This window comes from Asterias rubens, chromosome 5, assembly GCF_902459465.1.
Source record: "Asterias rubens chromosome 5, eAstRub1.3, whole genome shotgun sequence".
In the NCBI taxonomy this organism is placed as follows: Eukaryota; Metazoa; Echinodermata; class Asteroidea; order Forcipulatida; family Asteriidae; genus Asterias; species Asterias rubens.
Genome location: NC_047066.1, coordinates 11,775,371 through 11,847,459, shown reverse-complemented (window position 1 = coordinate 11,847,459; position 72,089 = coordinate 11,775,371). Strand labels below are relative to the sequence as shown.

The 72,089-nt window shown below is 38.9% G+C and overlaps 1 protein-coding gene across 1 annotated transcript; it reads left to right on the top strand.

The window, feature by feature from the left end:
* Nucleotides 1-23,495: 23,495 nt before the first annotated feature.
* LOC117290890 (zinc finger and SCAN domain-containing protein 20-like) lies at nucleotides 23,496-67,494 on the top strand. The gene is made up of 4 exons (XM_033772458.1): nucleotides 23,496-24,698; nucleotides 35,513-35,795; nucleotides 64,062-64,325; nucleotides 66,869-67,494. Exons 1-4 carry the CDS (start codon nucleotides 24,189-24,191, stop codon nucleotides 67,396-67,398), a joined length of 1,587 nt encoding a protein of 528 aa, XP_033628349.1. The 5' UTR covers nucleotides 23,496-24,188; the 3' UTR covers nucleotides 67,399-67,494.
* Nucleotides 67,495-72,089: the final 4,595 nt, after the last annotated feature.

Below are 72,089 nucleotides of genomic sequence, written 5' to 3'. Positions count from 1 at the left end.
ACTGTAGACATTTAAACCACACTCCCCTTAGGCTCAAACTGTCATTCGACCCCGTCCTGTATTTCACTGTCAACAACTCTGAATGATTCAAACAGGGGAAGGGGTGTATATTAATATGAGGATTTTTGTGTATCTGTCCCTCGCTGGGCTTTTATGTCAGTTCCTTGACAAACACAAAAATCGATTTTATATGAGGAAAAATATTATAATGAATTGCATTCGGTGTATGTTTTTTTTTTTTTTATAAAGGCTCACACGTGTCGCCATTTTCTCCTCAGGCGAACTGAAAGTGTTTGATCGATGTAGATATGAGATAAAAGCGATTTTTTTTTTCAAGTTACAATTGATGGGGACTGTTTTCTGAATGATGTAATGAAAAGAAACCCGGAAATTGAATTAGACGAAGAGATACTTCCACTTGTCGTGTCACCTGCTAATTTTAATTGGATATTGTATACAATTATCAAGTGGGCTTAAAGGCACTGGACACTATTGGTGATTTACTCAAAATAATTGGTAGCATAAAAACTTACTTGGCACAAGCAATGGAGAGCTTTTTGGGTAACATAGTTGATATTATGAAAAACATTGTGAGAGATGGCTCCCTCTGAAGTAATGTAGTTTTCGAGAAAGAAGTTATTTTTCACGAATTTGATTTTGGGACCGCAGAATTAGATTTTAAGGTCCCAAAATCAAGAATCTAAAAGCACACAACTTCGTTTTGCTTTCTTCCACTATTATCTCGCAACTTCGACGACCAATTGAGTTCAAATTTTCACAGGTTTGTTATTTTGTGCACAATGATATACAACAAGTGAGAATACTTGTCTTTGACAACCACCAATTAGTGTCAGGTGTCAAAACGAGCGGTAAACACAAAATGCAAAGATTCTTAAATTGATGAAATACCATCTGTATGTTTAATCAAAAGTGCATTATGATTTTTATTTTATGGATTGGAATTATTTTTTATCTTTTGATCTAACTATTGTATCTCAATGTAGCAGCTGTTTTCCGACTATGTTGGAATGCTGTTAATAAGCCTAAATTTTAATTATAGATTTGAGACTTTTGTACCAGACCTTTTTTCTAAAGACTTTGTCTGTATATATACGGTAGATAAATAATTATTCTGTAATAATAATTGTAAATGAACTGTACTAGTTTCTGTGTAAAATCTCTGGCCAGTAAGCATTTATGATTTGTTAATGCTTCCACTTTGTGTTTTTGTTGGTAGGGTAGTACATGATGACTAATAACTTGCAGTCTTAAAAGAAACTAATGTTGATTCTAGTTTAAAAAAAAACGACCACCGATTCATTGTCAAGTCAATTATTGTTGAGTTTGAAGTGATTTTTGCACCTTTTCGAGTGAAAAGCCTCAGCCCTTAGTGGAACTGTCGCTGTTCCGATTTATACGACATAAAGTCGCCATCTTAGTCTGACGTCATTTTCTCCCGAGGTCATGTCACTTCCATAACAATGTATTCGATCGTACACTACCCGACACAAAGCACAAATTTACACCTTTAAACGTAAAAAACTGGCAAAATAATGGTAGAATAATTAAAATTACCAAATGTGTCTCGTGCCTTTCAGCGCAGTTATTCTCGGTTACCGAAGAAGAATCATGTTTCAAAAATTGCAGTTCGGTGATACGGACGGGACGTCATGAGCGAAAAGTTGCCAAATTTCGGCATGAGAGGAGAACGTAGTTGCAGACTCCTAATTACTTTAATTACCGACTGGCATCGCATCAATTTGATCCAACACGGGACCCTGGCAATGGTTGTGTATTCCAGTTGGTGATTCAATTCTTCCTGCGTGGACATTATTCGCTCCGGATTTTCGGCGATATCTTAACAAAAATCGACCACCTTTAGAAGGGAAGCATCCTCATGTTAGTATATACGTCATCTAAAATTATATCTGTGAAACAATCGATCGGTTCTGAAATGGTATACTTTAAAATGAACTGGTACTCCCACACATTTAAAGGATTCGGGTACTTTTTCAAAATGTCCACAGATTTACATTAAACTTACAGGGTTTGAAGATAATGATAGTGGAAAGCTTCCCTTAAAATATTACTAACTAAGGTTGTGTAGTTTTTGAGAAATTAGTAAAACAAGTCACAAAATAATTTTGGTCTCATGAGAGCAAAATTATTTTAGCATGTAAATTCCCCTGAACCAGTTATGATATTATACCAAAACCATAGCATAACTGGTTAATACGTTTTTACATGCTAAAACTGAGACGAAATATATTACTTTTACTCATTTCTCAAAAACTACAGCACCTCAGTAAGTAAAATTTCAAGGGAAGCTTTCTACTATCATAATCTTCAAACTGTGTAAGTTTAATGTAAATCTGTGGACATTGTGTTTTTTGTTAGGAAAAAGATACCCTTTAACAGAATTGATCGTCGCAACGTGCGTTATTCATGGATCTATCCATGTATCCTAACCGCAGTAAAACCGGATCAGAATGGAGATTGATCTTTAAAATCAATTACATTCCACGTTAATCTCTGTTTAGTGTGAAACCCAATCCTGCATCGACGCGATAGGATGAATGTTTTTAACTCCCTGTAATTTGATAATGTGAATTGCTGATTTCTTGGCGGAATTAAGTGCGCAACGGATACCTTTTGGTGCGTGAGATAATACAGTCCAAGCCACGCTTTTATTGCAATCATCTATTTGCTTTAGCTCAAATTGATGCCTAGTATATGTAAGTGCTTTGTTGAGCAATGTTTTCGAGAGTCATAAACATGGCAAATATTACTTGCGAATTGAGCGCGAAACGTGCGTCTGCTTTGAAATATTTGGATAGTAATTTGGTGTTTTCATTCAAATTTACACCGATGTGTATTAAGCAAAATGTACAATCAGTTACATTCCCGAGTTCTGTATATTCCCATTTCCGGGTCAGTCTGACCAAGGAATGAGTCAGCCTGATCCAGGAATGAGTCAGTCTGGCCCAGGAATAAGATAAGATAAGATAAGATAAGATAAGATAAGATAAGAACTTTATTATCCCACACTGGGGAAATTAAAACTGGCCATGATTCATACAGTACAGACAAAAACGCTTAAAATTATTTAACAACAAGCATAGATAAAAATATTAATTGATTAAGAATAACTGAATGAGTCAGTCTGACCCAGGGATGAGTCAGTCTGACCAAGTAATGAGTCAGTCCAAGGAATGAGTCAGTCTTGCCCAGAAATGAGTCAGTCTGACCCAGGAATGAGTCAGTTTGACCCAAAAAATGGTCAGAGTCAGTTTGCCCCAGGAATGAGTCAGTCTGACCCAGGAACGAGTCACTCTGACTCAGGACTCAGTCAGACTGACCCAGGAATGAGTCAGTTTGACCCAAAAAATGGTCAGAGTCAGTTTGCCCCAGGAATGAGTCAGTCTGACTCAGGAATAAGTCAGTCTGACCCAGAAATGAGACAGTCCGACTCAGGGATGAGTCAGCCTGACCCAGGAATGAGTCAGTCTGCCCAAGGAATGAGTCAGTCTGACCCAACAATAAGGGAGCCTGATACAGAACTGGGCCAGGCCCCTTAATTCTTCAGGAGCCGGTTCCTTTCTTAGACTGTATTCGTTCGGGTTGATATTAAACTCCCATCACACATAACTCGTTCTCACCACGTTCTCACCACGTTCTCAATTGTAGTCTTGGTGCAAGACGTTGTAAATCACACTATTACTCAACTATCGCGATCCCCGCCCACAATCGCGATCCCCCCACCCGCTCCCTCCTCGCCGGAGCCCCTCACATTACTGTCGTCTTGCACCAAGACTACATTTTTTAGAACACAATGAGAATGAGTTTGGTGTGATGGGCATTTAGTGAGGCAGTGCGTGTTCATGCCTTTCCGTTGTTCAATCAAGTGGTACAACCAGCATTGAAATAACAGTCAAAGAATGAAGTGACATAAGTCGTTTGTTGATTGCAATAACATGGCCTTCTGAGGAAAGCCGCCATCGCCATCGTAACTCATCGGTTTGCCGTCCATAATGTTTCAGAGGTCCTTCATTACAGCAAACTGACTTCCATTAAAGGGAAGACAGACGCTTGGTAAACAATCTTAAAATTAATAGCAATACAAATGTACCTAAGTTAGAAGCATACACCAGCTTGCATTGATAGTAGCCTATATATAGAGCATATTGAGAAACATTTCACTTCTTATGTGATGTAATTATGTACACAAATATAAGTTGTTGCACCAAACTTTAAAGACAGTGGACACTATTGGTAATTGTCAAACAATAGTCTTCACAGTTAATTTATCTCAATATATGCATAAAATAATAAACCTGTGAAAATTTGAGCTCAATCGGTCCTCGAAGTTGCGAGATACCACCCTTGTGACACGAAGTTGTGTGCTTTCTGATGCTTGATTTCGAGACCTCAAATTCTAAACTTGAGGTCTCGAAATCAAATTCGCGGAAAATTACTTCTTTCTCGAAAACTACTTTACATCAGTGGGAGCTGTTTCTCACAATGTTTTATACTATCAACCTCTCCCCATTACTCGTAATAAAGAAAGGTTTTATGATGATAACTATTTTGAGTAATTACCAATAGTGTCCACTGCCTATAAACATCAGAAGCGTAACTGACAGGAACGTTTCTCGAATCTATAACTACAAAATTCGCTCCGGATTTTCGGCGAAATCTCAAAAACGCTACCACCTTTTCAAATGAAACTTTTACTTGTTATAGTTGTATCGTATACAACTGCGTCTATTATGATTAAAACAATCGAACGGTCAAAAAAATAATATCGGCCCTACCTTGCCTTTAAAACAAGAACTTAAAATAATATGGTCGGATAACACCAGTGTTGGGAGACTATTAAAATAAAGACAAATGAAGGTTTGGAAATGACTCGCGTGATGCGCATTAATTTTGTTAAAGGGTTGCATTGGCTGTGATCCATAGCTCGTTACATAAGCTTTTATGCTAATGTGCGGCACCTAAATTTAGGTCAGGCTACATTTATGCTAACGATTATTTTGAGTAATTACAATAGTGTCCAGTGCCTTTAAACAAACACTTGCAATAATGTGTAGTAGTGACCAACCAGGTGAGCTAGCTGCGAGAGACCCGTGTATCGTTAGTTACAGTCCGGCGGGCAATTCAGCTCCTCATCAGTCACCCTCCAGTCATTCAACGGGCATGGATCGATCGGCTTGCCAGTGTATGGCGAGGTATATAGGGGGAAACGGAATAAAATACAAGGCTGCAGGATATTCAATAGAGGAAAGCCTGTTTATTTTTGCATAGTGGATGGAAGGAGGGGGAAACAGACCATTGCACTGTTAGTGCTTTCACCTGTTATAGTTCTTACGGAATTTCTCATTTTCGCGTTTATAATAATGTGGCTTCTTATAGAGCAGCCTAATGCCGGCCCTCTCCCATACTATACCAATATCAATACATATCCAAAACCATAAATTTGTATCTTAATTTGTGATTAATGGTCTTCCGATGCATGTAATATAATTTACTTGTAGAAGTTTCAGCTTCATAGTCGTCAAGTTTTTGAGAAAAAAAAGTGAAAATCGCAGAGCAATATTTTCAGGAGAGTCGCGTAATACGTTATATGTACATGTTAAAATGACTTTTGTGACGTTGCTTTACTCATTTCTCATAACTACAGCACCTAACCTTATGTTAACAGGACATCGGTGTAAAGCAGCTTTTGCTGATCCTTTTATCCTGTATAAAGACGTTCCTATAAATAAATGCATAACTTAAAGGCACACTACACGTTTGGTAATACTCAAAACAAATTAACTTAAAAACTGACTTGGTAACGAGCATTGGAGAGCTGTCGATCATTGTGGGAAACGACTCCCTCTGAAGTAACGTAGTTTTGAGAAAGAGGTGATTTCTAACTAAAATATTAAAAGACTTCTAGCTAGAGGTCTTTTATTCCTATCTGAAAGCACACGAATTCGTAAACGATGGTGTTTTTCTTTCATCATTTTTCTCGCAACTTCGATGACCAATTGAGCCAAAATGTTCACAGGCTTGTTATTTTATTGTTATGATGGGATACACCAAGTGAGAACACAGATCTTTGACAATTACCTAACGTGCACAGTGCCTTTAAACTAAAATCAAAATCTTCATCTAGAATATCATAAATTGAAATCTCGTAAGGATTGTCACAATGCGGTGTCGAATTCTATTGCTCTCCTTATAAAACTAGAATTCGTGAGATTTCCCCTTTGCGGATTTTAAAATGCCGCAATCCGATCGCGGCCTGGGAAAATTATTTTCCTTGAAGATACACCGCAGACAATTACAATGATGCCGAACGTGCCATATCTCACCCGACTCGAAACCAATCGAGCAGCCATTATCAAGCGTCATTCAAGGCTGTTACCATGGTAACCGTTTCGAAGAAAAGAATCGGCATAATTTTACTTTTGAAGTGTCTAAACTCATGGTGGAACACGACATCTTGAGATTCTGTTCGCCTTTGTAATATAATTATTGCTTCATCAGTTCTAATGTAATGGGATACGACGAGGATACAGAGGGATAAGTGTTTCAAGTCCATGTCACACGGTGCAATTTACAAGCAACCAGTTCCAACCAGTTCCAATCTCTAATACGAAAATCCGGTAACATTTTTCAGTTTCCTCATTAGGTTCTTGGAGATAGTAAGTTACAAATAGAAGTCTGTATTTTGTCTGTCCACGTGCTCCTTCTGCATACTAGTGCAGTTGCTTGCCGTTGCCTCCAAGTTGTCTGTACACATAAAATTGTCCTGTTTGACGAGGCATTTAACAAGCTTTTAGTAAAATACTGTTGTCACCGTTACTATTTGTTAAAACGTTGACGTCTCAACAATTGCATCTGACAAGTCCAAAGTTTCATCTTGTATTCGTTAATGACGTATTCATCGCAACGCGTTTTAAAATGTAGGTGATCATCGTATGTTTTTTGTTTGTAACCGTGATCTGAGAATCGTTACTGCAGTAGCGCTTCTCATATTGTGTATTCCTTAAAGGCAGTGGAAACTATTGGTAATTACTCATAATAATTATTAGCATAAAATCTTACTTGGTAATAAGTAATTGGGAGAGGTTGATAGTATAAAACATTGTGAGAAACGGCTCTCTTTGAATTAACACAGTTTTTGAGAAAGAAGTCATTTTCCACGAATTTGATTTCGAGACCTCAGAATTAGATTTTGAGGTCTCGAAATCAAGCATCTGATGTAGCACACAACTTCGTGTGACAAGGGTGTTTTTTCTTTCATTATTATCTCGCAACTTCGACGACCAATTGAGCTCAAATGTTCACAGGTTTGTTATTTTACGATATGTTGAGATACACCAAGTGAGAAGACTGGGCTTTGACAATATTACCAAAAGTGTCCAATGTCTTTAAAGAAATATGAATCATAGACAACGCATCAGGAAAGCCCACATATCGCTCTACTTAGAGCAGGGGTTGCTTCCCCTTTATTCGCTGTACCCTGCTGCCGATTGACGCGCGGGGGTGGGGACCTGAAAATTTGAATTCAACAATAGAGCGATATTGATTCCAGGTCGTAACTCATACCCTGCAAGTGGATTTGTTGCATACGATACCCTTGATTATAATTTCAAGTCGACTTACCTCATTCTCCTAATTCTTCCGCTTCAAGAAACCTCTCTCCAACTCTCCTCCTGTGAGAAAAATCAGTCTCGCGTTCCATCCCTCAAGAAGTGGCAGGCACTTTTAGCCGCAAGACATCAAACAGAACGGGGGGTGTTTCAGAGTTTACCAGAGCATGATTTTCGACAACCTGAGGTTTTAATTTTTCCTTACATGTTTTGGTGTTCGTGATGCCGCATCGTAACATAGGACGGGTCTATATTATTTAAAATGGAGACACTATTAGGCAGCTTGCAGATCAAGACTTCTTAATGTATGGCTTTCGCCACCTGCCGCAAAGTGAGATGTCGATCGACCGTGCGTTAAAGAGTCGGCTCCCTGCATTTTGTTTTATGAAGAGATTCAAAAGTTGACTGACAAAATCGTTAAAGACACAAAAGGCTTTGGTAGATTGGTCAGAGACCAGTATTCTCACTTGGTAAATCCCAACATGCATAAAATAACAAACCTGTGTAAATTTTGGCTCAATTGGTCATCGAAGTCGAAAGAGAATACTAAAAGAAAAGACACTCTTGTTGCACAAATATGTATGCTTTCAGTTGGGCTTCAGTTGAAGTATTTTATTATTTGAGTGAGAAACTACCTCTTTCTCAAAACTACGTTACTTCATGGGGAGCCTTTTCTCACAATGTTGTGTACTATCAACAGCTCTCCAATGCTCGTTAATGAGTAAGTTTTTATGCTAAGAATTATTTGGAGTAATTTCCGATAGTGTCCAGTGCCTTACAAGTGTTCCAAACATTACAGAGCTACTTACAATTGATATATTTCCTGTTACTATTGCGAGCAATCGAAAAACACTTCAGTCTGGACATTTTTCATTTCAGATATTAAAATATTCCTTATCAATCAAAAGAAAGTTAATTTGAATTGTCCTTTGCAGCTTATTACCTGCGTCTCGTCTCTGTGGTCATTTATTTATCGACGCATTCCCATGTTGCGATGCCGTGCGCCAAAATGCCCACAGGGTACACATCTTGCCTTTTCTTCTGTTATAATTTCCCCTCCTGGTTTTAAGGATTTTGAAATCTTTTGAAGATCAAAGTTTTTGGCTGTGACATGTATCCCAACTCACTGTGAGTGGAGATGTGTTGAAAGACACTGGACACTATTGGTAATTGTCAAAGACTAGATCGAGACATTCTCTTCGATTTTCGTTATTGCAATCTTGCCCTTGCTCCATCGTAACGGTTGCTCTTTTCTCCATTCTGTATAAATATTGTTGTTTCGTTTTGCCCTGGAATTTATATTATACTTAAAAACTGTTGTAACACCGCAGAACTGAGCATTCGGCCTTCAAGACACTGGACACTATTGGTCATTTTTCAAAGACCAGTCTTCTCACTCGATGAATCTGAACATAATACATAAAATAACAAACCTGTGAAAATTTGAGCTAAATTGGCCGTCGAAGTTGCGAGAGAATAATGAAAGAAATATTAAACACCCTTGTCACAAGAAATTGTGTGCTTTCAAATGCTATGTTTCGAAACCTCAATATCTAAATCTGAGGTCTCGAAATCAAGTTCGTAGAAAATTATTCCTTTCTCGAAAACTACGTCACTTCAGAGGGAGCCGTTTCTCCCAATGTTTTAAACTATCAACCTCTCCCCATTCCTTGAAATCAAGAAAGTTTTTTGTTTGGATAAAAATTATTTTGAGTAATAACCAATAGTGTCCACTGCCTTTGGTGTCAGTCGGATTCAATCATGAACATTGCTTGTGTTCATTCTGCAGCTCTTCCCCTGTGGATGTGATCGTTGTAAAAACATTGTATATAAATTGCAGTGGCGCAACTCGGGGAGCAAACTATTGATTTCCGTGCCCCATCCTCCCAGTTTCCCCTCCCCATTCCCCTATTTGAACACTGGGCTAAGGTTAAAATAACTATATTGCATTAAATTATAAAATGTTTTACGTAGTAATGTCAGTGTAGCCTTTTCTCTGGATGATTGTCATTTTTGTAAAAACATTCTGATTAAATTGCAGTGTCGTGAATCGGAGAGCATCTCCAACTATTGATCTCCGAGCCCCTCCCATCCCCCTTGAACCCCCTTCCCCATTTGAGAAACGGGACCCGTGAGATTAAAACTACCATGTTACATTGTAAAAGTGTTTATGTATGTAACTTCGGTGTTTTTACATTAACACGCGGACAATGTTTTTTTGGTTTTTTTGGTCAGATAAACGTCGTATAAAGATCGCTAACTAAACAACAAGAACGCTGAAAATGGGCTTATTTTAAATAAATAATTACACAAACGGAAACTACTCTTCTTATTGCCCGTAAGTATACCCCCCCCCCCCCATCTCCCCCTAAAAAAATTACTCAGCCCCATGTGCCAAGCCCCCAAATCAAAATATGCAAGTTTCGTCGCCGTCGTTATGGACACTTTAATGTGCCAAGTAACGTAGGGCCTTGTCACGTGAGCCTTCCTCTTTTAAAGGCAATACTAATTGTGCACGTATCTTTAACATTCTTATTCATTCTTTCAGGTCACGTATAGGATATGAGACAATCAACAGCAGAGATTCAACAGCTTAATTATGTCGTCTGGTGATGTGATAAAACTCTCGCAGTCTGACTGCAACGTATAAGTACGTGCTTGCAATTCATAACATCATCTAGAGTCGTGTCATACATTAAAGACACTGGACACTATTGGTAATTACTCAAAATAATTGCTAGCATAACAACTAACTTGGTAACGACGAGCAATGGAGAGCTGTTGGTGGTACAAAACATTGTGAGAAACGGCTCCCTTTGAAGTATAACGTAGTTGTTGACAAAGGGGTAATTTCTCACATAAATGATAAAAGACTTCAGCTATGGTGTTTTATTATTCATCTAATAAAAAGCACACCAAGTTATGCAACAAGGGTGTTTTTTCTTTTATTAATCTCTTCCAACTTAATGACCAATTGAGAAAAATTTCCATAGTTTTGGTATTTTTGGCATGTTTGGATACACCAAGTGAGAACACTGGACTCTTTGACAATTACTAAAGATGTCCAGTGCCTTTAACAGTTAAATGTCTCTGTACATCTGATCCGACCTCAATCCTTCTCGCTAAGTGCGCACCCTTCTAATCACAGCGAGACCCCTCCGAGCAGCTCGTTCCACAGTTGTCTCTAACAGATCGATGGGAACTCGGTCTTAATCGTGGCATATCGACAACCGTCTATATATAAAAGAGAGAAACATGGGTCCGTGTCCTCTCCGCTTGGGGGTGGGGTAGGGTTGGGGGTAATGGATGTTTCTCCCCAGCAACTATATATGGACTAGGAATTAATAAGAGTACGCCTTTCCATTATCCTGGTTCGTGTTACGTTTGATTCAACGGCGTTCTCTCTCAACTCACTCAAGGAATTCCGGCTATTTTCCCGGAGATGTTTTTTTTTTTTTTTTTGAGGCATCAAATCTTCAACCGTCTCCCCTGCTGTCTCCTATATTCCTGCTTTGCTTTTAATCATCATCTTCTTTCTTAGTTTACGTCAGTATTATGTCCAGTATCTTGTCTTGTCTTGGGGGCCCCTTGAGGCTGCCGTGCATGGATGGACTGAGAAACTGGGGGCTGTTACTTCTCTCCTGATTGAAGTGGTTCTCCTCCTTGAGTTATTACTCGTATATCTCATTGTCGAAACCTAAACATCGTTCATTTCCGTAGTTATTGGTTTGCAGCGTGAGGAAAGCGTTGCTTCTAGGATTTACGGAATTGGTTTTTAGCTAATGCATTTCCAACTCAAACTGTCGTGTATGTTTATTGGTTGGTGTTCGTATGTGCCAGTTTCTGTGTCTCTTACAGGGCCTTGTCGAAAGTGCAACTTTTACACACCACAACTTGAAAGTAACTTCTGTTGTGCATGCTAAAGAAACATTGTTGCACACGTCGTAAACCTTTTTGTAAACAGTGTGATCCTTAAGATCCTTAAGAATATTATGTAAACATTGAAATGTGAATGGATTTTCTTAATGGAGTTTGTCTGGAACTGGTTGTCTGTAAGTTGTGCACGACCCAAAGTCTGTAAAAAAACCAGTGATCCGTTAAAACTAAGTAAGTTTGTTCAGCAGTGCTGTTCACCACGTGCCAATCTTCAATTTCTCAAACTGAATAGACCCCATTGCATAATGACGTCACATCACAGTCCCAAAGCAGTCCCCTCGCTGAGGTCAATGGGATCATTGGCTAAACGTTGCGCGCAGATTGTAAATGCCTGCATGTACGTTTCCACTTTTTGATATCAAAGATGGCGGCCAATGGTTGGGCTCTATGAAGAATGTCGAGTGGGGGGACCTCGTACATAAGGAACGATCTGGTAAACTCCAGTTTATTTCTGGTTTATATTGTGTTTGACATCAGGAATGTTATTGGCCAAATGACCATGACACCAATGCGTCATGTAAGAACTAGTTCTCATTGTGGTTATTCCAACCCACTTTAGGCGTGAAATGTCTTGCTAGTGTTGACACGGACATGTGAGTCTGCATGTTATCAGCTACCCTGTAGTGACCTCCAACATTACACCTATAATGTCCTTACACCGTACCCTCAATTACACGTGAGCCAGCCCTCTGAGTTACATCTACCCATATTAAATGAGACAAACTGTGATACTCCATCGATCAGCTGGTTTCAAATGCCTCTATACCCCAGGTATCATGTATCACTGGCCGGTGGGGTTATAGAACCACGGCACACATTTTCAAAATCGATTCAATTTTGTAAGTGTCAAAAATCTGGTCTAGTCCCAAAGGTGTCCAACTCACTCTTTGTCGAAAGCAGTGCTGGATATCTTAAGCCGTACTCAACCCTATAGGCCTCTATCATGGTGCAGACATCTTGAGGTTTTCCCTATTAATGTAAACAGACCGAGGCTGGGAAAACAAAAAAGTCTGCTTCCTATTTGAAAAATTATTGTTATCATTCATTTTTGTTGTACGATACAAGGATTAGACCGATATTAAAGGTCTAATAATGTGGTTTCTATAGCGCGCAAATCCGTCACTCGGTGACGCTCAAGGCGCTTAAAGTATACAGTATTTTGCTGCAAGGTATGTTGGACTATGTTTGAATTATGAGACCTATACTGCTTTTACATAGCGCAGTTGTAACGTTTTATGGCACAACATGCTGCACATGAATCGCCTTGAAGGATTTCGGTACTTTTTCAAAATGTCCACAGATTTACATTAAACTTACAGGGTTTGAAGATAATGATAGTGGAAAGCTTCCCTTCAAATAGGGAACGCCCAGCAGGGTGGATACGTGCGCATTACAAGTCTTATTAATATTATTATTATTATGATATTACTTACGGTGCTGTAGTTTTTGAGAAATGAGTAAAACAATGTCATGAAAATACGTTTGTAAATGCTTAAAATAATTTTGGTCTCATGACACCAACATTATTTTCATGACATTGTTTTACTCATTTCTCAAAAACTACAGCACCTCAGTATCTTCAAACTGTGTAAGTTTAATGTAAATCTGTGGACATTGTGTTTTGTGTCAGGAAAAAGTACATAGACCCTTTTACCATTACACAGTCCGAATCATGAAAAAGGTTTCCAACGCGGTTGGGATATTTGGCCCTTTTTGAAATCACTGCTGTCTCAATCCATACACAAACCTGAGACAGAAATACTTTTGTTTCGCGAATTAACCATTGCACAGTCCCCCACACAAAGGCCTTGCCCTTCAAGCGCGATTCAAAACCCTGCGACCTTTAAACCAAAATATCATCGCGTAAATGTCCCTCAAAAGAAAGAAAAAAAAACCGAGACATCAGCAGGCAGGCAGGCAGATCCGCTGCAAGCATAACACCTTTGTGAGTACCGTCTTTAGACGTTGACATTAGTTTAAACTTCTACGTTCATGTATCTGATTTGAAATCCATCCCATGCCAAAGTGCATCGCTGATATTTGATCACGACGACAGCCTCAAAGCACAAACTATCCCGCGACTATATACCCGCCCTAAATCAATGGGAAGTCCCGTTCCCCCGCCCACGCTCTACGCGACGTGCTGGGTTGAATACAACCCCCTGGACAACAAGAAAAGGTGTATTCACCACCGCATAGAATTCCCTTTCGGTTGTCTCCGGTCTCGATTATAAAGAACCAACAGGAGACGAAGGGTCTTCAAATTATCAATCTTGGGTTACCAGTGTCTCTTCAGACTCCATTCTTAGAGCAGTTGTGTCTGAATAACATGCGAGAGAATTGGAGAAGATATAGCCGCTTTTATACAGTATCGGATGCTGTTGATGCGCCCTTCAAATACCCCGTTGTATAATATCATGCATCATGCTTCAATACCTTGTTTAAAGGCACTGGACACTATTGGTAATTGTCAAAGACCAGTCTTCTCACTTGGTGTATCTCAACATATACATAAAATAACAAACCTGTGAAAATTTGAGCTCAATCAGTCGACGAAGTTGCGAGATAATAATGAAAGAAAAAACACCCTTGTCACACGAAGTTGTGTGCTTTTAGATGGTTGATTTCGAGACCTCAAATTCTAAACTTGAGGTCTCGAAATCAAATTCGTCGAAAAAATACTTCTTTCTCGAGAATTATGTCACTTCCGAGGGTCCCCTTTCTCACAATGTTTTATACCACCAACCTCTCCCAACTACTCATTACCAAGTAAAGTTTTATGCTAATAATTATTTTGAGTAGTTACCAATAGTGTCCACTGCCTTTAAAGGCAGTGTACACGATTGGTAATTGTCAAAGACTAGCCTTCACAATTGGTGTATCTCAACATATGCATAAAATAACAAACCTGTGAAAATTTGAGCTCAATCGGCCATCGAACGAGATAATATTGAAAGAAAAATAACCCTTGTCACACGAAGTTGTGTGCGTTTAGATGGTTGATTTCGAAACCTCAATATCTAAACCTGAGGTCTCGAAATCAAATTCGTTGAAAATTACTTCTTTCTCGAAAACTATGGCACTTTAGAGGCAGCCGTTTCTCACAATGTTTTATACCATCAACCTCTCCCCATTACTCGTCACCAAGAAAGGTTTTATGTCAATAATTATTTTGAGTAATTACCAATAGTGTCCACTGCCTTTAAAGGCACTGAACACATTTAGTCAATGTTATAAAGGCCAGTATTCTCACTTGGTGTATCCCAACATTAATCTCTCTCTCTCTCTAGTCGACCGGGGTCGGAATCATGCTAGGTTTTGCCCATCCCTGTCGATCTCTCATTAACTTGGGAAGATCTGCTGGAAGCACCCCGATGTCCCTGGCAACTACATCTGTATAACTGATCCTTTGTCTTCCCCTGTTTCTCCTTCCATGTTTCGGTGACCAGGTGATTAGCTGAGAGACAGGTTCTTTGGTGCTTCTGTATGAATGCCCAGCTAGTCTCAGACGATGATGTTGTATTTTGGTGGATTAACATTAATATATGCATAAAATAAAACAAGTCTTTGGAAAGTTTGGCTCAATTGGCCATTGAAGTTGCAAGGATAATAAAGAAAAACATCCCTTGTTGCACAAATTGGATTGCTTTCAGATGCCTACGGAAATAATGATGGACTTCAAGCCTATGAAAAGCCCTTTTAAAATTTGAGTCGGAAATTACCCCCTTCTCAAAAACTACACGTTAATCCAGAAGGAGCCATTTCTCGCAATGTGTTATACTATCAACAGCTCTCCATTTCTCGTTTACCAAGTGAGTTTTTATGCTAACAATTATTTTGAGTAAAACACCGAAAGTATCCATGCCTTTAAGACGATGCTTTGGGTCATTTCTGTGCGACTCCTGCAACGTTATGTAGTAAGTGGTATCGTTAATTACTGTGTTCGATATGAGTATAATAGAACAATCACTTTGCTCCTCATTTACGGTGTGAAAACAATTCGACTTAAACGGAAATACAATAGGTTATGTTATTTAAACATATCCACACCCCTAATAACATGATGCGGTCACCGTGGTCGAGTGGTTAGACTGCAGGACTTGCCATCACAAGGTTGTGGGTTTGAATCCCCAAGCTAGCCGCTGATTTCACAACAACTAGAATTTATTGTCGTCTAGTTAATGAATCACAATTTCGTGATTTGTGTAATTCATAATCATAGACGTTAAACCAATGTCTGTATGAGATAGATTGGCTGTAGCCAGCTTGCTGTGTATATCCCTTTGTGCGAGAATGGGAAGATATGTCAACGAAATAAACAGATCATTAATTGCCTGTAAATGAATACAAAAACACACTTCAGATACAAACGCCTGACAAAGTTGCCTCTATCAATTGAAGGCAAGAAAGAGCAAAATAAAAAATAAAAAAAAGGAGGAGAACAAGCACCAAGTGAGCTTTATTTTCGTCAAGAGAGTCCTGCCAGTCAAAATATCAAGCCTTGCGCAATTAACGTCAGAAACACTCGACATACACCGGGATCCAAGTTAAGCGCTATTTTACAAGCGTTTTATATTTCCAAGTCGAGTGAAGTGTCAGGCCAAAACAATACATATAAATAAATCAATAATTCACAGGCCTTACTCTAAAGCTTTTTGTTAAGTAGCCAACCGGACCAATACACTCTGGGTTTAACTTGCCCCAGGATGTTCTGGTGCCCTGAATTTAAAGGCAGTGGACACTATTGGGAATTACTCAAAATAGTTATTAGTATAAAACCTTACTTGGTAATGAGAAATGGAGAACTGATGTTGGTAGTATAAAACACTGTGAGAAACAGCTCCCTCTGAAGTAACGTAGTTTTCGAGAAAGAGGTAATTTTCCACGAACTTGATTTCGAGACCTTAGATTTAGAATTTGAGGTCTCGAAATCAAGCATCTGAAAGCACACAACTTAGTTTGGCAATGTTTTTTTTTTCTTTCATTATAATCTCGCAACTTCGACCACCAATTGAGCTCAAACTTTCACAGGCTTGTTATTTTATGCATATTATGTTGAGATACACCAAGTGATAAGACTGCATGGTCTTTGACAATATTACCAATAGTGTCCAGCAGTCATAAATGAATCTTTCTGATGCATATGGTAGCAATCACAACCAGTATATTAAAGTTCCACTCGAACACTCAATTATCCACATCTGAAGTGAAAAGATTGAGCATTTTAAACAAGTATTATAGATTGCACCAGTTTTTAGTAGCCAACAGGGCAAGTTGAAAGGTGATGTTTACTAGGCCATATCTGTTTTTACTAAACAATGTATACGCCGGGCTAGTTACAAGCCTTGATTCAGATTGAAGGAGCAAGCCATGGCTCATCTCCATATTGTGTGTGAATATCAATACCCTGCTTATAAATTAGCCGAGCGAAGGCATGGGTTCACTGAAACAATCTCCAATTCCAACCATCTGTCTTTAAATTTGAAAATTAATGATTGCCTCGGGGAACTCCGTTTTAAAATGGGATTGTTTCTAACTTGTCATTGTGTCGCATTTAAAAGTACAATTAATATAGCGCTATAGAGCATTAAAGGCGGTGGACACCATAATTTGCAATTACTCAAAATAATTATTAGCATAAAACCTTTCTTGGTAAACAGTAATGGGGAGAGGTTGATGGTATAAAACATTGTGAATAACGGCTCCCTCTGAAGTGACATAGTTTTCGAGAAAGAAGTAAGTTTCCACGAGTTTGATTTCGAGACCTCGGATTTAGAATTTGAGGTCTCGAAATCAAGCATCTGAAAGCACATAACTTCGTGCGACAGGGGTGTTTTTTTCTGTCATTATTATCTCGCAACTTCGACGACCGATTGAGCTAAAATTTCCACAGGTTTGTTATTCTATGCATATGTTGAGATACACAAAGTGAGAAGACCGGTCTTTGACAATTACCATGAGTGTCCAGTGCCTTTAAAGGGAACGACCCTCTATGATTGTTTACGCTTGAGGCTGCCATCTTGTATATAAAGCTCGTAACATGTATAATACATATTTTCCATGTGTACCTTTATCCCATTGTTGCTTAAATTATTTGTATTCAGTCAAATGGTCTATGGTTTGGGCCAATCCAAAGCGAACGTGTTCACCACAAAAACAATGATTACCCGAATAAGGACGGACTGTATGTCCAATTGAGAACTGATGCCCAACTGACTCGCAATCAGTGGGAGTATTATAGTTTTTTTTTCAGTCAATTTCGGAAAATGAGCAGCCAGTTGAACCACCAGCCTGCTTGGTTTCGCACGAAATCAAATGCTACTGAAAAGGGTTATTCGATTTCTTTTTTAGACTAGTCAAATGTACTTTTACGTCATTCGATTTAACAAAATAATCATTAAATTTTAATAGTTCTTTGAAGCTGATTTTTTTTTTGAGGCGTGTGATTATCATTCAATTTCATGTTGGGGCAGTCAATTCTGGAATTTGTGCAATCTTAAAAACGCTTGGTTAACTTTTTTTCTTTACGAATGTAAAAGGCATGCGGTTCATTTGTTGGACTCTTGAACATTATATGCAAAGATGTCTGACACGCCAACAGATTGATGGTTGGCGAATATAAAAACAACAGAAATAAAATAAAACAGAAAAATAAAAAACATTCTAACACATTCAAGTATCAGGTCTTGGTCAGTTAACCATTGAAGGTCTCCTGAAAAAAAAATAAAGAAGAACAAAAAACCTTATGGGGTCCCAGGTAAAGTCGACTGGAAACATAAAATAAAAAAAATAAGGTTCGCTTGATTTAAAAATGAAGGTACGAAACAGATGCCTTTTACAGCTATCTGTTTATTCGTCTTTAGTCGTACTTATTTGAATCCTCGTTTAGTGAAACTGATTGCCTCTTTACGAAATTCAAAATGATTAAATCAGCTTTGCTAAATTGAATGATGATTGTGTTTCATGAAAAAGAATGAGTGTGCTAGGAGCTTGAATGCCCCAAAACGAAATTAAATGACCGAATTCTGAATTTGAAACGCAGTAAAAACCGGAGAGGCAAAATAGCTTTATAATTCGACCGCATGAAAATTAAATTGGCTGCTCATTTTCCGAAATTGACCGAGAAAACCTACAATAAAGGACCATTCGTTTACTACACAAGTATGAACATTATGTCAAACATCAAACATAATATATTTTGAGGCCAACAAATTAAATTGACTTTGCAGACTGCCTTCATGTTGTAGGCACCTGACACAAATTCACGTGCACCGTTGAGTGAGAAAAATGGTGGACAATGACGTCATGTACACTCCATCTATTGCTCACTGAATCCCTAGTGTGTTTTTTCACCTAAGGGTAACGTTGCAAACAATCAGCAATCCACTAAAAGAACTACACCATTACCAGCTAGACTGCGCTCAGTGTATATAGATGTGCAATTTTCCTCATCATTTATCTTCGGGTTACACATCTTAGGCCTAGGCCTACTTGTTAAGTATTACGCGCGATTCGATGGAATGCGTTAATCAAAATGGCCAATTAAAATTCAGGGTCTGAAATAACTACGTCAGGGTGAGGGTTGGGGTGTCGTTACAGATTGGCATACGTTTTTGAAACGGGCCACCGACGCCGCTTTAGTTGCTGTTCTGTGGACAGGCGCCGATTATTGACAAACGGCGTCTGCAAAATGACATCAGGGAGCTGGAAAAACGCACCACAGTTCCTCAGGATGTACTTGCCCATTCAAATTTATTCCACTGTTTGGAATTGAATTTGGTACAATCTGCATCTCTGTGTGTTGTTTTGTGGCCATTGGTTGCTAGAATGTGGATAACGTGTGCCTCGGGCTATAATGATGCGGTCGTCTGAGGTAATTGGTCGCAATGCTGCTGGGGAGATGGAGAGAAGGAGCAAGGGAAACAAAAATTTCATTTACACTTAGCAATAATGAAAGTCTCAAGAGAATAATACCTTTTAGGGTTGTTCTGATCCGGTAGGACCGTTAAAGGCACTGAACACGTTTGGTAATAGACCAGTCTTCTCACTTGGTGTATCCCAACATAAGCATAATAACAAGCCTGTGAAAATTTTAGCTCAATTGTCATCGAAGTTGCGAGAAAAGAAAAAAACACCCTTGTTGGACGAATTTGTGTGTAGGAATAAAAGACTTCTAGCTACAAGTCTTTTATTATTTTATTGAGAAATCAACAGTTTTTCAAAATTTGCTACTTCAGAGGGAGCCGTTTCTCACAATGTTTTATACCATCAACAGTTCTCCAATGCTCGTTACCAAAGTCAGTTTTTAAGTTAATATTTGTTTTGAGTAATTACCAAACGTGTACCTTCCATTTAAATGCAAAGTATTCATTTTCGTTTTCTGAATCGTTCGTCTGTTTAAATCCGATATTTACAAAGCGTTTTTGAGTTGTCGCCGGAAGTCTGTTCGGCGCTCTATAATCTTTGGTCTGTACGCAGGAGGAATGGTCGGTAATTGATACAATCTGAGAAACGTTTCTACATGAAAACGATTATTAGCGAAGGTTGCCATCCCTTTAAATGCACTGGAAACTATTGGTAATTGCTCAGAATAATTGTTAGAGTAAAAACTTACGAGCAATGGCGAGCTGTTGGGAGAAACTGCTTCCTCTCAAGTAACGTGAGAAAGATTTATTTTCTCACTCAATTAAAGAATTCATGCCCGAAGTCCTTTTTACGTTTATATAGGCATTCGAAAGCACAACAAATTGTGGTATTTTGTCTTTCATTATGTTCGTACATTTCTGATACCCAATTGAGTTTAATATATTTCACAGACTTGTTATTTTATGCATTGTATGGTCGGATATACCAAGGTTGGGATATACCAAGTGAGAGTACTGGTCTTTGGCAATTTCCAAAGGTGTTCAGTGCTTTTAAAAGGCTTTCCCTAGTAAAACTTGTGTTTTCGTTTGTTAATACCTCTGAAACAGTCAGATAATGAGTTGACCACTTCAGTGTAAAATTCAAGCCGTCCAGGCGGGAAATTCGCCATCACAGAACCTCTCGAGCCTGTAATGCGATGGATGATTTGCGAGGTTGCTCATAATAACTACACTTTTGTTCGTGAATCCAGTATTTTACCCGTATGTAACGCGGACGTAATTGACCATTAAATGTGTAATGAAGATTTTTCTCTCTGGAATTGGCATATTAGATTTAAATCCGCTTGGTTATAGCTGTATGAATCAACCAAAAGCCATGATGAACAATAATGCAAGCAGATGATACACACAATCTGTGTTTTACACCCCTTGGAGACATTTGGGGTTTTTCCCCTTTGTCCCTGTTCTAAAAACCCCTTATTTGCACATACTAATCCCAGTTGCACAACCAGGGCTCAATTTCATGGCTTTGCTTATCGTAAGCACAGAATCGGCGCTTACGGAAGCAGGGAATTCTGTGTTTACGGCAAGCGTTTTTCAAGGGTTAGAGGCGAAATAGAGGCGTGCGTGCTCCACGGCAGGCAGTCTGCGCTAACAAGGCTAGTGCAGAAATTCGGCGCTTGCACGTATTAGCAGGGAATCGTGATTGTAAGCGCAGTACTCGGCGGTAAGCAGAGCCATGAAATTGGGCCCGAGAAATTCCCTTTAAAAAACTTTTGAGCAAGTTTCTAAACATTTTCCAGAAAAAAAAAAAATGCGTACATGGATTCATATTATTTTCCGTATCTGAAAGAATTAAAATTAATTTAAACATGTTTTCATTACTTATTTATTTATGTTGCCCCAAAACTAAGATGTTTATTTTCTCATTCGCTTATAGCAATGTTCGTTACCTGCAACATACAAACCAAAAAACTCTTCTCCCGAAGACGAGCAGAGTATACTGTTCGAAACGTCGAGACCAAACCGGCTCTTTTCAGAGCCACCACTGCTTCAAAAGAGATTTTACCCATGGTTGTACCCGCAAGTTTACTATTAATATTTATATTTATAGTTACTCTAAAAAAATATCGCAATTATTACAACATAGAATAGTATCATATATATAAATGGATGATTTTTGTACGGGTTGACTTGGGGTGAAGAATCAAAAATAAATTGGGTACGAGTTGACCTGATACGAACGAGTTGACTTGGGAACGAGTTCACCTGCGTAAGAGTAAGGCCGTATCCGAATTGGCAGCTTCAACTGCGGCTGCGACTGTTGCTATGAGTGTTGCTAAGGATGTCATATACTTCAACGCATGCTATAGCCGTAGCCAAAGCTATAGCCGCTAATTCGAACACGGCCGTAATGCAGTTTACAGATTTTGATGCGAAGGGGTACGAGTTGACTCAGGTACGAGTTCACCGTTTAAGGATACGAGTTGATCTGGGTACAAAATATTATGCCGTATCGAAATTGGCGGCTAGCTACGGATACGGCTGTGGCTATATGGGTTGCTAAGGATATCCTATCAGCAATTCATGGTGAAGCGGAACTAGCCGTAGCTGTAGCCGTAACTGCAGCCGCCAATTCGGACTCGGCCTCCCACAGGCGAGTTGACTCAGGTATATATGTCACACGAGGCAATTAACAGGCAACCAGTTCCAGGCAATCTCCAAGAAGAAAAGCCATTCACATTTCAATGTTCAGGTATTGTTCTTGTTGATCATAAGACATTGTTTGAAAATCAACTCATGTGCTACCAAAGTGGTGTTGTAGCATGCACTGCTGCAGTTGGTTACCTCCAAGTTGCATGTAAAAGTTGCCTCGTGTGACAAGGCCCTTATTGCATGGCTACGGAGCTGAGTGCATCGCACAAAGGGCATTTTCCAAATATTGTACTAATTGGTGCTGGCTCTGGTTTGATGAACGGTGGGAATTGCTCCAAGTTTAGTGACTGGACCTCTAAGCTCTAGCCGTAAACCGGATCCAATTACTCAGTTTTGTCTGGAGCTTTTCTTCTCTTCTTTTAAGTCAGAGTTTGTTGTTTTTTGTAATCGTTAACAATAATGAATGTAAACACGCCAATTTAAGTCTTTTTAACTTCTCTCGTGTATTTTGTGATATTTTCAATAAACCTTAATGAATTGAATTGAATTGAATTGGAATTACTAGGTTTAAAACATACCCTGCCTATAACGCCTATCCGGGTGCGTTCGATTAGCTTCTATGTGTCGGCCCCGCCGGCCGTGCTCAGTCGTGTGACCCCCTGACAAGAGCTAATCGAACGATCACTCACCCAATCGCGTGGTGACGCCATGCACTTCGGGTTAGCCAAGGTGACCCGTTCCACAAGCAGGGTGCTTGAGGCTGACCCGGGTGAGCCCCCTGGAATGGCGTCAAAGCTAATAGTACTTTCCGCCGGGGGCCCGACCGGGTCGACCCAGGGAAGCTAATTGAACGCACCCAAAATAACTGTGGGTTGCTTTCCTCTTTTAATTGTATGATGGATGTGACATGGACCATGGAACTGGTAGCCTCCACGGTGACGGTGCGCTCTTAGTATTCTTCTCATGGAAGTGTAACTGTTGTTATTCTTGTATGAGAGTATGGAAATCAATGTTTTCTTGATGAACTGAACTGAATTGAAAGTGGGGATAGTCTTCTGTAAAAATCGAGAAACCAATATATGGTGCCTTTTATCAATTTTAATTTAAGATTTTATTTTCAAATCTACTAGTACTACACTGGCTTTATTTAAATTCCAGCATTGTAATGTCATGTCGATTGTTATTCATATGATTATTATTCTAACGCGTAGGGGGAGGTGGGGTGGGGCTACATAGTCTTACACTGTTTCTAGTACTCCGTAGCCAGAGGTGCTGGTATAAAAAAAGGCTTTCAGGCCACAGTGCCTTTCCGGCTTTTTATTGCTTTTAGAACCAATTCTCTGTGAATGTAAATTGTCACTGCATGTGTTTAAGAATTGTTTCATTTCTTCATAATTAATTTAGTATTTGCACGTTTACAATACACATATGGACTCGCAGTCAGTAATTTATGGACACTCGTCTAAGCCTATGTCTATTTTTAGAACCCTATTTTCTGAGTGCCCCCAAGCGTTCACACTTAGTCATCACTTTGTGCTCAACCCAGGGACGAGGGAAGGAGAGAGCTCGCCCCTGGTTCTTTGCAGCACGGGGGTCTGTGTGAAACAGCACTCATGCATAGAGCGGCTAGCTTCACCCGGGGACTCTAGAGGGTTTGGAATTATAATCCCGTCGCCTTTCTGCTGAGTGCCGAGTTGATGGAAAGACCGGTAGGTTTTATAGCTCCACAGGAATTGCGGCCCAACATTTACTGTCCTTACTCTGTGATTTGATCGACCGTACATGTAGAGGGAGACGTAGCACCACTCTTCCAAAGGTTTCTTCGAAATTGTTGGGTATTTACTGTGCGAATTTTTGCTGTAGTAGCAGTTGTATTATACTGTGCATGCACCTTGCGTTTCGATTGCACACTAAGTGTATATTTTGTGTAGTAACTAAACGAGAAACAAACGGACACGGGGACAAAGGTCACATCACAACGTTACACACGTTGCTGCAGTACACTGTGTACAGTTGACTTGTGTAAATCTAAGATTTAAAAACCGAAGTTCGATTCCTGTTGTGAGTGTTGATATTTCCTTCAAGGATGGGACCGTCAAGGAGAGGAGACCGGGCCTTCTGGACAACTGCCGAGGTGAGGAAGCTAATATCGGTGTTCGCTCGGAAAGAAATCCAGAGACAACTGGATGGAACAACCAGGAACAGAATAGCGTTCGAGAAGATGTCGTCTGTTCTCCGCTCGGTGGGATTTAACAGGACCCCGGCCCAATGCAGGGAGAAAATCAAGAGCATGAAGAAGGACTACCGAAAGGGTAAAACTAGCCAGTTTAGTGCTATCATTGGCAAGCTGATGGAGACATATCCAGTTGCCTTACGTCATGCTGCTGTCGATGATGACCTCGTCGGGGCGACGGGGGAAGAATTGGAGGCGAGCATCATGAATAAACTGCAAGCGATGGCGGATGAAGATATAGAAGAAGATGAAGAGGCAACGGGGTCTGATGATGAGATTTGGAATGAGGAGAGTGATCGTGGATGGATGTCGTCAGATGATCAAGATGACCCCAACATGGACACCACCACCAAACAACAACAGGTAGGTTTTCCCATTCAAATCAACCACTTTTTTATTTACCCGAGTATGCAGCAACGCAACGCAAGCCATCGTTTTGTATTGAGAGAGAGTGTGTAGTGTGCGTGTGAGACAGTAAACAGTCGTCGCATGCAAGGTCGCATGTAGTTTGTATTCATGACACCGGATATGGTTTTACCATCCATAGTTTTCCACGGGCAGTTTTGAAAAAAAAAAAAATCTAAATAGGCCTATGTGTGTGAAAACACCAGACTGATGAACACTGCAAAGTTGAAACACAGTTTTATCCATATAATATGTAAGTGGTTTGATTCAAATGAGAGTATTTTATTTGTAAAGGTTGGTAGGCCCCCCCTAATTACTCAAAATAATTATTACAGAATTAAACCTTAATTCATGTACTGGGTAACGAATAAATGAGAGCTGTTGATAGTATGAAACAGCTCCCTTCGAAGTAAGTAACGTAGTTTTTGAGAAAGAAGTAATATCTGAATTTTCTCACTAAAATATTATTTGAATTTGATTTCAAGATCTCAGAATTGCTCGGAATCAAGCATTTGAAATCACACTTGACTTGTGCAACAAGTAATAATAACCGGTAATAATTTATGTTTTATATTTATAGGTCAAGATAGATACATGTAGTAGAATTGACAGATGGATATAAATATTAATATAAATAGATTGCAAACTTAAGTTATTGAGGAATACACATTTTTAATGAAGGTACGAAGTGACTCGGCCGAGGGTACGAAGTGACTCAGCTGATGGTCACTTCGTACCCCGCCCACGGTGCGAAGTGACCACTTTGGTTACGGTACGAAGTGTCCCGAAGGTACGAAGTGTCCAGGGGAAACTTTTACAGATTGTGATAACGTTATAACCGCTCTAGATTTTCGAGGAAAAAAAAACTCTACCAACTTTTAAAATGACATTTTCACGGGTTGGTTGAATTTTACCTCCATGGTTTTATGATACTATCTCCATTTATTCAACCACCCATGTAAGGTTAAAACTATAAAGCGATTCCGAAAAAACAAGAGGGTAGTCTTTGCTTTTAAAGTTATCAATTTAAAAACTTATAAAAGGTGAGTGAAGATACGATAACACTTGGTGCTTCTTGCTTTCTATGTTAAAAAAAAAAAAAAAAAAATGTTACATTTTGGAATTTTGGGAGACAATTTGTGTACGACATGCAAACAATTTCTATTTTACGTTAGGGAAATAGCTTATTTTATCCCGGAAATGGCTGCCACTGCTCGGGGTAAAGGGTTAAACCATGGATGAATAAATTAGATCTAATTTATGCCTCCATGGTTAAACTGGAGATGACCCAACTGGAAACGTTGATAGCAGCAGGGCCCAATTTCATAGAGCTGCTAAGCACAAAAATTTGCTTCAAGCATGAAATTTCATCCTTGCTAAAAACGGGATTACCAATACCAACAAAATTTCCTGTTTCATGTTGCTTCTTACTGGTATTTAGCTGTTGTTTGCTTATCCTAAAAAAATCACGTGGAAAATTGGTTGGTAATCCTGTTTTTATCAAGGGAGAAATGTCATGCTAAGCAACATTTTTTGCTTAGCAGCGCAATGAAGTTGGGCCCTCTACATTATTTTACCTTGGTCAAAATTCACAGACGGACAGAAATACTCTTCAACGGGTTTGAGAACCACCGGCTTCATGCACATCATAAACACATCAGCAGGATGTTGGTTGCGTTGCGACCATTACACCTATCCATGTATGTAGAATGAAGTCTTCATGAAAGTCTTTTGGGTTTTTATCAAAATCGGCACTGCTTGAGCCAGGGTCACAGACACTTACAGTAAAACATGCTTCCCAACTGTCTTCTGGGCATAATTCTCCAAAGCCTGTCAGCACAAACATTGCCAAAAAGCCAACATTTCTTTAAAGGCAGTGGACACTTGGTAATTACTCAAAATAATCATTGGCGTAAAACCTTTCTTGGTGACGAGTAATGGGGAGAGGTTGATGGTATAAAACATTGTGAGAAATGGCTCCCCCTGAAGTGCCATATTTTTCGAGAAAGAAGTAAATTTCCATGAATTTGATTTCGAGACCTCAGATTTAGAACTTGAGGTCTCGAAATCAACCATCTAAACGCACACAACTTCGTGTGACAAGGGTTATTTTTCTTTCATTATTATCTCGCAACTTCGATGACCGATTGAGCTCAAATTTTCACAGTTTTTTTTATTATTTTTATCCATATGTTGAGATGGCTAGTCTTTGACAATTACCAATAGTGTCCACTGCCTTTAAGTTTGGTTGGGTTGACTGGTGCCCCGCTTAGCAAAGAAATTTGACAAGCAGTATGTCTTCTTTCAAAACAGCTTTCTCGGGTGGATTGGCATGCAGGAAGGTTTCAATAATACAATGTGTTATACTGTACAATTCCTGGCCAGTTGTAAAATGGCACCACGGGAAGGGGCTGTATGCAAAGCCATAGAGCCGCTTTCAATAGCAAGAATGAGCAGGATACAAGTCACAAATTGTACAGTACATGTAATAAGATCTTTTGCCTGGTAAACCTTATTCTGGTTAGTATAATTTGCTTTGCTTAGTAGTTTTGGGGGCTCAAGCAGCTCTTTAAAATTGGGACAAGGTTCAGCGATAGGTCGCTTTTATGTGGACATCATGTAGGTTATCAAACCATGACGTCATAGCTGAGAAATCATAGACTGTCAAAATAGTAAGCCGTGAAGTAGGTGACGTCAAACATTCGTCTGGCACTCACACTCGAAATCAAGTACGGTCCTGGAACCACAGTTTCCCGCCTCCAAATTCATTCTGGCTTCATGTTAAAACACACTCGCACGTCTGTCAAGGGCTCGAGGTTTTAAACAAAATATGCAAGCAAGACCCTTCGTGACTCTGAAAACAGTACAGATTGAGTTCTTCTATCCCACCCCCTTTTAACAAAATTGATATGAATGTAAATCGAAACGTAGCACCGACCTCACGTTTTCATCTTTTATTTTTAAGTTGGTAACCCAACACCGAGCTTTCGTTCACTGGCACAAGAGCCATACATAGAGCTAATATTGACAGAGAAACTAAAAGAAGGAGCGTTTATTTGAAGAACATAACAGGTGCACGTGCTATGGTGGAATTTGTTGGGTTGCCCATGGACCGGAAAAGTCACTATGTAACAAAAAAAAGTATTTTATTTGTAGGAGTGACTTGTAAGTCCTCATTTTTATACAGAAATTTGACTGAAAGTTTGAATGCCAAAATCGGGTTTGTTTCGTCGTTCCTTTTCGATTCGATACATCGAAGGATCACCTTGGAACACACATCTATACTTCATATTTTGTTTTAAAGGCAGTGGACACTGTTGGTAATTACTCAAAATAATTATTAGCATAAAACCTTTCTTGATTACGAGTAATGGGGAGAGGTAGATAGTATAAAACATTGTGAGAAACAGCTCCCTCTGAAGTGATATAGTTTTCGAGAAAGAAGTAATCTTCCACGAATTTGATTTCGAGACCCCAGATTTAGAATTTGAGGTCTCGAAATCAAGCATCTGAAAGCACACAACTTTGTGTGACAAGGGTGTTTTTTCTTTCATAGTTATCTCGCAACTTTGACGACCGATTGAGCTTAAATTTTCACAGGTTTGTTATTTTATGCATATGTTGAGATACACCAACTGTGAAGACTAGTCTTTGACAATTACCAACAGTGTCCAGTGTCTTTAAAAAGGGTTTTGATACCTTTTGTAAATCAAGATTTTGGCCATGACATGGATACCTATCTCACTATGAATGAGGAACATAATTAGCATAACATAACCCGTATAAATGTAGGCTACACTCTGTGATTGGTATTCTGGTTATTTTTCTGAATATTTTAGGGCAAAATTGTTTTTCCCTGCCCTATTATACAGCTCTACAACATTATTTTGACCCAGTTACTAAAATTTGATTAGTATCTGCCTGTTTTTTTTGTAGTGTTTTATTCGATGCTAAGACTGCATGCTTCTTTACTGAAATGCGCGCTCTCCTCTAGTTAAGCACGAGTCTGTCATAATTTGCGCTTTCATTTCGGTTTAAACACTTATTATAAAAACCTCTTCTCGAATTTCCGCCGTTTATTAATTCTAAATTAAATCGCCACGATGGCTTGGAAGCGCAGTGGTCGGTCACTAAGTTGTCATCGATGGATAGTCAACTTTATTCGCTGATGACGGGTTGCTTTTTATTAGCCAAATGTTTCTCTAATAATGGCTATAATTAAAGGCACTGGACACCTATCGAAAATGTCAAAGACCAGTATTCTCACTTAGTGCATCCCAACATAATTATGCATAAAATAACAAATCTGTGAAAATTTGGACTCAAAATGGTAATCGAAGTTGCAAGAGAAAAATGAAAGAAAAAACATCCTCTTTGCACAAGTTAGTGTTCTTTCAGATGCCTAAAAAGGGCTTCTGGCCTCAAATATGTCAAAATTTGAGTGAGGAATTACCTCTTTTTCAAACATTTTGTAACTTCTGATTCTGAGGGAGCCGTTTTACACAATGTTTTATAATATCAACAGCTCCCAGTGACTCGTGCCAAGTTAGTTTGTATACTAAACAAAACATTTATGGTAAATTACCAATATAGTGTCCAGTGCTTTTAAAGACAAGGGACACTGTTGGTAATTGTCAACAACTAGCCTTCACTTCACAGTCAGTGTATCACAACATATGCATTAAATAACAAACCTGTGAAAATTTGAGCTCAATCGTTCGTCGAAGTTGCGAGATAATAATAAAAGAAAAAAAACATTGACACACGAATTTGTGTGCTTTCAGATGCTTGATTTCGAGATCTCAATTTCTAAATCTGAGGTCTTTACAAAAATCGTCGAAAATTACTTCTTTCTCGAGAACTAAGGTACTCAGAGGGGGCCGTTTCTCACAATGTTTTATACTATCAACCTCTCCGCATTAAGGAAGTTTTTATGCTAATAATTATTTTGAGTAATTACCAATATAGTGAGTGCCACATTACCTGATGTTTTTACAAAATAACTGTTCAGATACAGTAATCACGAGTGATCACAAACAGTGTCCGCTGCAGTGGACATGCCTTTAAAGGGTTAATCGGGCAATCTAATTGCAGGCAGGTGGTGCGTGAGTTCAATGTCTTACTCCGACACAGTTATTTGATTTATTTCTATAATAATAACAAATCGATGTGCTTCAAAAAATACTACTTTGGGATCGCCGTGATTTATTTTAATAAATAAAAATACAGTCGACATCTTGTGGGATGGCTTTTTGACTTGACCGTGTGCTAGATTCAAATGAACTCCCACAGGAATACAACATTGTGTTGCTTAAAATACTTGAAAATACAATGTTTTTTCTCTATTATTAAAGCCATGGACACTTTTGGTAATTACTCAAAATAATTATTTGCACAAAATCTTGGTAACGAGCAATGGATAGCTGTTGATAGTTTAAAACATTGTGTGAAATGGCTCCCTCTGAAGTTATTACTGTAACACATAGTTTTTGGGTAAAAGGTCATTTCTCACTCAAATAACAGAATATTTCAAGGCTGAATCAAGTTATTAGGCATGATATTAAAGTTCCCACATTTTGTGCAACATTGGTGTTTCTCTTTCATGATTATTCTCTTGCAACTGCGATGACCAATTGAGCCAAGATTTTCACCGATTTGCTATTTTATGAGAATACTGGTTTTGACAATTACCAAAGGGTCCAGCATGCCTTTAAGTATCGGGACAAACCAGCGCACTAAATACAGCTTATTATACAAAATTGCACTTGGGTAAACCTTTATGCTTCGTTCGCCGCATCGATAATAATACATGAAAGTTATTTACATGTACATCGGATTGCTTATTTTTGTGATGAATAGTTAAACTTTCGCGAGGAAAAATTGTTTAGGGAACAGTCCACTTCAAAGCAATCGTCTTTGTTCATATAGGAACATTCAAATGCATTAAACTTAAACCAAAGCATGACGAACAGCTGTGGAATATTGAAGGTTTTTTAGAGAAGTGGGGTAGGTCAAAACAATTTGAAAATTTCCCCGTCAAAATGTACATTTTGGTATCCAAAAGCCACCTTGTTACATGTAATGCAGATTGCAAGATCTTGCGAAATTGAACTGAATGAAAATTAAATTGAATGAAACTTTATTTTCTTTCGTGTTTAGCTACAATCATTGAACAGCAGAGAATAGGCCTATAACGGTCGGGCATAATAAGAATACTTCATTTGCTTCCATTTCAGAAAGCAGAGAGTTTAACACATTTCACGTTTGACATAACTGCAATGGTTTCTCCTGGGTGGTTATCTAATATTGTGGCTTCCTCCATATTAAGCAGCTAATTGTATTTGCCCTACTTTGCCCACTTTTAATTTTTACATAGTCACTGACGCTTTTCATAATTCATTATGTATACCGGTCAAGTATATGACAATGACTCTTGATTGCTGCTGACAAGACAGCGCTTTCGGCAAGTAGGAAACGGGTCTTGGTAGTAACTAAATAATGATTTAAAGGCACTAGACACTATTAGTAATTACTCAAAACAATTGTTAGCATACAAAAACTTACTTGGTAAACGAGCAATGTAGAACTGTTGATACATTATAAAACATTGCGAGAGACAGCTCCCTCTGGAGTCTGGATAACGTATAGTTTTTGAGAGAAGTAATTTTACACTAAAATAATATAAAAGACGTCAGGTCTGAAGCCTGTTTGAAGGCACTTTGAACTATTGGTAGTTACTCAAAATAATTGTTGGCATAAAAAGTTACAATGTACGTAGTAACAATTAGAGCTGTTGATCGTACAACACAATGTGAGAAACGGCTGCCCTCTGGATAACGTATATTTTCGAGACAGAAGTTATTTCACACTAACATAATTATAAAAGATTTCAGGCCTGCGAATAATTTTTTATATTGGCATCTCAAAGCACACAAACTATTTTTGTGCAACAAGGGTATTTTTTTTTTAAACATCGATGACCAATTAAACATAACTGGAAATTGGAAAACAATTATAAATGAGCAACAATTTTACTATCAACAGCTCTTCGTTGCTCGTAACGAAGTTTTTGTGTTAACAATTATTTCGAGTTAGGGCATAATTACCCATAGTGTGCATGCCTTTAAGTCTAAAAACAAGACAAGCAGCTGCCTGAAAACGCTCGTGTCTAACTCTTGAGCACCCCGTTTTGAAAGTCTATCGCCTTATTATTTTGAAAGTTCAACTTTAAGACTTCGCGTGTGATGACAATTTGAAGCAAGTCTCTCGGGGGCGAAGGCGATGGTCTGAAACAGTACTAAATCAAGATTTATGTAAGCGTAGCGACGTTACTTTGATAACATGTTAAGATGTAAGTGGCGCTGGTCGTTTAAACATAACTGGAAATTGGAAAACAATGAAGATTGATTAGCGAATTCGAAAACCACCAGGATGAGTCGTTCATCTGCGAAAATGAGTCGGGGTGAAAGTGAGTGCATATTTTGCGCTTATGCATGATCCATCCATGGTAATAAGCAAAATGTTTGAGGACAATTTATACTTAAGGTAGTTTGCAGGTCACCGTGGCAAAAATATTAGGGACATGGAGGCAATAAATAAACCCTTCCATTGATCGCTCGATGAGTCGGGGTGAAACGAGTGCAGCATAACAAAAAACAAAAAAAATACAAGAAACGTTCAGATAAGAGAACGGGTTTGGTAAAAAATAAAAACCTTCCCGAAACTCCCGCAGGACAAAACTAAGAAGGGACAGAACGCACGCAGAGGGGCTAGGAATAAAATGATATTATAAAAATTCATTCAATAATATTGACCATTGATCATCGAGCATCGGAAGCTCAACGGCGCTACGCTAAGGAAGTGTACATTTTTAGAGAGCTATAATCGCCGGCATATTCATTAGTACTTTACAAATTTGTTGTGATTTGAACCTGAAGCAGAACGCGTGGTAAAAATGTGTGTTTGGTGCTAACATAAAGATGCGGAAGTTAGCCGTAGCCGTTAGCTGTAGCCGCTACGGTTAAACCGTATCCGAATTCGGCTGTGTCCGAGTAGCGGCTACACAGCTTAGCGGCTATAGCTATTACAATGTGTTGTGATTTGAACCTGAAGCAGAACGCATGGTAAAAATTTGTGTTTGGTGCTAACATGAAGATGCGGAAGTTAGCCGTAGCCGTTAGCTGTAGCCGCTACGGTTAAACCGTATCCGAATTCGGCTGTGTCCGAGTAGCGGCTACACAGCTTAGCGGCTATAGCTACGGCTACGACTGTTTCTAAGGACGTCGTATACTTTCACGCATAATGATATGGAAATAAATTATAGCCGTAGCCGTAGCTGTAGCCGTTAATTCGGACACGGCCCATGGCCTCACACAATACAGGTTCACCACCAAACAGTCGTCGGCTTTCATTGTGACCTTTCTTTCTCTTGAGGGCGCTCGTGCGGTCAAAGGTTGTTGTTTTATTGTTTACCGCATGGATGTATCACTAGCACTGACACTGCTGCGTGAGTGTTTTCTTCACAATTTACGGTCAGTTATTGTTGAAAAGAACGTGAGGTTCACACTTGAAAATGGAAGGAGATTCTAACGACAGCTCTAAAGATATTAATGGAGAAACTAACACTCCTAACAATATTGAACGAAAACCGGTAAGAAAACTAGTTTGTTAAAAAGATTTTCATGAATCATGTTTGTCATGTTTGTTTGTTGAATGTTTTATTTGATTGAATCATCTACATCGTACGATGTATGCACCTCACGGACTGCTCTTGACCTTGGGGTTTACCATAGCACCATATTAAAATAATCATGTGTATTGACACAAAACTTACGAACATTATTTGAGTTGAAGTTGAACAACGTTACAAAAAGGCTTTGGCCTTTGGAAATTGATTATATTGTGTAAAAATAATACCCAAACACTGACCCAATGACAATAATGTCAATGAGTATGGCCAAATGGGCATGATGATGATGAGCTTGTTGGGCATTATTGGAAGACTTTCAAAACAAGAAAATTACTAAGACGCCCTGCAGAGCTGCAAGTGTAAGGGAGCTCAGGCAACTCATTCGTTAGTTGCGATAACGTTACCCTCCTCCCGACGGCCCCAGGCCGGAGGCTTACGAGATTCTTTGGATCGGCAAATGACAATCTGGTCCCACATAGTTTCGACAGCTAGTCACCAGATTTGCCCCATTTTTACCACTTTCAAAAATCATGGCACAAAGTCTAACCTTAGGGCACAAACTTTATCCTGAATGTCTAATGAACACTCAAAACACCATTCAGAAAATATTTTTGAATAAAAAGGACAAAACTTACGAGCAAATTCCCAGGTTTATATTTTGAACTTGTCGCCACGCTTTATTTTGTTGTTGGACTAAACCATTCTGTGAAAGGGGTGTTACAATGTTGCAACGCTGCAGCGCGTGCGCGCCATGCCATGATGAGTGAACGTACAGCGCGCACGTACTGCCTTGTAACACCCTTTTCACAGAATGGTTTAGTCCAACAACAAAATTAAGCATTTGCAAAGCGATGCGACAAGTTCAAAATAAATATAAATAAAATATAAACCTGGGAATTCGCTCCGGGATCTGGTTTTTGTCCTTTTTCTTCAAAAATATTTTCTCAATGGTGTTTTGAGTGTTCATTACACATTGAGGATTAAGTTTGTGACCTTAGAATTTGTGTCATGATTTTTGAAAGTGGTAAAATGTGGCAGATCTGGTGACTGTAGCTGTCAAAATTATACGTGTTGGACCAGATTGTCATTAGCCGATCAAAAGAATCTCGTTATCCTCCGGCCTGGCGGCCGTCGGGAGGAGGGTTATGTTATCGCAACTACTCATTCGTCAGACAACTTGACTGATGGCCAGTACAAGATCTCCCTCACTTCTTTCAAAATACTAAACGGAAACAAATGTATCGAGGATAGTACATGTACGTGTTTGTGGTCAGCTGTTTGCGGTGTGTAAACAAATTTAACATAGGGGCCTACAATGTAACTCTGCACACCGATGACCACACTGACATGGGCGCAGAATGGGCGCATGGGGACCAGTCAACTCAAAGCGGTCGAAAACTGGTTTTATATGCTATGCAATCATGTAATTTCATCAACAGAGGGTGTTCATTCTCAAACTATTGCATTGTTCTTCTAGCATTCAATGTTTCTTTCATTTAGTTTCGCATGGTAAGTAATGAGATAATGAAGACTTCACGCCTGTTAATTTAAATAACGTTTTTTGTGTTGTACGGGATTGTGTACAACGGTGAACGAAAGTTTATCAGCATTTCGGTGCACCTTCTAAGTGAATGTTTTAACATATTAACCAAAAGTTAAAATAAGGGAATCATTGTGTGGTGAAGAGGTTTTCAACTAGTGGTTTAATGCCAACGAGGCCTGGTTCTTGATAATTTTACCAAGACGAAGTCAAAGGTAAATTATCAAGAGCCAGGCCTCGGCGGGTTTAAACCACTCGTTGAAAACCGATTCAACACACTTTTATTCCCATTCATTATACCTTTTCGGTCAAAAACATCATCACTTTTTGGTCAAAAGGTAAAATAAATGAGACCCAGATGGCCGATCGATCTCAAACTTCTTTAGGTTTGTCACTCTTTATTGTGTATTACTGTACATAAAGTGCTTACACTGGCAGCAAGGGTTTTGTAAGCAACAACCAATTCTATAATGTTCCTTTTTAAAACAGGACTGTAATGTTCTCCAAATTTCATTTTACATAATTTTCTCGCATTTCCTTCAGCGGAAACGAGGAGCGGACAGAATGAGTCATTGGAGTCCAGTGGAGACGTTAGAGCTCCTCGGAATCATCGGTGAGAGAGACACCCAGGCAGCGCTCAGAAAGATGGTGCACACCCGCTTAGTCTGGGAGAGCATCTCCGGCAAGATGAGCACCAACAGATCGGCCGAGCACTGCCACGACAGGTGGATCTACCTGAAGCGCCGATACAGGGAGACCGTACTGAAGAAACAAACAGACAGATGCGCCAACTGCTCTTACTACAGCGAACTGGCTAAGATTTTAGGTAAGTTGCGTTCAATTTTAGGAAAGGGGGTAGGGGTGTGCTCTGGGGTGGAATTCATAAGGCGTCTTATCTTGACTTAGGACAAGTTACTCGTTCTAACCATGGAGAAATGAAGAACTGAGCTCGAACGAATGGACTTCGAAAGTCAAACCCGTGGTACCGCGGTCGTTTAACGACACCTTGTAATCACCCACATACCTTACACAAACAATGGGTGACCTGGCGTGTGTGAATTTGCGTGTGCGCACTTGGTTCTTCGCCAAACTATGGCGTCGTACGTCGTATGGATATAATAGAGGACAAAATACTTTTTTGAGACGCGATAACATTTTTGGATGCGACTGTACACCTTAACGATTAACACAATTGAATACCAACCACCCTCGTGTGCCTATACCCAAACTTTGATCCACCGCTAGTGACCGGAAAGTTGAAAAAAATATGCTACGATATTTCCATGTAAACACCACAAACGGCTAATGAAAATGTGTGTATTCACAATTCTTGTCTCCAATGATTCAACTTTACACGCAGGCAAGAGCGCAGACTGGCGGTACCATACCTTTGGTACAAAGGGATCTAACCCTGCTCGTAAATCGGCCGTCCAGCTGGAGGTCTCCTATCTTTTTCCACTGGTCAGACAGGGGCATTGTCAGGGTATTCTTTTGTTACTCTGCGGTTTTCCGGGTCGTTCGAGCTCCTTCTCTTCCTTCCTCCATGTCCTAACTGAGGACTGTTTTTAATAGCTCCTACGTGTAGTAGGACTAGTCCTATTAAGTTAGGACTATCTTTATGAAATCGACTCCAAGCCTGATACTTTACAGAGACAACAGAGATGGTGGCCTCCATGTCCCCCGGTCATTCTTTGCCTTGGTGCCATTTAAATGCTCTCTAAGACAGCAGAAATTTACAATTTCCTCATAGGGTGGCATTTTTACCAAGGAGCAAATCCCTGAGGACATACATGACATATATAGATGTAGGTGTCCTTGCCCTTTCAAAAATGAAGCATACAGTACAAGTCTGGGATTATCTTTTTGAAATTGTCATTGACCCATGGTGAGATCTGCCGTACAGATAGTAGCAAATTAATTAAGAGCTAAACGTGGAAGTGTTTGCAGTCCCACGTTTTAATGCCTGAGCCTTTCTGGCTAAACAAAGTTGTGTTTGCAAACAGCCTTGAGGGTTAGGATCACAGACACATGCTGTGCTAGCATGAGCAGCCGCTGAATAGAAAGCTGGCATTATTGTTTGGTTGTGATTTCAGACTGGATTGGGATGACTGTCTGGAGAAAGATGATCATTTACATACAGTACACCATACATCCATGGGTATATAGGTACATGTACATATGGATGGGAGTGTTGAATGACTTAAACCATTCAGGTTCAAACTTAAAGACACTGGACACTATTGGTTATTGTCAAAGACTAGTCTGCACAGTTGGTGTATTCTCAACATGCATAAAATAACAAACCTGTGAAAATTTGAGCTCAATCGGTCGTCGAAGTTGTGAGATATTAATGAAAGAAAAAAAAACCTTGACGCACAAAGTTGTGTGCTTTCAGATGCTTGATTTCGAGACCTCAAATTCTAAATCTGAGGTCACAAAATCAAATTCGTGAAAAACTACTTCTTTCTCGAAAACCACGTCATTTCAGAGGGAGCTGTTTCTCACACTGTTTTATCCTATCAACCTCTCCCCATTCCTCGTAATCAAGAAAGGTTTTAGGATAATAACTATTTTGAGTAATTACCATTAGTGTCCACTGCTTTTAAACAGTTTGCGAGTTAATCTTGATTTAAAAATAATTGTTCAATAGAAAACATACAAACTACACAAAATGTATCACAAGAGCATATTGTGTACAGTGTGTACAGATGAAGTTATTTACACAAACTCAAAAATTGAGGACAAATAAACCCTCTAGTTAGTTTCTATGCAGTAGGAAGGTATCAGTACATTAGTTTTTGGTGGGATCAAACCAGGGTCCAAGAGGTGAAAGGCAAGGAAAGATATCACTACGCCAACCCCACCACTTTACAGTCTCCTTTGGAAGTCAAGTGTGTGGCAAGGGCCAGTTAGGCAGTCTGGCAGTAGGCCTACATGCATTGACATGTACAGTATGTATACTCATGGAGGTACCTCCATGGTATACTGTACCTGTAATATGAATGTCTCATGTGTTTTTGCCCACATTGAAATCACCAGGCATAAAGTCAAAGGTGCGTAGTGTGTTCATTGATCACTGTTAGATTTTACAAACATAAAAATACCACTTCGCATGTACAATCATTTGGAAAGGTTGTACACCACATAATGTAGTAATTTATGAGCCTCTAATGAGGAATGACATTGGATGTTCAGGCTAGAGCCTCATGCTTGCCAAAAAGTATTGACATGCTTGAGAACTGGTTGCAAAGTGATTTTTGTAATGCTTCAGAGTTGTGCATTATGACAGGCGGGGCCAGGGGAGGGGAGGGGGGGCTTTTGATGTCAATCGCTACAAAACTAGAGTGTTCAACCTCGTTGTTTACGCTCAACCTGTCATCTTTAATACTTACCCCTCTATCAGCTAGGGCACAAACTATGCCCCAGTTATTCATGTCTCATGAAATGACACAGGTCTGTCAGACTAGGTCTCGACTAGTTTGTAATTTATTAGTACATGTTAATTTATTAGTACATGTTCAGTGATTTGTGTCTTTCACCAGGCAGTATTCGTTCCTGTGTTTAGTTGTCAGCTGGAAGGCAGGTTGCCAATTACAAAGCTCGTTGTTGATGTCAGGTTCGTTTTGAATGTTGAACTAGTGATAAAGTGTTTTCGAGTGAATTTTATGGCCTACAAAATTTATTGTACAGTACAACAATACAAAATGTAGCATGTAGGCTTTTGTGTACAATGTAGCTATAATCACTATTGATAGTGAGGTAAAACTTTGTACAAAAACCTATTCATAACATTCAAGACGGTTCCCTATGGCGCTGTTGTAATGCACTCAAGTCCATTCCTGCAGTCAAGTCCTTGAGTCCATAGTCGAGTCTAGGATTTGGACTTGAGTTTGAGTTTTTCTTGTTTTTTTGGTCACTTGAACTTGACTTGAGTCATGCCAGCAAAAGAGTCAACCTTTAGTTGATCCAGTGGTGACACTAAGGGCTTGTAAGTCCCTTCCCCCCCCCCCCCCCCAACAATTACCTTTATAATGAAAATTAGGGATGCTTAGTTTTCAATCAAGGAACAAAACTGTAAGTAGGATTTGAAACTTTGCATCGTGGAAATACGATATAGAAAGGTTTGCGGTAACACCATGTAATGACTATCTCTAATGAGTTGGTGTGGTTCTGAAAAGAACCGATGGTTTCAACTCGACGTTTCGATCAGTATGCTCTGATCGTCTTCTGGAGAAAGGCGACCAGAGATTAGAGATAGTCATTCAGGGTGTTACCGCAAACCTTTCTATCATTTGCTTGTCCGTCATACGTAGTTCTTAAATGTGACCAGTGATAATGTGGTTCCATCATAAATAAACTGGCTGAACGATTTAGGCCTAAAGGTCATCAATTGTTTCTTTTAAACGTTAAGTGATTTAAAAATTATTAAGAAATAACAATAAAGTCGCCTGTGAAAGTTTCAGTTATAATTACAAAAACCTATTCACGGTTAAAAGCAAAGTCAGGGTGACTTGCGACGCCTGCTGGCGATATTATTCTGAGTTTCAAATTGTTTGACATAAACTTAGATGTACATGTACTAAGTGAATTTCTAATAATGATCTTGGGAGCACTTTACAAACAAAAAATGTGACCATTGTCTAGGTTGCTTGTGCAACCATTTTTATCAAACAAGTAGGCTTTAAACAAAAATAATTACAATTAATGTTCAGGGTCATTATCAAGGTATGATCCTGCCTCTAATTTGCTGAACAGCCAAAAGTACATGTAACTCAAGACCAAGGCTCAGTTTCATACAAGCACAAAAATTTGCTTAGCATGAAAATTCGTTCCTGGATAAAAACAGCATTACATGTAGCCCTACTAATCAAATATCCCTGTAATTTTCAGGATTTTAAGCAAACAAGAACAACAACTGAATACCACTAACAAGCGATATGCCACAAATGAAAATTGGTTCAATACTTAATCCTGTTTTTATCAAGGAAGACATTTCATGGTAAGCAAATGTTGTGCTTAGCGGCTCTATGAATTTGGGTGCTGGCCACAAAGACTGTCCCAAGTGAGCTGACCACAACTCTTTCTGTAACCACAGTGTGTCTTTTAAATGCCTTGTGATATAATGACATCACTACTAAAGGTCCTTAATTGATTAAATAGATTGGATTACATAAAGTATGGTATTGATAGCTCAGATGAGATTACATTGGATCAGACTGGAGAGTGGATCAAGATAAAGACAAGTCTGATGCGCAGTGTACAGTAGTCATGGTAGTGTATTGACAAGTAGGCTACCTCGTCAGATCAGATCAGTTTTGTAAGCTTGATGGATAAGAATGGCTTAAGGTGGCATTTTTATGACTAACAATGGTAAAAAGATTGTTCAAGGTCATAGTGTTAGCCACAGGGACATTTGGACACCCTGTTTTATCCGTAATTTACAGATTTTAGTGTAGAAGAATTTGAAAGTGAACAATTTGGACACCTACATGTACATGTACATGTGTTACGTACACATGTACATGTACATGTACGTGTACATTGTAGTTTTTAAACTTCCTGCAAATGTTGACACCCTTTTACCAAATCCTGGCTTAAACCCTTGTTTCAGGTTACCATGTGGATTGAATCAGATTGGATGAAAATGTGCTTAAATGAAATTAGACTGATACGTATTTACTATGCATGGCAAAGCTCATAAAGGATCCATCTAATCTTGACTGATAGATTATTGGAGCTTCAGATTGGATGAGATTGCGAGTAATTGGATGGAGTGGACGGAGTTGATTGGTTGAGGTTTGGTTACAGTTCTGGATTAGATTGGATTGGGTAGAAATCAGATTAGATTTGAGTTACAGTTATAAATTGGTTGAAGAGTATGTACCTGGCGATTGGACTAAGGCATAAGATTGGATAAAAGATTGAGTAAGATTGGATTGGGTTAGATAACATTGGAATACAAGATTAGACAGCTGTTTTTAATAGGATTGTAGGGGGCCCCTTGGTATGCTTGGATGAGATTACAGGAAATGTTTATTTTGATGAAATTTCATTGGATGAGGTAGTCTGATTGAGTGATACATTGGATGTGAGATGAGAGTATGCGATTAACTAAGATTAGAGAAGATTAGTTAATATTTGTATGACGATTACAGACATGAGTCATACATGTAGTATGTATTATTAAAACTATCTACTGCGTAGATTTTAAATAGAGCACTTAAAAGAAAAAAGAACAAGTTTCTGAAAAATAAAGTCCGTGCAGAAATTGTGATAAGGCTTTCTACTTTGTAGTATAGCAGTTAAAGTGAAAAACCACAACCCCTTGAGACATGTCACTAATAAACCATTTGACAAGAAGCACTGTGTCCTGAATGGCCTAGCCTAAACAGCAAAATGCAGTACCTGTCACGCTTCTACTAGTTCATTTGTACATGTACAATGTACATGTAGTTCCATCAAGCTGCTCCTCATCAATTTCTATAAAGCCCTTTCAATATGTACTGAAGTGGAAACAGGGGGAAAGTGGTACGTATCTTGTTGTTTGATGGGTTACAGGTGGAGACGCGCCTGTAATCAGCACAAAGTAAATACAAGGTGGGTCGGTTAGACCGTGTTGTTGCACGTACGTGTTCAATACTTGTAGGCGGGCAATTCCACAGCGTCAATTTTGATTCTCTTCTGCGGGTGAAGACCCATTTAGCATTTTAGGAATAGAGTATTTGCAGACCATTTGGAAGAATTTAAATTACACACTGTGTACCACGCTATTTTATTTCATTTCTCATCTAACATGTCTAACAGCACAATTAGCACCTATAACAGGAGGATCATGAAGAAATGTTCAGATTAAAGGCACCTGAAATAGATTTTATTTTCCCTTCAAACATTAGAGTATATGTTCCTGAACAATAAAATAATTTTTTGAGTAATTGTTTTTGACGATTTATATGTTTAACCCTTTAGTCCCTGCACCGCCCGAGTTTGCTGAAAACCAATTTCTCAAGATTCTTGCAGTAAATTACTGAATCGTAGTTCGCATTTTAAAAGATAGCCATGGCTTAATATGTACAATTTTTTACCCTTTCGGTAATATTTGTATAAAAGTACAAGTTCTCATGGGAACAATAAATGCCTCTCGTTAAACGTCTACGGTAATTTTTATGGCAAATATTTTTTGTGCACGGATGAAATGGACACAATAGCTTTTCAAGGCTTTTGCCTGGCTCAATGCTCATACTGATTGAATGCGAAGGCGTCAATTTTCGACAATATCATCATAAATGATGAACAATTTCCTGTTTACTAATGAGCGTTTTTTTTTCGTAAGAGCTAAATTATTTCGTCATTATAGCTTCGACAAGTCAACTGTGAAGGGAGAATTAATAACGATCTATAACAACTACACACAGTAGATATATTAACAAATGCGTAGACCTACTATTGACTATCGAGTTTCTTTTGATGTTCCTTTTTTTCTACAAACACAAGCTAGCGAGGTTTCCTCGTACCGCATAGAGGCGGCTGGGCGGTACAGTGGCTAAATGGTTAACAAATTAAATAAAGTTGTGTGGGGGTGACTCCGCCTACCCCTTTTATGACGTCAATCGAGGAAGACTTTGCCTCGATCGAACATCGAACACACGTACGTGCAAGTACATTCAAGTCCTGGACGTAAGTTTGTACGTTTGAAAAAGTTTTTTTCTTGCATTTTTCTGGCAATGTCAACCAGGTGTATTGCTGCTGGATGCAACAAAACAACTAAAGATGGTGTCAGTTTGCCAAGTTGTCCGGTCCGACGTCGTTTTCAACTTTGATGGCATGTGTTTAGCTTGCGCCAAGCGTCACTATGCTGTGTTGGCACTGCATGCGATTCATCGCGCCTCGATTGACGTCACGAACAGGACCCTCTGGGGTCGGGCTTTTTTTCCAATTTGTAAATAACATGGAAGCTAATTTATGTAAACCTTAGTTAGCTGTTTATTCATATTCCACTCATCAAAACACATATTTTAGTGACAAAAGCTTTATTTTGACAAAATACCACTTCCAGGTGACTTTAAGATGTGGGAGGAAAACCCCTTAGCGGAAAACCCACGCAATCGGTTAGAAACTGAAATCACATATTGGATATCCACATGCAAGGCTCTGGTCTTAGGTGGGATTAGGACTGGGGTCCACAGAGGAGAAAGGCAGTTGAAAGAAACCACAGAGCCAAACTGACCCCATATGATTCAATGACTAGGCCTATGTGTACATTGTACATGTCACCTCTTTCTATCCTAATCTTAGAATCTGCATAGAGACTCTTGGTTCCCATGGTCAGGACATCCAAAAGGGAAAGAGTTCCAACTGTTTGCCTTTGACTTCTCTATTTTTTCACTCAAACATACGATTCCCCCGCTCTGCCCCGCCCTGCCGTGTGCTTGCAATGACGTCAACTGATTGTATTTATTGTAACCTAAACACGATACACATCCATAGGTTTTTAAACCCAGATTAAACATCTTGCAAATTTCTGACACTAGTGTCACAGTACAGGGGATCAGTCTGAGTTGGATTTTTGCTCACAGGAAACCCAGGTGTTACTGTCAGTCCGGACATGATCATCTGAGCCTGGGCACCTGTTTCTCGGACCTGATCACCTTTGAGGAGATCTTGTCCGGATGGACTCTAATACCAGCAAGACAGTCACTTCCAGCAGACAACGCAATGTACAGTACCATACAAATTCTCTAATTGCTGAAGCCTCATTAAAGCATTAGCATAAAACTTCAGAGGTTGGTAGGATAAAACATTGTGAGAAACGGCCCCCTCTGAAGTGACGTAGTTTTAGAAAGAAGTAATTTTCCACGAATTTGATTTTGAGACCTCAAGTTTAGAATTTGAGGTCTCGAAATCAACCGTCTAAACGCACACAACTTCGTGTGACAAGGGTGTTTTTTCTCGCAACTTTGACGACCAATTGAGTTCAAATTTTCACAGGTTTGTTATTTTGTGCATATGTTGAGATACACCAAGTGAGAAGACTGGTCTTTGTCGATTACCAATAGTGTCCACAGCCTTTAAATTTAAGCTATCAATTAATCAGTCTAGCAGCTGCGCAAGGATTTGGAAAAAGGGTTTCCAAGTTTGCTGGAAACTTTCAAAATATATCAGTGCTCAATTTGTTCACTTTCATTTGGATAGGAGGTAAAGCTGTTGGTCCCATGTGCTGTTGTGTAAGCTTAAAGAACCCAGTGCACTTTATCGAAAAGAGTAGAGGTTTGCCCGGTGTTCCTGGTCTGGTCGGCAGCAAATTGCGCTACAGCTTCTTGTTCAAAAGGTCGCAAAAACCTTCTGTTTCAATGTTCTAGTCAAAGAGAGCTAGCCATAGCCAAAGCTAGCCATAGCCAAAGCTAGCCAAAGCTAGCCAAAGCTAGCCATAGCCACAGTTAGCCGTAGCCAAAGCTAGCCGTAGCCAAAGCTAGCCATAGCCAAAGCTAGCCGTAGCCAAAGCTAGCCATAGCCAAAGGTAGCCATAGCCACAGTTAGCCGTAGCCAAAGCTAGCCATAGCCAAAGGTAGCCATAGCCAAAGCTAGCCGTAGCCAAAGCTGGCCGTAGCCAAAGCTAGCCGTAGCCAAAGCTAGCCGTAGCCAAAGCTAGCCGTAGCCAAAGCTAGCCGTAGCCAAAGCTAGCCGTAGCCAAAGATAGCCGTAGCCAAAGGTAGCCGTAGCCAAAGGTAGCCGTAGCCAAATCTAGCCGTAGCCAAAGCTAGCCATAGCCAAAGCTAGCCGTAGCCAAAGCTAGCCGTAGCCAAAGCTAGCCGTAGCCAAAGCTAGCCGTAGTCAAAGCTAGCCGCAGCCAAAGCTAGCCGCAGCCAAAGCTAGCCGCAGCCAAAGCTAGCCGCAGCAAAAGCTAGCCATAGCCAAAGCTAGCCGTAGCCGAAGCTAGCCACAGCCGAAGCTAGCCACAGCCGAAGCTAGCCGTAGCGTAAGCTACAGCCAAAGCTGAAGCTAGTCGTAGCTAAGCTAGCCAAAGCCAAAGCTGTAACTAAAGATAGCCATAGCAAAAAAGCAAACCTAATCATAGCCCCAACTAGCCATAACCACAAATTCAGTCGTGCGAAAGTTGTCAGGTTTTGTTAAAATTCGAAGAGACTGTGGGAACTTTCTTGATACCCTGGTAAGTGTCAAATACCATTCATCTCAATTGGTGTATCCCAGCAGGTTTTTTTTTTGCATAAAATAACAAATCTTTAAATTTGGACTCAGTTGGTCATCGAAGCTGTTAGAGAGAAAAAAACCTTGTTGCACAAATTTGTGTGCCTTAATGTAAGTAGCTTAAACAAGATTTCAGTTATTTTGTAATTGGAGTCAGAAATTACCTCTTTCTCAAAACCTACGGTACCATAGAGGGAGCCGTTTCTCAGAATGTTTAAATACAATCTCTCCGTTGCTCTTGACCAAGTAAGCTTTGATGTTAAAAATTTAATGTGAGTAATTCCAGTGCCTTTAAAAACAGTTGTAACTCAAGCCTTAATAATTCCTTTCGACTTTTTATCATGGGTGTACCAGTGATCGCAATTTGGTGAGAAATCTTAACAAGCACCGCACGACTTGTCAGAACCTTTACAAGACCAGAATCAAAGATGTTGAATTGAAAGAAAAAAAAACAAGACCACCGGACTTGCCCTGTCTCAAGTTTACTGGCCCGACACTGATATCACTGGCCTCGGACCTGTGTTCCGTGTCAAATTCAAGCCATGTGTACTTTATGAAAATTTCCTCAGTGAACATTTTTTTTCCTCCGGATATGAAGAATAATATGAAAGGTTGTAAGTGTTGCAGGAAGGATTAAATTGCTGTGAGTTGAAAACCTGCGGCCTGCGAGGGACTTTGTAATTGGAAATTGAATCATACGGCCGTTTGAGTCCAACTTGTAGCTGACCTATATCCGTACTTTACTAGAAGGAAAGTCATTGATGGGTCTGTTGAATTTTCTTGCACGTATTTTCTTTCGCCTGTAAGTCTAGGGTAAATCTTTCCTGTATAGTTTTTTTTTTCTTTTTTTTTTCTTAAATACAACAGTTGATGTTTAATTTTGCGGAAAACTTCCTTCCTGTTTAGATTCTTGTATAAAAAAAAATAAATAATCACTTTTCTGGTCCAGCTACATACACAACGTAAGCCCTGCAATCTTGTGGTATGTTAACCTAAGCTCAAGCCCTGAGCTAGAGACTTGGAGATAATTCTAACTGGTCCTCAGGTGCTCCAACAGGGCCCAATTTCATAGCGCTGCTTAGACACAAAAAGTATCTACTGTGTAATTGTGTAAGCACAACAAAATTATGCTTACCAGAATAAGGTTACATGTACCAGCCACCCCCGTGGTCAAGTGGTTAGACTGCAGGACTTTGCAATCACGAGGTTGTGGGTTCGAATCCCCCAGCTAACATGGCTAACCGCTGATTTAGTAATGACTAGAATAAATATTGTCGTCTAATTACTGAATCTCAATATCTTGATTTGTGTAATCATAGACGTTAAAACCAATGTTTGGGATGAGAGAGATTGGCTGTTGCCAGCTTGGTGTTTATTATTGCTTTGTAGGAGTTTACCGAGTTCCCTTGTGATGGGAAGATCGTTCAAAGAAGTACCATGTCACATGCACAATTTGTGACTGCAACCCTATTCATTTCTGCTTAGCAGACAATGTAAGTTCTACTTAAACAGCTCTACACTGTACTGTACATGTATGAAATTGGGACCAGACATGCCAGATAAGTTCGGAGAAAGTTATTTAGGGGGAACAAGAATTAGATAAAATTCTTCCCAGTTGGAATGTGCTTAAAAAAGCAAGCACCAAGCCCTTACATTTCCCTGCCAGGGAAGGCAAGAGGCTTAAGGATATTATTAACCAAGCATCCAATTAAATACAAGCTAGCAAATGTAGACTATCCCCTCCCTGAAAATGATTATAATCCAGTTAGGTCCTCTTTGCGGTGACTGTGAAGGCGCCCGTCTTAGCCTAGTTTTCATCCATATTCACTCTTTCCCCTCACGCCCTTTTTTTCTTCCCGTCCTCGGGAAATAAACTTGTTCCCTGGGGCTATCGGCTGAATCATGAGAACGGTTCCCCCACCTCCGTAATAGAAGATTTATTTACTTCGCACAGACTTTAAGTGCTTCTGCTACTTGATTTTTGAGGAGGAAGGAAAAAAAGAAGAGTCTCGTTCTCCTGGTTTTTAAGGGATCGACGGCCGTTTGATGCTGAAGGGCGTTTTGCAAATGAAACTTGCTTGATTTGGTAAAAAAAAAAATACATAAAGTACATATATGTATTTCTTTTAAAATGACAACTTGAAAATTTGGCACGTTAAACTGGAGGTCCTTGGTTCAAAAATCCTGATGTAGATAATTATTTCTTGTTCAATCCTATCATCATGACAATTTGTTGCAGAAAATATTGGTCACCTTTTTAAATTTTGTACATTAGAATTGTTGGTAATTTACTGGATTCATTAGACCAGATACTGAGGTTTTACATTGTACATTGTGCACTTTTTACCATGACAAAATAATGCAATGTGTGGTATTGTACACTGCAGGTCCTCAGGTGTTTAAACTCCAGGTACATTGTACATATTTGGCCATGCATAAAATAACAAACCTGTGAAAATTTGAGCTCAATCGATCGTCGAAGTTGCGAGATAATAATGAAAGAAAAAAACACCCTTGTCACACGAAGTTGTGTGCTTTCTGATGCTTGATTTCGAGACCTCAAATTCTAAACTTGAGATCTCGAAATCAAATTCGTGGAAAATTACTTCTTTAAAACTACGTCACTTCAGAGGAAGCTGTTTCTCACAATGTTTTATACCTTCCATCTCTCCCCATTACTCGTAATCAAGAAAGGTTTTATGATGATAAATATTTTGAGTAATTACCAATAGTGTCCACGGCCTTTAACTCCAGGTACGTTGTACATATTTGGCCATTGAACTACTGCAATGGTTAAATAAGGGAGAACACCGTGTTACACATGTAGTTGTACTTTGTAAAAACATTGTACACTGTACATGGTGTACGATAGTCCTTTTCTCGCTGACTCTACATTGGGGCAACCCCAGTGAAAAATGGCTGGCTCTTTAAAATCAATCAATCGTTCCATGTTCTGATTACAACAAACTTGAAAATCTCCCCGAGTACAGAGATACGTAATTCACCTCTTTTATTGAATGAGAAATTCTGAACATCTCCCTGATTGTTGTGTACATAATCTCCCTGATTGCAAAATGTTGGCCAGTGACAATGCCTGCAGCTCCAGTAACATGGTATCAACAACTTAATTTGTCATGAAGTTTCCACTGATGTCAATTTCAGTTTAAATTGCAAGTTTCTGTCGGCTAAGGTTGCTTTAAAGGCACTGGACACTATGTTATGTATCAATTATTTCCCCACTTCATATAGGCAGGTTACAAAATATTGGTTTTGAAGGACTAACCAATTAACAATCACTGTTACATACACATGTACATACATGTAGCATAAAACTCACTTGTTAACGATCAATGGAGAGCTGTATAAAACATTGTGAGAAACAGCTCCCTCTGAAGTAACATTGTTTTTGAGAAAGAAGTAATTTTCCACTCAAATATTTAATTTTGATTTTGAGACCTCAGAATGTGGTTTTGAGGTCTCAAAATCAAGCATTTTTTCTTCCATTATTATCTGACAAAAAAAGTTCAAATTTTCACAGGTTTGTTATTTTGTGCATTATTTTGAGATACACCAAGTGAGAAGACTGGTCTTTGACAATATTACCAAAGGTGTCCAGTGTCTTTAAAAGGGAACACACACTTCAAATTGTACAATGTTTGCATAATATCACCATCCCTTTATGGTCTGTTTGGCAGAGTGGCAGCTCCTCATATTGATTCTGGATAACATAATTGAGTTTAAGGGTGCGAGTTGCCAGACGATTTCCCCTGAATTAAAAAGTCCATGCACTCTCTAACAAAATAAACAAGAGGTGTAACTAGGGGGAACCAAGCCGTTGCACTGGGTTCAAGTAGAGCAGTTTCGCTGACGTCAGCAAAGAAGTAGCTCACCTGCAAAAGGCGATTAAAGGCAAAGTTTCCCTTTGGTCTTTGGAACAGTTTGATTTTTTAAATCTTACATGTAGATCTTGTGAATATTTAATTTTCAAAAGGTGGTAGAGTTTTTGAGCTACAAAAAAATCACCCAAAATCTTGAGTGTTGGTGTCCGAGCAGGAAGAATAATCCATGACTTGCTTCAATTTCTGATTGAAGATTGTCTGAATCCCTTTCCCTATAAGCACATTTCTTGGAAGGGAATTATATATATGGAAAGGCTTTTGGTATTACACCATGTAATGACTATCTCTAATGAATTGGGGTGGTTCTGAAAAGAACCGTTGGTTTCAACTCAACGTTTCGATCAGTACGTGCTCTTATCGTCTTCTTGAGAAAGCTGAGAAAGCTGGAAGGGAAGTGTTTAGCAAACTTTTAAATTGTCAACAGCTGTACAACTGATTCTAACCAAGTGTATTTGTAAGCCCATTATTGTTAGTTGAGTTTTCCCTGTGGAGCCGTTTTGTCATAATTTTTGTTTAAAAGCTTGACAGGCTTACTCTGTACAGGTACACGTACATGTAGTTATAAATGAACAATCCGTGCAATCGTGTTTTCAATTTTGCAAGAAACAAATTTAAGAGGAGATATATGTTGATCAGCTGATTTTTTTTTGTTTTGTTTTTGTTTTTAAGTCATTGATGGAAGGCCTCATGAAACAAGTGGGCTTTCAGAACTTGTGTCTTAAACGTGTTGAAGGATGTTGCATCTCTTAATACAGGTTGGCCGATTTGTACATGTACATGGGGGGGGGTATGTGATTTAAAAGTCTTTAACAGTAGCAGAGTTTGGATCCATTACACTGATGAGGGCCTAGGGTTGTCCAAGGCTCTACACGCAAACACGGCCCGCTATGAATTCACGAACTGCATACTGCACGGTACATAGCAGTACTTGATACGGTGGGGTCGAAGCATTTTTTTTGTCTATCAGTCTTGTCTTAACTCGGACTTCATAATAGGAAAACCTTGGGGTGTTTTCTCAGGATGGTGACAAAGAAAACACTTATGACCTGAATTTTCCTGACCCCATTTTGTAATTTTTTACGATTCGCTTGTCAAACGAGTTTGAAAGCAAACGGGAAAAAAGAAATTGTTGAAGTAAAAACGTGTATTCCGTTTTTTTTGTTACCGGAACAAACAAGGTCTGCAATAACATTAACTGTACAATGTCAAAGTGGATTTGATGTAGAAAATGTGTCCACAAAGTGATGTTTTGTTTTTGTTATCAAAGTGAAACAATATTTACATAATGTTGAATGACCTTGCTAGCGTTTTAGTCCGAGCAGAGCTGACAATTTTCTTAGCACTGTGATGCAAAAGTAAACCCATTACAGAACTGAGAATTGTCCCAGAGTTTGCAAAACAATATTGATACTATCCGTACATGTAGGTTATTTTTTAGACAAGCGACAACTCACCTGATCAACGGAATTCCTCTTTATCTTACTTGAAAATTGAAAAACACCCTACAAATTTTATTTCTTCCCTTCCCCTTTTTTTACATATCAAATTTTAAAACTCCTGATTTGGAGAAAAATCTGTCGGCCTATTTCAAATCTGATCAACTTTAAATGTATTGTCTTGATTGTTACAGAAGGCCATTACAGTAGAACTTTGTACCGAAAAGCTCATTAACAAATGGCTCTACCAAATTGTGTAACTTTTGCTGCACAAAACATTCTGAACTTCCTTCAAATGCCAAGTGAATTTTGACGTCACATGGCTGTTTTTCGCAGCAAATGTTTGGCAGTAGTTTAACTGGTCCAAATTTGTGATGTCAAAATTCGTATTGCATAAAAAATTGCATCCACAGGAAGATAAATCAGGCTTTAATCTCAATAAACTTGCCAATTTTCCACAAGATGTAACAATCAGAAGATGCCCACTGGGTGCTTTTCCATAATCATTCTAGCTTTCTCCAATTAAATCTGAAGCCAGTAGTAGCGTATCCCATGGGTATAAGCGTCATCGCTTTCTTTATGTATGCTTGTGCTTTGTTTGTAAAGCTTAGACAAGGTAATATACGTATTGCGGACTTTGCGTCACAATGACGTCAGTAGTACATGTAGTTTTGAAAGGATTGGACCAGATGGTTCCATGGATGTGACTTTCAAATGGTTTATCAGCTTACAATGTTTTTTGGTAAATATGATTTGGGGGTCTAAATATCCTTGATTTTGATCTGAGAAAAATGTCAAATTATGAAATGAACTACAGTAAGTGCCAAACAAATTTCAGATTTGATTCTTACGTGTACTATGTACATTATAGCACTGTGCATTCACAAAATGCAGAGTTTGAGTTCCGGACCAACACAGATATTATTGTCAACGGAAAATTAGAAAAACCTGCAGGAGGCAAAGTCTTCTATCGTTTCCCCCCCCCCCCCCCCCCCCCCCCACTGCCGTTTAGCGACAGTTCATTTTTGTTTCAACAATGTGCTTTCCTCAAATCCCACTGTTCTGCTGTTACATGTACATTTACTTAGTACAAATATAAAATGTTTGTACATACATGTATGTACACATACGTACATTGTACATTGTACTTTTGTTTTGTGGCCCATCTTGCACCGTACCCGTGGCACTAGGCCTACTATGATCTTTGATGTACATGTAGATGTGTACAGCCCTAATGATGCAAGATGTTTTTAATTTAAAAATCTGAGATTGGTCATTTTGTCCCTTTGACAGCAAAAGTCAAATTAATGTGATGGAACGTATTCAAAACCTGTGTTGCATCTGAATAGCAAGTGCTATGCATTAATCTCCTGATCAATCAATGATGAGTTGCCGGCAGTGTTGTGAGACTAAACCTGAATTCGAAACTTCCCCTCATCTTCAGGGCAGTATGTTGTGTAAGACAACATCGAAAGCGTTCTCCTTTTAGGAAATGACATTTATCAGACTGCCAGGCAGGTGTTGCTTTTAATCACATCACATTCAAATGTACATGTACATTGACACAATTAAGGTTAAAAGATGAATCCTCTGTTACCCTTATTCACTGTTTCTGAGGTTGAATGTTCCTCTTGCCGGCCTAATTACTGTGACTAAGGTTGGATGTTCCTAATGCGTATTCACTGTTTATGAGATTGAATGTTGCCTATTCTCTGTTATTCGCTGTTTCTGAGGTTGAATGTTTCTGTTGCCTATTCACTGTTTCTTTGGTTGAATGTTCAAGTTGCCTAATGTTTCTTTGGTTGAATGTTTCTGTTGCCTATTCACTGTTTCTGGGGTTGAATGTTTCTGTTGCCTACGTACATATTCATTGATTCTGAGGTTGAATGTTCCTGTTACTTCTTCACAATTTCTGAGGTAAAATGGTCCTGTTGCCTATTCACTGTTTCTAAAGTTGAATGTTCCAGTTGCCTATTCACTGTTTCTGAGACTGAATGTTCCTGTTGCCTATTCACTGGTTCTTTGGGTGAATGCCTATCCACTGTTTCTGAGGTTAAATGCCTGTTGCCTATTCACTGTCTTTGAGGTTAAATGTTCCTGTTGCCTATTCACTGTTTCTGAGGTTGAATGTTTCTGTTGCCTATTTACTGTTTTTTAGGTTGAATGTGCCTGTTGCCTATTCACAGTTTCTTTGGTTGAATGTTCATGTTACCTATTCACTGTTTCTGAGGTTGAATGTAAGCTTGGGCGATATCACGATATTATCGAATATCGCCATATTAATTTGGAAACGATTTCGATATCGGATGGATTTGGTTTTAATCGAAATATCGATAATCGCGATATATCGATATATCGATTAAATATTGCTATGTATTTGCTAGTTGTGACATCTTGCACCCTATAGGTTTGGAGTAAAACCAGAAGAATAGGTCATTAGAACACCTCTATTATGGTAGGACTGTCTCTTCTACAACTTTCACTTGGAGTTTTAAGACTGATGATGTCAAATTTCATTAATCGCGCTTATAAATATCGAATATCGCGATATATTGTCGGCGATATATCGTGAATAAAATAAATCAATATCGCCCAAGCTTAGTTGAATGTTCTTGTTGCCTATTCACTGTTTCTGAATGTTCCTGTTGTCTTGACGCTGTTTCTGAGGTTGAAACTTCCTGTTGCCTATTCACTGTTTCTGAGGTTGAAACTTCCTGTTGCCTATTCACTTTGCCCTTTTCATAATTGCAGGAAATACTACTCAGCAAGTTTCTTTGCTAAGCAACTTTTTCTACTATCATACGTGCATGTACATGTAGTAAGCATGATATGAAATTGGCCCCCGGAAACACTCTCAGGAATCCCTCTCGAGAAATCCATGCACTTTAGCGACGCCGAGCAGCATGAAATACACCATATGGTCGCACCTATTACATGTGGTGTTTTCACCTTTGGGCGGAAGGCTTTGGGAATTTCCTTTCCACCACCGTGAAGTGTGATGCCGTTTCAACACTAGTGATGATGAGAGAAAAAGGTAGAAACTCAACACGGGTATCAAGGACTTGAGGAAAGATGGACGGTAATGCTGGATTGGCTGTAGGGCAGGAATTCCAGAAACCTAAGGATGTTTTCTCATTACATATCAGCCATTATTATCAAAATATTGTTGTACCAAGATTATTCAAAGTTAGATTTATGCGATACAGATTTAACAATCCTTATAAGATTGAAAGGAAAACACACTTCAGGTTTAGACCAAGCCAAGTTTTCCTCAAGTCAGTGTGATACGTACTTTACTTGCTCCAAATCAATCATTTCGTTGTTCATAATAGCCCTTTTCACACTGTTCTGTGCAAAACAGTCCTTGGGGGGGGGGGGAGGGGGGCCTGGGAGTGGTGTTATCACCCCACCGTTACCCGGCACATTTCACACTGTCCCCTCCTATTACATAGGACTTTATACCATGGGGTTGCAGCTGTACGTTTCAAAAATACCTCCGGGTGTTGCCGCTTCAAATTTGCCAGAGCAGGGGTGGTTACTCCCCTGGGTATGCCCATTTGCTTGGGTACATGTACATGTAGATCGATCCAAGTGTGAACAAGTGCCGGCTGTCTTTGGGGTTGCCCCCGAGCATCGCCAATTAACTCTTTTGCGCACAAGGCGGCACCTAGTGACCACCAAAACACATTCATAAACGGTCATAACTTTAAAACTACAACACCCATATACGTACGTATACCGCCCTCATTCGCGGTTGTCTAGAGCAATTGTTGAACAATAAAATTAACCTGTGCACCAAAGGGTTAAGACTACCTGGGCGTACAAGAGCTACATATATACATTGTGGGCAGAATTTCTTTTATGAAAAACATAAAGACAGATACATTGTGGGCTTAGTCCTACAATGTTTTTTATAAGGACCGGTTTTAAAAAGGGATCGTAGGATGTTGCTCTACTACAATGTTAAAAGCATGTCGGCACCCAATATCAATGTTGCCTCTCATTGAGCGCTCCAGCTGGGGGTGGTTATTGCTATTGTTAATATTATTGTACTCATAATCATTGTTTATTCAGCCAAGATATTACATCCAACAATACAATAAACTAATATTTGTAATGAAACAGAAGGCAAGTGAACACCTACGAGTATTGAAATCACAACAAACTCATTCTAATATGGCTTGGATTAATCAAAATTAATCTATTCATTGTGGCTCGAAAGTGTATAATAATCCAATCGTAAAATGGAGAAAAATAGAATCCTAAATAAATCAAGCTAAACTGGTCACAACATTGGACATGTTGGGCAGGGGAGCAGGGTACAGGGTCACAATGGCTAAGATGGTGGCATAGAATAATAATGTACACCAATGTGTAGGGTAACTTCGTTTTTTTAACCTTATTGGAGTAGAGATGTAAAAGTACAAACAATGTGTCATTCTTCAGAGTGTTCTTGCTTTGAAATGAACTTCACAATGACTAGAAGTAGAAGTTATTATCATCTGGTTTTTGAATTACAATGTCTTGATTTGTGCAATTCATAATCTTACTTGTAAGTAGATGTTAGACCAATGTTTGTATGGGAGAGAATTGCTGTTGCCAGCCAGGCTCCTACATGTATGGCACCCATGCTTGCATACTTACAGACTATGAAGGGGATAAACCTGTTTTCAGCTCTCGGGAGTACGTACATGTAGGTGGTGGCATCGTGCCCCTGGTGACAGTTGACTTTACTGAACAGCCCACTGGTTTATTTCACGAAACGCTAGGATTAATCCTGATTGAGTTAGGACGAGTAACCCGCCCTAACTTAGGATGGTTTCGATCAATGCGTCTTACGTCTTCGGATACAGAAATTGTCAGGCCTTTCTAAATAAAGTATTCCATTTTAAGTTGTAACCCTCTTGTTAAAGTGGCTGTCCTTGTGATGTTAGGCAATATCTCATTTTTACACAAAATATAAAAAAATTAAAAAAATTCATACTAGTTGAAGCCCTCACCTTCAAATGGTAGTCAACTTATGCATGTACATGTACCTGTCATGTATGTGATGTTAGGCAATATCTCATTAAACAATATTATATATAAATAGAACATTTTATTTGATATGAATTTTGAATCCAACCTACAATCCTAGCGACATATATACATGTAATGAAATGTTCCAACGAGACCCGAGTCAAACATGTCATTGTCAACAACAAAAAAGGAGGGGAAGAACTCCTTCTGGGAGTAGAGGCTGTATCAACTCGTTGGATTGATTGAAACTGGGGAATCACCCTAATGTTGATGTTTCATTAGTCTACTACCGAAGAGTCCACGGCATCGAGGGATGGTCAATTGGCATGTCGGCGCCAAAACACACATTACGTTAATAGCCACCCTATGCGCACTGCCTCGCAACGTTAAAATTCATTGTGCATGCGTGCCTCCGGAAATGGAGCTCTTGGGTGTCCAAATTGTACATGTGGCACGTGAAGGCATAGTTCATTTAGTATCAGAAAATTAAACTCTGGGCTAGAATTTTTGGAAAAACTTCACTAAACCGCAGGTGTTTTGTCTTAGAATTTATTAATCCATGTATTGTATGCATGTAGTGGGGGCAGATACATTTGTAGGGGACAAGTTTGGGTGAGTTGTGCCGAAATTTGACAGACAGTCAGAGTATTTTCACGAGAAAGATTAGTTTTGAGCTTTCATGTAGAATAAGAAGCAATTTTCAAAGTTGTCAAAATGGCTGCCATGGCATTTGTAATATTTACAGTACAATCTGTAATTGCCCTATACGTACATGTACTGTACATGTACTGTACATGTACATCTAGCCAAATAATCTTTCTTAGTGCCAATTAGTCGTTGTGGTATCTTTCCTTGCCTTCCACCTCTAGGGCCCTTGTTTGAATCTGACCGAAGCATTGTGTGGGTTTCCCATGAATAAATCCATTGTATTTTCCAACAACATTTAAAACTGAAACTTCCTTTCTTGTCTTCTCTCCATGGGGTTCTTGGCTAGGGATTCAATGTAAGTTTGCTTCCTGATGAGAGTTTAATTAATTGTGCATGTGCATGATGGGGAATAAAGAATTTTAGTTTGGTTTAACCCTTACACCGATGTGTTATCAATATGTAATGTACATATTGTATGTATACAGGGGTCGATTTCACAAAGAGTTAGGACTAGTCTTAACTTAGGACTAGTCCTACATGTAGGCGATATACAAATTACATGGATAGTCCTAAGTTAGGACGAGTAACTGGTCCTAACACGAGATAAGACTAGTCCTAACTTAGGACTAGTCCTACATGTAGGCGATATACAAATTGCATGGATAGTCCTAAGTTAGGACGAGTAACTGGTCCTAACTCAAGATAAGACTAGTCCTAACTCTTTGTGAAATCCACCCCTGTAGTACTTTCCCCGAGCTCGGTGAAAACTAATCCCTCCTGAGAAAAATAGCATTCATGATTTTTTTTCACCCAACTTCGGAAAGTACTGCAGGGCTCAAATTTAAGGGGTAAATCTGGTTATGAATATTAGTTACTGGACTAGAACTTATTTTACAAAACCCGAATCACAGTGCTCAGTTGAACAAGCACTCAGAGAAGATCTGTTTCATTTGTGGTGTGTTTAATAGTTTTCTTTGATAACTCTTGAATTGAAGGATAATTATTACAATCACAGTTAAACTTTTTCCAAAGAGATATACGGCCTACACAATGAGGTGGTTTATTCAAATGAAAAAAACAATACCACCGAGCAGATTGTCTTATTGTGAGTTTACTGGCCCAAGGTTAAAACCACAGGCCTTGGAATTACATGTAGGCCTGTGATCCAGTGTTCATTTCGACCCCTGTACACACACATTGGTGTAAGGTTAAAAACTGAAGTTAATAATTTTCTGAGAGTCTTTGGCTTCACAACCAGAAGGCATGAAATGAAGGTTATGGTTCAGCAATGATGGTTGATGGCTCTGCAATGAGTAATTTATTACCCTGTAAGTTTACCATAGATAATTAATTACCTTTTTCTGTACAAAAATAGGCCCATGGAGCAATAAACTATAGGCCTTAAGTGGACACTATAATTGTGACAGCCGGCAATTGATCAAAGTCAACTTGATCAGCCTTGTTGTTTATAAATGAGCTCCAGTTTGACAGACTTTGTGTTGTGAGAGTGAAGTTCAAGTAGAAGACTAATTGATGGCCCACTTGTATCCATTGTTTCGAGAGAGCACAATCCACAAACATGACAAGGAGACTGTTTTCATCATTATTAAAAGTAAAACATCAGTTATAATTTGTGTCTATCAATCTGTGGAACTGCTCCCCTTCAATTAAAATGTAACTGGCCAATCACTATTGTGACCCCATTAAAGTCGACTACAGAATGTACAGTACATGTACATATATACATGTACATCAATGTAAAAATTATTTTAATTTGTATCTAAGGCCCTTTACGCTATCAAGGTTTGGATTTTCCCCCAGTTGGGCTCTGTTAGTGTTAAGGCCAAGGCACACTGCATCAATGAAGAAAACAATAACGATCACGACGCAAAGAGACTGCAATCTATTGGTTGAACTGCTCCACGCACAAAACGCACACGCTCATTCAACCAATAGAATGCGTTCTCTTTTTGTGTCGTGATCGTTATAATTTTTGTAGTAATGTGACTCGTAGGTAGTGACTCAGCCTACTACAGTTTGTTATGTTTAAACACTTTGTAGGCCCCTACCCAGCATGCCCAGTATTAAGGTTTTTCAGCATTTTACCACAATGGTAACATTAACTTTTTGTTCCAGTAATATTTCTAGGGAAAAGGGTAATTGACCTTACAAATGGAATAATATTCTAGTCAAACTTAAAATCTATCAAAAATTCATTGTAGATTTCAGTTCTTGATGCTATCTCATTCTCTGTTCGCAAAGCATCAAAATGCAAGCAACGCTCAACTGCTGTGCAAGCGCGCTAAGCGTGCGCGCAATAATACAGTTATACATTGATTACCAATGTACATGTAGTTATTGCTTTTATAGGCCTAGTGTATGCATAATTTTGCACCGAGCTTTTTAAAGCTTGTGGCCAAGCCTAGATGTTTAAACACGCCTAGCCATGTCTATATCTCGCGTTTAAACACCCCCATGTGACAAGCTCTCCACCAATAGGAATAGCGAAACTGTCTGGGGTATTTATGAATTGCTTATAATGCGATGGTTGGATTACTTGTTAGTTTTGAAAGTGCATTAAGACCACGGAAACGACGCAAATTGAAACTGCCTTGGAAATAAATACCCCCTTTATGCCCTTAGGCGATGGACACTTCCTTCATCAAAGAGACCCTATGGACGCATTTTTTACCCTGTATTCTAAAGAATATTTTAAGTGATTCTTCCTGTCTCTGTAGGCCTAATACATGTAGTTGAGCCTCGAGCAGAATCAGAAAGTACGAATTTAAAAGCTCTTTTCATCTGTTCGTGCTTTTTAACGTTTGAGCGTGTAGTTTATCTAATCTAACTTTTGTTATATCCATACATGTAGTTTTATAGTAACTAACATATTGAAAGGTCGAATTGATAAGGGGATTGAGTAAATTACATCGAAGTTAAAATGTTCTTCAGGCCTGAAGTCTTTCTCAGATTCAAAATTCGAGTGAGGAATGACCTCTTTTTCAAAACTACGATACTTTAGGAGTCTTTTCTCACAATTTGTTATACTATCAACAGCTCTCCTTTTTGTATGCATGTTTAACATGAATCCCAACAATCAAAAGAGAGGAAGCCAGTACATACATGTAATATGGACCAGCCAAAAGTGATAAAGAACAAACAAAATTGTATGCTTTGCTTAAAATGGGAGTGAAGTGGTGTGGTGTGGTGTTTAAAAAAAAATGAAACTCTGTATACTTCTACATTTTAGGAAAGGGATTATGTGAGGCATATATGTATTACAGATGGCGGATTACTTTCATTATGAAATTTAAAGGCAAAATTCTCTGGACAGTAGAACAATATCAATAGTTATAAATGGTAAAATGATCAAATAATGCCCAATCGTGTATAAGACGCCATGAGTCACAAAAAGGTTTTTCATTCCCCTTGGGCTCCCTACATTCGGCATATTAGTTCAAATCAAAAGACAAAAGGCTCATTTACATGTAGATCTTTGATATGTGCAAGTACCTGTTCCAATCACTCTGACTAGCCAGCAAGATTCCTTTGCTATGTCAGATTTTTGGCCCCAAACATTAAAAAATATTTTTTTTTGAGTGAATGGTATTTAAAAGAGCATCACCCGCTCTAACGAAAAAAAGTTTAACTTTTACTTTTAATGGTGAGGAACCATGAATTTTTTTTTTAACGGTTCTTATAAAACACATGAGAATTGGTCATGTGATATATTGTCAGGATCCCGACAAAAACTCATTTTGAGCACTTTATTTCACTGCTACTAATAATTGGCAAACTTTTTCGAGCAATGGCTCAAATGAAAGCTTGTAACTTTCCCGACCCCAATCAAAATACCTATTGAATTTTAAATCAAACTTTTTTGGTCAAATCAGCCAAAAATCTGACATAGCATCTTTAAGGGGCTCTCATCTTAGAGAGACTGACATGACTGTTGGCTGACCAACACGACCAATACACTTCAAAGGTGTACACTTTAAAATCTAAGCCAAAAATATGATTTATTATGAATGTACAAATTTCCAAATCAGGGCATCAGTCAAACCACAAGTAAATTATACAACAATAATACTCAAACAAATTTAGAAAGCACAATTAATTGCAATGGAACAACAACAATTAGTTAAACAAAGCAAAACAAAACAAATCATTAGAAAAATTGCACCTATAAAGACAAAAATGCTATAGTACAATTGTGAGAAGACAGGTTCAGCAGAGGTTTACCTCACTGTAAAGAAAATGTTAATGGGGAGAACCAATGTGATGCCTGGCTCAGGGGAACATGAGTGACGTTCTCGCCATTGAGTACATTTATGTTGATTATGCCCAAACTTGTAACAAAATGTGGACTTTTGTGTCGTACAACCAGTACCCAAACCCTTTAACGGATTGGGGTACTTTTTGTATAGATCACAAAACACATTGTCTGCAGACTTACAATATACATACTGTACATTAAATTTACACCTTTGTGAGATAATGATAGTTCAAGGCTTCCCACAAAATGTTACTTGCTGAGGTGCTGTAGTTTTTGGGAAATGAGCAACAATGTCACGAAAATACAATTTTAAACACTTAAATAGTTTTTGAATCACTGAGACAACAATTATTTTTGTGACTTGTTTTACTTGTTTCTAAAAAACTATAGCACCTCAGCAGGTAATATTTTAAGGGAAGCTTTCTACTATCATTGTCTTTAAACCATGTACATGTACATGTAAGTTTAATGTAAATCTGTGGACATTGTGTTTTGTGTCCTACAAAAGGTACCCAAACCCTTTAAAGGGTCTATGTACTTTTTGTAGGACAAAAAAACACAATGTCCACAGATTTACATTAAACTTACACAATTTGAAGATAATGATAGTAAAAAGCTTCCCTGAAAATATTATATGCTGAGGTGCTGTAGTTTTTGAGAAATGAGTAAAACACTATCATGAAAATAATTTTCGTCTCAGTGATCATGAGACAAAAACTATTTTAGCATGTAAAAACGTATTTTCATGACATTGTTTTACTCATTTCTCAAAAACTACAGCACTTCAGCAACTAATATCCAGGGAAGCTTTCTACTATCATTATCTTCAAACCGTGTAAGTTTAATGTAAATCTGTGTACATTGTGTTTTGTGCTACAAAAAGTACCCAAATCCTTTAATAAAGAAGAAAAGAAAAAATCATCTTTTGAGTTTTGACACTTTTGTCTTTGTCTTCGCCAAAGCAGCTTCCAGAGCACTCCGCCGGCAGCAACTCACACACACGAGTTTACATGTCCTTCAAGCCATTCCCTGATCTAATCCAATGATTCCATTAGCTTTATTAGATAATTGCACCTTCATCCTTTCCACCACCGGTGGCCACCTTCTGGTGACAAACGTATCCGTATGTTCTGAAATCTATGTTTTGTTTTTCTGGATTTGATTGTTAGAGTACCTGGGGGATTGCTTCTATGCACGTCATGCATGTTTAATAGGCGAGAATACAAATTACTTGATTTGAGGAAGGTACAACTTACGTGTATGCATATATATTTTTCACAGCCCGTACGCAGGTTACTACATAGGCCTTGGGACTTGATGCTTTAAGAGGTCATTATTCAGTAGAAGAAACCGCACAATGACTTCAGAGTTTATTCCATTTTGTTAACATCAGTTGGGGAAACTTTGAGTGCAGTGTGGAATAGAAATATTAAGCAAAATTCAACTTTGAAACTGGAATTAAAAAATGTAACAGTTTGCTTAACATTTGTGCCCTGGTCAGGCCTTGAAAGGGCAATAGCACAAAGCGGTTTCTTTTTGGTTAAAGCCATCGGACACTTTCGGAACAGAAAACAAAAATGTTCACAGGTTTACAAATAACATACAGGGTTTACAGAAGGTAATGGTGAAAGACTTGTCTTGAAATATTATTCCATGAAATGCTTTACTTTTTGAGAAAACGTTAAAACGATTAATGATTAACAATTTATTTTTAACACATGCCACCACATGGCGAAACGTGCAGAAACAAGGGTGGGTTTTCCTGTTTTTTTTATCCAGACTCCGATGACCGATTTAGCCTAAACTTTCACAGGTTTGTTATTTTATGTAGAAGTTGTGATACACAAAGATAATAATGAAGAAAAAAACAAACTTGTCACACAAAGTTGTGTGCTTTTTTTTTATTTCGAGACCTCAAGTTCTAAATCTGAGGTCTTGAAATCAACTTCATGGAAAATTACTTCTTTCTCGAAAACTACGTCACTTCAGAGGAAGCCGTTTCTCACAATATTGTATACCATCAACCTCTCCCCATTACTCGTCACTCAGTGAGGTTTTATGCTAATAATTATTTTGAGTAATTACCAATAGTGTCCACTGCCTGTAAGGGTACCCTATGAGGACATTGTACATTTTTCTTTGGAGCATTTTAAGGGCAGTAGGGGGCATAGAGGCATTGCCTTCGTTGCCATGAAGTATACAGCCCCAGGCTGCTGGGTGCTCTGAAGGCTTTTTCAAGCACAATTTCAACCTCTACCCTCGAAGATACCCATTTATACAGTACACCAAAAATTCTTATTGCAATAGCAGTTTTTTTGTGTTTAAGTCAAAGAAATGACCCAAGCCTGAAGCTATTGCTCTTGACATTAAGATGCCCAGTGAAAAGCCCTTGTTGCTGGCCTAATGTCAAGGACTTCAGCACAAGTGAAGACATTCTAGTCACGTGGTAATGATCGATCATAACCCACTCGTCAAGATTGGCTGTCACATGCAAATCTAGAAATGGCAGGCAAGTTTTTGTTTGTACTTGATGGCTTTAGGGTCCCCATGTTTAAAGCCCTTTTCACACGGTCAAAATGTAGCTAGGGTCCCTTGCTACAAAATTTACGAGCGTGGATTGTTTATTTTTTATCACCGTGAGTGACTGATTTTGTGAGCTTTCCCATTGCAAAGTTAAAACACTAACAACCCTTGTGCGACATGAGAGTGATATGACGAATAGGTAATCCTGATCACCTTAGTTGGACAAGATACATTGTATCACCCACAATAGCATGCGACGTAGGGCATTTTCACCTAGGACGTCGTTTAATAAACAAGGATTCCTTTCACACGATGATGTTGCCCACGTCCTTGGTAAAAACTTCCGCTAGTGTAAGATTTTGTCGTAGGTCCGGACCTCCGACAAAATGTAGCAATGTTGTCGACAAGATTTGACAAGGGACCCTGGACACTCCAAAAATTATTTTCCTTTCACACGAGGTGCACTTTGTAAAATCTTACAACCAATTTACCATGCTACAATTTAGCAAGGGACCCTTGCTAAATTGCTCTCGTGTGAAAGGGGCTTAAGGGTCCCCATGCCTGGTGGAGGGGAGAGGGGGGATCACAGACCTTGAATGCCTTGTGCATACTCATCAGCCCTATCCTCATTTGAGACCGATTGAAGGATGGTTTTTGACCTTAGGACTGTGCCACATAGAACACGAGAGGGCGCTGTCGCTGTACAGCATGCTACAAAATGTGAATGAAAACCACTGATAATGTAGCAGAACTTTGCAATGTATCTCATCATTCATATCGCTGTGTCAATGATGAATAAAAAGTTCTTGAGTTTGTCAAATACAAGATCTGCAAAGAATTACTCAATATTATCTGTTGTTCATTTGAGATCACAACATAAACCAAATTTGAGCAAATTTGAAGAGGGTATAGTAAACCCATTGGGTGATGTGACACAGAATTACCCTAGTATAACTTGTGGTTATTAAAAAAAATCACCGCTTTGTTTCCTGTTTTGTTGTACGTCAAGCAAGATCCGACAAGAAACTTGAACCGGTCAATTACAAACAAATTAATCTTCATCCTTTGTTTTTTTCTCTTTACTACAGCCAAACAACCTCCAGACAATGACCAATCTACCAGCCAGTCGACAAGAGCTTTAGGAGCATCCTCTGGAAATACATCGGGACTGTCTTTCTACTCTAGGACCAACGCCCGATCCGGCTGGCCCTCGTCTTCAACCCCTCGCCTGCCTGGGAGTGACGATGAAAACGACTTTGAAGATGACGGTGATAATCAAGAGATAGAAGATGACGACATCGATGATCTGTTTGGTCCTAACAGAGTTCATGATACTGAAGTTGAACTAGAAGGTAGAGGTCCAAAATATATGAGGGGAACTGAAGCCCGGTTCATACTTCCTGGGAATGCGAATTAAAAACGAATTTTGATGTCACAAATTCGCAACAAATAATTCACATTAGATGACTTGCACTGCTAAAAATTGTATTCTTGAAATAAGAAAAACATCTCATTTATGAAAAAATATTTCTTGTGTCACTCCCTAGAAAAAGTCTCTAGGGAGTGACACAAGAAATATATTCTAAAAATAAGATGTTTTTCTTGTTTCAAGAATACCATTTTAAACAGTGTGAACAACTCCTGTGAAACATTGTCGAAATTCGCTTCGCATTCGCAGGAAGTATGAACCGGGCTTGCAAGTAAGGTTTCTTCTTCAGAAGATGTCAGAGCACACTGATCGAAATATCGAGCAGAAAAAACAGCTCTTGTCTGAGCCACCACTACTCCAAACATGCCAAAGGAGTAATTTAACCTGGTGTCACTGCAAACCTTACTTAAGCCCAGTTCATACTTCATGCAAATGCAAATGCGAAAGCAATTTTTGATGTCACAGGGCTGTTTTCGCAGCAAATGTTTCGCAGGAGTTCAAGGTTGGCTGCTTTGTATTTTATTTTATAAAATGCGCAAGTATTTTAAAAATGGTTTTCAAGGAGTAGGGGAACCCACCCCGCCCCTAAAAGGGGGCATGCATGTCAGTAACCCGAGCCCCCGGCCCCCTGGCTGTGTGCATATACATGTACATGTAGAGACGTGTGCACTGTGTGGCCTGGTACCTAGGCGCGTGTAGTTGGGGACCAGACTCTTTTTGCCGACGGTATGTTTGAGTTCCCGACGTGACGTCGATGGTAGGGGGCGGTAACAATCCACAAAAGGGGGGGGCATGACTTATTCGCTAATTACGCAAGTCTGATATGTCGGGAATAAACAAAGCACATTTTATTGATGTTCAATACAGAATTAATTGACAGCAAAATTAACTGTTTTATTTGAATTCACTGCAGCATCCCTTTAAGCACAAGTCAAATGATGCAAATTATTCATTGCAAATTTGTGATGTCAAAAATTGTGTTCGCATTTGCATTCGCAGGAAGTATGAACCTGGCTTGAGTAAGGTTTTTCTGCAGTAATATGATCAGAGCTCACTGATCGAAACATGAGCAGAAAAACAGCTCTTCTAAAAGAGACACCACTACTCACAAAAGAGATTTTTATACATGTGTGGTGTCACTGCACACCTAACTTACTGAGTATTTTCCACCATGCATAGCCTTAAAGGAACACGTTGCCTTGGATCGGTCGAGTTGGTCATTGAAAAGCGTATGAAATTGACAAAGTTGATGACTCCACAAAATGGCCGACCGTGTTTCTTCACGACATGAAAGGAAACCGTGCAATTGTATGGATCGTACTTGTGTGGATCATTTTATTCTACTTTTAAATTATCTATCTAACCATTTGCATTTTATAACAAATAGTTCTAAACAGTTTTCAATGACCAACTCAACCGATCCATGGCAACATGTTCCATGATGATGGAACAAAGGATTCTCAAAACCTGATATCATATTAGGAACTTTTTCAAACCTAGACTTGGGACATACCTCTGTCGTAAATTTTGGAGCAGTTTCCATTTTACATGTAGTTTAACTTGGGGCTACCTGACACCTATTTTGTTGTGCAATCTTTGGCAATTCTTCAGAAATTATACTGCTTGAAAACGCCTTGGAAGGCTTTTTAAACAATTTCTCATGGATTGTCAATTTGTCTGGAATAACCTTAAAGGCAGTGGACACTATTGGTAATTACTCAAAATATTTTTTAGCATAAAACCTTTCTTGGTGACGAGTAATGGGCAGAGGTTGATGGTATAAACCATTGTGAGAAATGGCTCCCTCTGAAGTGCCATAGTTTTTGAGAAAGAAGTAATTTTCCACGAATTGGATTTAGAGACCTCAGATTTAGAACTTGAGGTCTCGAAATCAACCATCTAAACGCACACAACTTCGTGTGACAAGGGTGTTTTTTTCTTTCATTATTATCTCACAAGTTCGATGACCGATTGAGCTCAATTTTCACAGGTTTGTTATTTTATGCATATGTTGAGATACACCAACTGTGAAGGCTAGTCTTTGACAATTACCAATAGTGTCCACTGCCTTTAAGATTTTGAAAAAGAAAAAGAAATAGCACCCGCCTGTAAAGGGAAGGTACAGGGTGTACATGTATTCATTTGGTAATCACTCTTAAAATTAATGGCAATCAAAAACTTACTTGGTAAGAAGTACATGTAAATGGGTTTCGATAATATAAAGCATTCTGAGAATCATTTCACTTTGAATAATTTTGTCATATAAAAAAATCTTTAAATTGTTATCCCCCAAAGTTTTACTGTGGGAGTGTCACTGACAGTATTATTTCTCAGATTGTGTATTTCAATAAGGTATTTTTCTTCCTGAGTGGGCATAATCGCTCCAAATTTTCTGCGATATCTAAAGTACAAAAATGTGTACATGAATAGTTTTATTGTATAAATTTGCCCGGTTTTTTATTGTAGGAGAGATGTCAGAAGACAATGGCAATCATCAAAGTGCCCTTCTTACTGATCCCAGTCCTGCCACCACCAGTGAATCAAGACCATCAAACAAAAGGGAAGCCGCCGGTGGTCCATCACAACGGAATCCAAAACGACCTAGAGGAGTGCGGGCAAAGCCCCAGGTACCGCCCAAGGAGGATCTGAGTATAGCGGAGGCCATCACGGACGCCATGATGAGATTCATAGACCACCATCAATTCCACCTCTCTCAGCAGACGGAGATCCTGGAGCGATACCTCAAGTTTGAACGTGCCAGGATGCGATGGGAGATGGATATGGAGACACGACGGATGAAGTGGGAGGAGGAACGTGACATGAGAGAGGAGGAGAGGAGGCAGAGAGCTGAGGAGCTGGAAGAAAAACGGGTCTCTGATAACAGACAGTTTATGCTACAGCTGGCCGTTGTCTTGGGAAATAATGCTGCTACGGACGACCGAGGAGAAAGAACTAAAGGCGGTGACGCTGCTGTTGCTAACAGTAGTGCCAAGTAACACTTCATGGGTCAATTAGGGAGTATATTCTTTTTAATAGATTCATTAGGTATGTCCATAAAAAATTTCAGTAAAGATGTTCATATGGTAGAAAATGGAGAGAAAATTTTGTTCCAGTACATGAAGGGGGGTTGATAATGTCTATGAACTTGGCTTTATAAAGACGCATGAAAACATGAAAACGTGGAATTCTGCAGAGTTTGTTGGCCACAATCTTGTCAGCCATTACATGTATGTTCTGTATGTCTTGAGACTCTGAAGTTGATTTTTGATACCACAAATATTTTGTATTATGTTCTCAATCCGTTTAGATAACCCATTTTTTGTATTTTTGTTTCTTAAAAAAGTAGTGCTTCAGTTTGTTGCTTAAAATTAATGTACAGTGTAGATAATGTTTTTGATAAATCATATTTTGCTACTCAACTACAACTTTTGAACATTATGTATGTACAGTGTCTATCTAGTTGCATGTACTTGTGTACAAACGTGCACAAGTGCAGGGTCAATGATCAATTAATCAGGTATATAATTCTCTTTTTAGTAAGAGTCAAAATTAAGTAACGGACATAATAAAAAGGCACGATAATTTTGGAGAGTAGGCATAATGCTCACAAATATATGTGTGCATATTATACACCACCACAAGCCTACAGCCCACTTCATAGTTCCTGTGAATGTAAAGCGAGTTTTAAGAGTCACAGGGCTGCGAATAATTTCAACTGCTGTGAATATTATACATTGCGAATTTGTGAGAAAAATTATATCACATTCACATCTGCAGGAAGTATGAACCAGGCTTTACCCTAACATCTTTCCCAAAGACTGTTCAATCTTACTATCGTTGACCATACTGTTTTGGATTCTTCTTGAGGGCCAACTGTATTTATTTTATATACAAAGATACTTACTTTTGTTAATTTGGACTATGTGATGATTATTTGGGAAAATAAATAGTAAATCACCTTTGAAGTTAGTACATTTAAGTGAAAATATAGATTTGTTGTAACTAGATGTTTTTCCAACCACAACCAATCATTGAAAAGGAACACAAGAGTAAGGTTCAGCATTTTTGGAATGGAATAAAATGGAATAAATCACAAGGGGTAAGTCCAGCAGCTTTATCAAATTTAGGGCCTAAAATGGAAAAAAAACCAAGGGGTAATGTCAGTCCAGCAGTTTCATCAAATTTGGGCAAAAAATTGAAAAAATCGCCTTGTGTACTTGTCAAATTTTTCCTGAAAATATGTGCAAGGCCTTTAGTCTTGTGTTACTTGTTAAATTTTGCCTGAAAATATGTGCAAGGCTATAGCCTTGATAACAAGGCCTTTAGCCTTGTGTACTTGTCAAATTTTGCCTAAAAATATGTGCAAGGCTATAGCCTTGATAACAAGGCCTTTAGCCTTGTGTACTTGTCAAATTTTGCCTAAAAATATGTGCAAGGCCTTTAGCCTTGTGTACTTGTCAAGTTTTGCCTGAAAATATGTACAAGGCTATAGCCTTGATAACAAGGCCTTTAGCCTTGTGTACTTGTCAAATTTTGCCTAAAAATATGTGCAAGGCTATAGCCTTGATAACAAGGCCTTTAGCCTTGTGTACTTGTCAAATTTTGCCTAAAAATATGTGCAAGGCCTTTAGCCTTGTGTACTTGTCAAGTTTTGCCTGAAAATATGTACAAGGCTATAGCCTTGATAACAAGGCCTTTAGCCTTGTGTACTTGTCAAATTTTGCCTAAAAATATGTGCAAGGCTATAGCCTTGTGTACACGACTTTTAGCCTTGTGTACTTGTCAAATTTTGCCTGAAAATATGTGCAAGGCCTTTAGCCTTGTGTACTTGTCAAATTTTTCCTGAAAATATGTGCAAGGCCTTTAGTCTTGTGTTACTTGTTAAATTTTGCCTGAAAATATGTGCAAGGCTATAGCCTTGATAACAAGGCCTTTAGCCTTGTGTACTTGTCAAATTTTGCCTAAAAATATGTGCAACAAGGCCTTTAGCCTTGTGTACTTGTCAAATTTTGCCTAAAAATATGTGCAAGGCCTTTAGCCTTGTGTACTTGTCAAGTTTTGCCTGAAAATATGTACAAGGCTATAGCCTTGATAACAAGGCCTTTAGCCTTGTGTACTTGTCAAGTTTTGCCTAAAAATATGTACAAGGCTATAGCCTTGATAACAAGGCCTTTAGCCTTGTGTACTTGTCAAATTTTGCCTAAAAATATGTGCAAGGCTATAGCCTTGATAACAAGGCCTTTAGCCTTGTGTACTTGTCAAATTTTGCCTAAAAATATGTGCAACAAGGCCTTTAGCCTTGTGTACTTGTCAAATTTTGCCTAAAAATATGTGCAAGGCCTTTAGCCTTGTGTACTTGTCAAGTTTTGCCTGAAAATATGTACAAGGCTATAGCCTTGATAACAAGGCCTTTAGCCTTGTGTACTTGTCAAATTTTGCCTAAAAATATGTGCAAGGCTATAGCCTTGTGTACACGACTTTTAGCCTTGTGTACTTGTCAAATTTTGCCTGAAAATATGTACAAGCCTTGTGTACTTGTCAAATTTTGCCTGAAAATATGTACAAGGCCTTTAGCCTTGTCGACTCGTCAAATTTTGCCTGAAAATATGTGCAAGGCTATAGCCTTGTGTACACCGCTTTAAGCCTTGTGTACTTGTCAAATTTTGCCTGAAAATATGTGCAAGGCTATAGCCTTGTTAACAAGGCTTTAGCCTTGTGTACTTGTCAAATTTTGCCTGAAAATATGTACAAGGCCTTGATAACAAGGCCTTTAGCCTTGTGTACTTGTCAAATTTTGCCTAAAAATATGTGCAAGGCCTTTAGCCCTGTGTACTTGTCAAATTTTGCCTAAAAATATGTGCAAGGCTATAGCCTTGTGTACACGACTTTTAGCCTTGTGTACTTGTCAAATTTTGCCTGAAAATATGTACAAGGCCTTTAGCCTTGTGTACTTGTCAAATTTTGCCTAAAAATATGTGCAAGGCTATAGCCTTGTTAACAAGGCTTTAGCCTTGTGTACTTGTCAAGTTTTGCCTAAAAATATGTACAAGGCCTTTAGCCTTGTCTACTTGTCAAATTTTGCCTGAAAATATGTACAAGGCTATAGCCTTGTGTACACCGCTTTTAGCCTTGTGTACTTGTCAAATTTTGCCTGAAAATATGTACAAGGCCTTTAGCCTTGTCGACTCGTCAAATTTTGCCTGAAAATATGTGCAAGGCTATAGCCTTGTGTACACCGCTTTAAGCCTTGTGTACTTGTCAAATTTTGCCTGAAAATATGTGCAAGGCTATAGCCTTGTTAACAAGGCTTTAGCCTTGTGTACTTGTCAAATTTTGCCTAAAAATATGTACAAGGCCTTGATAACAAGGCCTTTAGCCTTGTGTACTTGTCAAATTTTGCCTAAAAATATGTGCAAGGCTATAGCCTTGTGTACACGACTTTTAGCCTTGTGTACTTGTCAAATTTTGCCTGAAAATATGTGCAAGGCCTTTAGCCGTGTCAACTCGTCAAATTTTGCCTAAAAATATGTGCAAGGCTATAGCCTTGTATACACAACTTTTAGCCTTGTGTACTTGTCAAATTTTGCCTGAAAATATGTACAAGCCTTGTGTACACCGCTTTTAGCCTTGTGTACTTGTCAAATTTTGCCTGAAAATGTGTACAAGGCCTTTAGCCTTGTCGACTCGTCAAATTTTGCCTGAAAATATGTGCAAGGCTATAGCCTTGTGTACACCGCTTTAAGCCTTGTGTACTTGTCAAATTTTGCCTGAAAATATGTGCAAGGCTATAGCCTTGTTAACAAGGCTTTAGCCTTGTGTACTTGTCAAATTTTGCCTGAAAATATGTACAAGGCTATAGCCTTGATAACAAGGCCTTTAGCCTTGTGTACTTGTCAAATTTTGCCTAAAAATATGTGCAAGGCCTTTAGCCTTGTGTACTTGTCAAATTTTGCCTAAAAATATGTGCAAGGCTATAGCCTTGTTGACAAGGCTTTAGCCTTGTGTACTTGTCAAGTTTTGCCTGAAAATATGTACAAGGCTATAGCCTTGATAACAAGGCCTTTAGCCTTGTGTACTTGTCAAATTTTGCCTGAAAATATGTGCAAGGCCTTTAGCCTTGTGTACTTGTCAAATTTTGCCTGAAAATATGTACAAGGCTAAAGCCTTGTGTACTTGTCAAATTTTGCCTGAAAATATGTACAAGGCCTTTAGCCTTGTGTACTTGTCAAATTTTGCCTAAAAATATGTGCAAGGCTATAGCCTTGTTAACAAGGCTTTAGCCTTGTGTACTTGTCAAGTTTTGCCTAAAAATATGTACAAGGCTATAGCCTTGTGTACACGACTTTTAGCCTTGTGTACTTGTCAAATTTTGCCTGAAAATATGTACAAGCCTTGTGTACACCGCTTTTAGCCTTGTGTACTTGTCAAATTTTGCCTGAAAATATGTACAAGGCCTTTAGCCTTGTCGACTCGTCAAATTTTGCCTGAAAATATGTGCAAGGCTATAGCCTTGTGTACACCGCTTTAAGCCTTGTGTACTTGTCAAATTTTGCCTGAAAATATGTGCAAGGCTATAGCCTTGTTAACAAGGCTTTAGCCTTGTGTACTTGTCAAATTTTGCCTGAAAATATGTACAAGGCTATAGCCTTGATAACAAGGCCTTTAGCCTTGTGTACTTATCAAATTT

Excerpts from the sequence above, each read along its gene's own strand:
- LOC117290890 (XM_033772458.1), top strand. The coding sequence starts at position 24,189 with ATGGGACCGTCAAGGAGAGGAGACCGGGCCTTCTGGACAACTGCCGAG. Across the intron at positions 24,699-35,512 it reads CCACCACCAAACAACAACAG|CGGAAACGAGGAGCGGACAG; the intron begins GTAGGTTTTCCC and ends CATTTCCTTCAG. Across the intron at positions 64,326-66,868 it reads TACTGAAGTTGAACTAGAAG|GAGAGATGTCAGAAGACAAT; the intron begins GTAGAGGTCCAA and ends TTTTTATTGTAG.